The sequence below is a fragment of the Bos javanicus genome, chromosome 17 (genome assembly GCF_032452875.1).
Source record: "Bos javanicus breed banteng chromosome 17, ARS-OSU_banteng_1.0, whole genome shotgun sequence".
In the NCBI taxonomy this organism is placed as follows: domain Eukaryota; kingdom Metazoa; phylum Chordata; class Mammalia; order Artiodactyla; family Bovidae; genus Bos; species Bos javanicus.
Window position 1 is genome coordinate 44,686,582 of NC_083884.1, and position 72,089 is coordinate 44,758,670.

At 40.1% G+C, this 72,089-nt stretch overlaps 1 protein-coding gene and 1 long non-coding RNA gene across 6 annotated transcripts; both read left to right on the top strand.

Moving 5' to 3' along the window:
* The first annotated feature begins 19,103 nt into the window (after positions 1 to 19,103).
* On the top strand, positions 19,104 to 53,747 carry ZNF268 (zinc finger protein 268). 5 transcript variants are annotated; one of them, XM_061384385.1, is made up of 6 exons: positions 19,106 to 19,522; positions 19,637 to 19,692; positions 36,502 to 36,693; positions 45,305 to 45,431; positions 45,726 to 45,812; positions 49,419 to 53,747. In XM_061384385.1, exons 2-6 carry the CDS (start codon positions 19,660 to 19,662, stop codon positions 51,890 to 51,892), a joined length of 2,913 nt encoding a protein of 970 aa, XP_061240369.1. In that variant the 5' UTR covers positions 19,106 to 19,522; positions 19,637 to 19,659; the 3' UTR covers positions 51,893 to 53,747. The 5 variants fall into 5 exon arrangements, with proteins under 5 accessions (XP_061240371.1, XP_061240372.1, XP_061240369.1 ...); XM_061384386.1 differs by having other exon boundaries at positions 19,106 to 19,320; positions 19,610 to 19,692; XM_061384384.1 differs by having other exon boundaries at positions 19,106 to 19,320.
* Positions 19,699 to 36,495, top strand: LOC133228693 (uncharacterized). The gene is made up of 4 exons (XR_009730339.1): positions 19,699 to 19,826; positions 22,875 to 22,990; positions 23,368 to 23,428; positions 24,124 to 36,495. It is a non-coding gene; the product is annotated as an uncharacterized LOC133228693 (long non-coding RNA).
* Positions 53,748 to 72,089: the final 18,342 nt, after the last annotated feature.

Sequence of the window (72,089 nt, forward strand, 5' to 3'; positions counted from 1 at the left end):
AAATGTAAATGGGTTGAATGCCCCAACCAAAAGACAAAGACTGGCTGAATGGATACAAAAACACGACTCCTATATATGTTGTCTACAAGAGACCCACCTCGAAACAAGGGACACATACGACTGAAAGTGAAGGGCTGGAAAAAAGATATTCCATGCAAATAGAGACCAAAAAAAACCAGGAGTAGCAATACTCATATCAGATAAAATAGACTTTAAAACCAAGGCTGTGAAAAGAGACAAAGACACTACATAATGATCAAAGGATCAATCCAAGAAGAAGATATAACAATTATAAATATATATGCACCCAACATAGGAGCACTGCAATATGTAAGGCAAATGCTAACAAGTATGAAAGGGGAAATTAACAATAACACAATAATAGTGGGAGACTTTAATACCTCACTCACACCCATGGATAGATCAACTAAACAGAAAATTAATAAGGAAACACAAACTTTAAATGCTACAATAGATGGTTTAGACCTAATTGATATCTATAGGACATTTCACCCCAAAACAATCAATTTCACCTTTTTCTCAAGTGCACATGGAACCTTCTCCAGGATAGATCACATCCTGGGCCATAAATCTAGCCTTGGTAAATAAAAAAAAGTGAAATCATTCCAAGCATCTTTTCTGACCACAATGCAGTAAGATTAGATCTCAATTACAGGAGAAAAACTTAAAAATTCCAACATATGGAGGGTAAACAACACACTGCTGAATAACCAAAAAATCACAGAAGAAATCAAAAAAGAAATCAAAATATGCACAGAAATGAATGAAAATGAAAACAACCCAAAACCTGTGGGAAACTGTAAAAGCAGTGCTAAGGGGAAGGTTCATAGCATTACAGGCATACCTCAAGAAACAAGAAAAAAGTCAAATAAATAACCTAAGTCTACACCTAAAGCAACTAGAAAAGGAAGAAATGAAGAACCCCAGGGTTAGAAGAAGGAAAGAAATCTTTAAAATTAGGGTAGAAATAAATGCAAAAGAAACAAGACCATAGCAAAAATCAACAAAAACAAAAGCTTTGTTGGTTCTTTGAGAAGATTTATTGGTTTGAGAAGTTTTGTTGGTTGTTTGCTGGTTCTTTGAGAAGATAAATAAAATTGACAAACCATTAGCCAGACTCATCAAGAAACAAAGGGAGAAAAATCAAATCAATAAAATTAGAAATGAAAATGGAGAGATCACAAAAGACACCCCAGAAATACAATGGATCGTAAGAGACTACTATCAGCAAATATATGCCAATAAAATGGACAACCTGGAAGAAATGGACAAATTCTTAGAAAAGTACAACTTTCCAAAACTGAACCAGGAAGAAATAGAAAATCTTAACAGAGCCATCACAAGCACGGAAATTGAAACTGTAATTAGAAATCTTCCAGCAGACAAAAGCCCAGGACCAGACAGCTTCACAGCTGAATTCTACCAAAAATTTAGAGAAGAGCTAACACCTATCCAGACCACCTGATCTGCCTCTTGAGAAATTTGTATGCAGGTCAGGAAGCAACAGGTAGAACTGGACATGGAACAACAGACTGGTTCCAAATAGGAAAAGGAGTTCGTCAGGGCTGTATATTGTCACCCTGTTTATTTAACTTACATGCAGAGTACATCATGAGAAACGCTGGACTGGAAGAAACACAAGCTGGAATCAAGATTGCTGGGAGAAATATCAATAACCTCAGATATGCAGATGACACCACCCTTATGGCAGAAAGTGAAGAGGAACTAAAAAGCCTCTTGATGAAAGTGAAAGTGGAGAGTGAACAAGTTGGCTTAAAGCTCAACATTCAGAAAACAAAGATCATGGCATCCGGTCCCACCACTTCATGGGAAATAGATGGGGAAACAGTGGAAACAGTGTCAGACTTTATTTTTCTGGGCTCCAAAATCACTACAGATGGTGACTGCAGCCATGAAATTAAAAGATGCTTACTCCTTGGAAGGAAAGTTATGACCAACCTAGATAGCATATTCAAAAGCAGAGACATTACTTTGCCAACAAAGGCTCGTCTAGTCAAGGCTATGGTTTTTCCTGTGGTCATGTATGGATGTGAGAGTTGGACTGTGAAGAAGGCTGAGCGCTGAAGAATTGATACTTTCGAACTGTGGTGTTGGAGAAGACGCTTGAGAGTCCCTTGGACTGCAAGGAGATCCAACCAGTCCATTCTGAAGATCAGCCCTGGGATTTCTTTGGAAGGAATGATGCTAAAGCTGAAACTCCAGTTCTTTGGCCACCTCATGCAAAGAGTTGATTCATTGGAAAAGACCCTGATGCTGGGAGGGATTGGGGGCAGGAGGAGAAGGGGACGATAGAGGATGAGATGGCTGGATGGCATCACTGGCTCGATGGACGTGAGTCTCAGTGAACTCTGGGAGTTGGTGATGGACAGGGAGGCCTGGTGTGCTGCGATTCATGGGGTCGCACAGAGTCAGACACGACTGAGCGACTGATCTGATCTGATCTAAACACCTATCCTACTCAAACTTTTCCAGAAAATTACAGAAGAAAGTAAACTTTCCTCTAATACCAAACCTAATACCAAAACCTGACAAAGATGCCACAAAAAAAGAAAACTACAGGCCAATATCACCGATGAACATAGATGCAAAAATCCTTAACAAAATTCTAGCAAACAGAATCCAGCAACATATTTAAAAGATCATACATCATAACCAAGTGGGCTTTATCCCAGGGATGCAAGGATTCTTCAATATCTGCAAATCTATCAATGTAATACACCACATTAACAAATTGAAAAATAAAAACCATATGATTATCTCAGTAGATGCAGAGAAAGCCTTTGACAAAATTCAACACCTGTTTATGATAAAAACTCTCCAGAAAGCAGGAATAGAAGGAACATACCTCTACATAATAAAAGCTATATATGACAAACCCTCAGCAAACATTATCCTCAATGGCGAAAAATTGAAAGCATTCCCCCTAATGTCAGGAACAAGACAAGGGTGCCAACTCTCACCACTACTATTCAACATAGTTCTAGAAGTTTTGGACACAGCAATCAGAGCAGAAAAAGAAATAAATCAAGTTTAGAAAAGAAGAAGTAAAACTCTCACTGTTTGCAGATGACATGATCCTCTACATAGAAAACCCTAAAGACTCCACCAGAAAATTACTGGAGCTAATCAATGAATATAGTGAAGTTGCAGGATATAAAATCAACACACAGAAATCCCTTGCATTCCTATACACTAATAATGAGAAAACAGAGAAATTAAGGAAACAATTCCATTCACTATTGCAACAAAAATAATAAAATACTTAGGAATATATCTACCTAAAGAAAGAAAAGACCTATATATAGAAAACTATAAACCACTGGTGAAAGAAGTCAGAGAGGACACAAATAGATGGAGAAATATACCGTGTTCATGGATTGGAAAAATCAATATAGTGAAAATGAGTATACTACCCAAAGCAATCTATAGATTCAATGCAATCCCTATCAAGCTACCAACAGTATTTTTCACAGAGCTAGAAAAAATAATTTCACAATTTGTATGAAAATACAAAAAATCTCAAATAGCCAAAGAAATCTTGAGAAAGAAGAATGGAACTGGAGGAATCAACCTGCTGACTTTAGGCTCTACTACAAAACCACAGTCATCAAGACAGTATGGTACTGGTACAAAGACAGAAATATAGATCAATGAAACCAAATATAAAGCCCAGAGATAAATCCATGCACCAATGGACACCTTATCTTTGACAAAGGAGGCAAGAATATACAATGGAGAAAATACAATCTCTTTAACAAGTGGTGCTGGGAAAACTGGTCAACCACTTGTAAAAGAATGAAACTAGAAACTAGAACACCAGGGTTTCCCTAGTGGCTCAGATGGTAAAGTGACTGTCTGCAATGCAGGAGACACAGGTTCAATTCCTGGGTTGGGAAGATCCCCTGGAGAAGGAAATGGCAGCCCACTCCAGTATTCTTGCCTGGAAAATCCCATTGACAGCAGAGCCTGGTAAGCTACTGTCTATGGGGTCACAAAGAGTCAGACACGACTGAGTGACTTCACTTCACTTCACTTCAGAACACTTTCTAACACCATACACAAAAATAAACTCAAAATGGATTAAAGATCTAAATGTAAGACCAGAAACTATAAAACTAGAGGAGAACATAGGCAAAACACTCCGACACAAATCACAGCAGGCTCCTCTATGACCCACCTCTCAGAATATTTGAAATAAAAGCAAAAATAAATGGGACCTAATTAAAATTAAAAGCTTCTGCACAACAAAGGAAACTATAAGCAACGTGAAGAGAGAGCCTTCAGAATGGGAGAAATAATAGCAAATGAAGCAACTGACAAAGAATTAATCTCAAAAATATACAAGCAACTCCTGCAGCTCAACTCCAGAAAAATAAACGACCCAATCAAAAAATGGGCCAAGGAACTAAACAGACGTTCCTCAAAGAAGACATACACACGGCTAACAAACACATGAAAAGATGCTCAACATCACTCATTATCAGAGAAATGCAAATCAAAACCACAATGAGGTACCGTTTCACACCAGTCAGAATGGCTGCGATCCAAAAGTCTACAAGCAATAAATGCTGGAGAGGGTGTGGAGAAAAGGGAACCCTCTTACACTGTTGGTGGGAATGCAAACTAGTACAGCCACTATGGAGAACAGTGTGGAGATTCCTTAAAAAACTGGAAATAGAACTGCCTTATGACCCAGCAATCCCACTGCTGGACATACACACCGAGGAAACCAGAATTGAAAGAGACACATGTACCCCAATGTTCATCGCAGCACTGTTTATAATAGCCAGAACATGGAAGCAACCTAGATGTCCATCAGCAGACAAATGGATAAGAAAGCTGTGGTACATATACACAATGCAGTATGACTCAGCCATTAAAAAGAATACATTTGAATCAGTTCTAATGAGGTGGATGAAACTGGAGCCTATTGTATAGAGTGAAGTAAGCCAGAGAGAAAAACACCAATACAGTATACTAACGCATATATATGGAATTCAGAAAGATGGTAACGATAACCCTTTAAATGATAATTTAAAAATTATGTGCATCAAAAACTTCAAAATAAAATGAAAAGTCGAGTTATCTGCTAAAAAATAAATATGGGAAAATTATAACCAATAAAGAAGTAGTATCCAGAAAATATAAAAATGCCTGTATATGTCTTGCCTGTATGTGAGACAGCAAAAGAGACACAGATGTATAGAACAGTCTTTTGGACTCTGTGGGAGAGGGCGAGGGTGGGATGATTTGGGAGAATGGCATTGAAACATGTATATTATCTTAAGTGAAACGAATCACCAGTCCAGGTTTGAAGCATGATGCTCAGGGCTGGTGCACTGGGATGACCTAGAGGGATGGGATGAGGAGAGGAATGGGAGGGGTGTTCAGGATGGGGAACACATGTACACCCATGGCGGATTCATGTCAATGTATGGCACTGCAAGGAGATCCAACCAGTCCATTCTGAAGGAGATCAGCCCTGGGACTTCTTTGGAAGGAATGATGCTAAAGCTGAAACTCCAGTACTTTGGCCACCTCATGCAAAGAGTTGACTCATTGGAAAAGACTCTGATGCTGGGAGGGATTGGGGGCAGGAGGAGAAGGGGACGACAGAGGATGAGATGGCTGGATGGCATCACCGACTCGATGGACATGAGTCTGAGTGAACTCTGGGAGTTGGTGATGGACAGGGAGGCCTGGCATGCTGCAATTCATGGGGTCGCAAAGAGTCGGACACGACTGAGCGACTGAACTGAACTAAACTGACAGGGTGCTCGGGGCTGGTGCACTGGGATGACCTAGAGGGATGTAATGGGGAGAGGGGTGGGAGGGGGGTTCAGGATGGGGAACACATGTACACCCATGGCAGATTCATGTCAATGTATGGCAAAACCAATACAATATTGTAAAGTAATTAGCCTCTATTTAAAATAAGTTTATATTTTAAAAAACACAAAAAAGCATAAATCATAAAGAAGACACTGACATAGTTAATTATATTAAAATTTAAAAATTATGTGCATCGAAAACTTCAAAATAAAATGAAAAGTCGAGTTATCTGCTAAAAAATAAATATGGGAAAATTATAACCAATAAAGAAGTAGTATCCAGAAAATATAAAAATGCCTGTATATGGATAAGAAACAGATACCTAAAAAGAATGGACATTTGACTCAAATGGAAATGCTAAACCTCATTAGTTTATATGGAAAATACAAATTTAATCTTAAAAACATTGAACTGATACATATATCTCTGGCTTTCTCATTTTACCTGCTGTGTAATAAAAACATTGACCAAAATAAAAACAAAAAAGAAAGAAATTGACAAGTTAATCGAGAATTTGTACAGAAATACAAAGGACCTAGAATAACCAAAGAAATTATTTAAAAAAGAATGAGGTTAAACGGCCTACACTACCTAATTTCAAAGTGCACTACTATAGAAAAATACTAATAAAATTTTGGCATGAGGGTGGATATAAATCAATAAAACAGGATAGAGAATTCAGAAATCGACCTACAAAAATATTGTCAATTAATTTTTGACATGAGAACCAAAATAAATGTGGAAAAGACATTCTTTTAAGTGAAGGGTGGTGTAAAAACTTGGTATTTGTATGGAAAAAGTCCTCCCCTTACTTCACATCACATTGAGAAATAAAATGTATCACAAATTTAAAATAGAAAAGCTAGAACTTTTTAGTGTCTGAAAGAAAACAAGGGAAAATGTTTATGACCCTTGGCTAAACCAAAATAGAACAAAATACATGAATAATGAAAGAAAAACTAAATTGGACATAATAAAACTTTAAAACTTCCACTCTCGGAAACACCATTAAGAACATAAAAAGGAAAAAAAAAAAAAAACATAAAAAGGTAAGCCATAGACTAGTGTTAAGTAACAATATGTGTATCTGACAAAAACTTGTGTCCAAAATACAAAGAACCCATATAATTCATAAGTTATATAGTAAGAAGAAAAAATGTGCAAAATAATATGCCAGATGCTTCACAAAAGAATACATACAGGTAGCCAGTAAACTACTCTACACATGCACCAGACTCTACACATGGACATCACCAGATGGTTGACACCAAAATCAGATTGATTATATTCTTTGCAGCCAAAGATGGAGAAGCTCTATACAGTCAGCAAAAACAAGACCAGGAGCTGACTGTGGCTCAGATCATGAACTCCTTATTGCCAAATTCAGACTGAAATTAAAGAAAGTAGAGAAAACCACTAGACCATTCAGGTATGACCTAAATCAAATCCCTTATGATTATACAGTGGAAGTGAGAAATAGATTTAAGGGACTAGATCTGATAGAGTGCCTGATGAACTATAGACGGAGGTTCATGACACTGTACAGGAGAGACAGGAATCAAGACCATCCCCAAGAAAAAGAAATGCAAAAAAGCAAAATGGTTGTCTGAGGAGGTCTTACAAATAGCTGTGAAAAGAAGGTAAGTGAAAAGCAAAAGGGAAAAGGAAAGATATAAGCATCTGAATGCAGAGTTCCAAAGAATAGCAGAGATAAGAAAGCCTTCCTCAGCAATCAATGCAAAGAAATAGAGGAAAACAATAGAATGGGAAAGACTAGGGATCTCTTCAAGAAAATTAGAGATACCAAGGGAACATTTTATGCAAAGATGGGCTCAATAAAGGACAGAAATGGTAGGGACCTAACAGAAGCAGAAAATATTAAGAGGTGGCAAGAATACACAGAAGAACTGTACAAAAAAGATCTTCATGACCCAGATAATCACGATGGTGTGATCACTCACCTAGAGCCAGACATCCTAGAATGCGAAGTCAAGTGGGCCTTAGGAAGCATCACAATGAACAAAGCTAGTGGAGATGATGGAATTCCAGTTGAGCTATTTCAAATCCTGAAAGATGATGCTGTGAAAGTGCTACACTCAATATGCCAGCAAATTTGGAAAACTCAGCAGTGGCCACAGGACTGGAAAAGGTCAGTTTTCATTCCAATACCAAACAAAGGCAATGCCAAAGAATGCTCAAACGACCACACAATTGCACTCATCTCACACGCTAGTAAAGTAATGCTTAAAATTCTGCAAGCCAGGCTTCAGCAATACGTGAACCGTGAACTTCCAGATGTTCAAGCTGGTTTTTGAAAAGGCAGAGGAACCAGAGATCAAATTGCCAACATTCGTTGGATCATTGAAAAACCAAGAGAGTTCCAGAAAAAAACATCTATTTCTGCTTTGTTGACTATGCCAAAGCCTTTGACTGTGTGGATCACAATAAACTGTGGGAAATTCTTCAAGAGATGGGAATACCAGACCACTTGACTTGCCTCTGGAGAAACCTATATGCAGGTCAGGAAGCAACAGTTAGAACTGGACATGGAACAACAGACTGGTTCCAAATAGGAAAAGGAGTACGTCAAGGCTGTATATTGTCACCCTTCTTATTTAACTTCTATGCAGAGTACATCATGAGAAACGCTGGGCTTGAAGAAGCACAAGCTAGAATTAAGATTGCCGGGAGAAATATCAATAACCTCAGATATGCAGATGACACCACCCTTATGGCAGAAAGTGAAGAGGAACTCAAAAGCCTCTGGATGAAAGTGAAAGAGGAGAGTGAAAAAGTTGGCTTAAAGCTCAACATTCAGAAAACTAAGATCATGGCATCTGGTCCCACCACTTCATAGGAAATAGATGGGGAAACAGTGGCTGACTATTTTTCTGGGCTCCAAAATCACTGCAGATGGTGATTTCAGCCATGAAATTAAAGGATGCTTACTCCTTGGAAGGAAAGTTATTACAACTAGACAGCATATTAAAAAGCAGGGACATTACTTTGCCAACAAAGGTCCATCTAGTCAAGGCTATGGTTTTTCCAGTGGTCATGTATGGATGTGAGAGTTCGACTATAAAGAAAGCTAAGCTCTGAAGAATTGATGCTTTTGAACTGTGGTGTTGGAGAAGACTCTTGAGAGTCCCTTGGACTGCAAAGAGATCCAACCAGTCCATCCTAAAGGAGATCAGTCCTGGGTGTTCATTTGAAAGACTGATGTTGAAGCTGAAACTCCATACTTCGGCCACCTGATGCGAAGAGCTACTCACTGGAAAAGACCCTGATGCTGGGAAAGATTGATGGGAAAGGCAGATGGAGAAGGGGACGCCAGAGGATGAGATGGCTGGATGGCATCACCGACTCAACGGACATGATTTGGGTGGACTCCAGGAGTTGGTGATGGACAGGGAGGCCTGGCGTGCTGCCACTCATGGGCTCGCAAAGAGTCGGACACGACTGAACGACTGAACTGAACTGAGGCAGTAAACCCATGCAAGGGCTTCACTGGTGGCTCAGTCAGTAAGGAAAGAAAGTGAAAAGTGTTAGTCACTCAGTCGTGTCTGACTCTTTGCAACACTATGCCAGTCTCCTCTGTTCACGGACTTCTCCAGGCAACAATACTGGAGTGGGTAGCTATTCCCTTCTTCAGGGGATCTTCCCCACCAAGATGTTTACCCTGGGTCTCTCACATTGGAGGCAGAATCTTTACCTTCTGAGCCACCAGGGAAGCCCCAGTGCAAGAGACCTGGGTTTAATCACTGGTGTGGGATGATCCCCTCGCGAAGGAAATGGCAACCCACACCAGTATTCTTACCTGGGAAATACCCTGGACAGAGGAGCCTGGCAGGCTACAGTCCATGGGATCGCAAAGAGTCAGACATGACTTGGCAACTAAACCAAACCCATGTAAAGATGCTCAATATCATCAGTCTTTAGAGAAATCCAAGTCAAAACCAGGAAATAGGACTTCACAGCTGGTAACATGACTAAGAAAAGATAATGCTAGTTATTGAGGATTGGAGAGATTGGAACCTCATAGGTTGCTGGGGTCGTTATAGAATAGTACAGCCGCCTTGAAGGAGGTGGCCATTATCTTCATTACCTCCAGGTAGTTTGGCCTCAGGTCAAACAACAAGGAGGGAACACAGCCCCACCTATCAACAGAAAATTAGATTAAAGATTTACTGAGCATGGCCCTGCCTATCAGAACAAGATCCAGTTTCCCCCTCAGTCAGTCTCTCCCATCAGGAAGCTTCCATAAGCCTCTTATCCTTCTCCATCAGAGGGCAGAAAGAATGAAAGCCACACTCACAAAAAGCTAACCAATCTGATTAGGCTCTTGGACCACAGCCTTGTCTAACTCAATGAAACTATGAGTCATGCCATATAGGGCCACCTAAGATGGATGGGTCATGATGGAGAGTTCAGACGAAACGTGGTCCACTAGAGAAAGAAATGGCAAACCACTTCAGTATTCTTGCCTTGAGAACTCTATGAACAGTATGAAAAGGCAAAAAGATAAGACACTGAAGAATGCATTTCCCAGGTTGGTAGGTACCCAATATGCTGCTGGAGATCAGTGGAGAAATAACTCCAGAAAGAATGAAGAGACAGAGCTAAAGCAAAAACAGCACACAGTTGTGGATGTGACTGGTGATGGAAGTAAAGTCTGTTGCTGTAAAGAGCAATATTGCATAGGAACCTGAAATGTTAGGTCCATGAATCAAAGCAAATTGGAAGTGGTCAAACAGGAGATGGCAATAGTGAACAACATTTTAGGAATCAGCGAACTAAAATGGACTGGACTGGGTGAATTTAACTCAGTTATATCTAACTATTGTGGGCAAGAATTGCTTAGAAGAAATGGGAGTAGTAATCATAGTGAACAAGAGTCCGAAATGCAGAACTTGGAAGCAATCTCAAAAAATGACAGAATGATCTCTGTTTCCAAGGCAAACCACTCAATATCACAGTAATCCAAGTCTATGCCCTGACCAGTAATGCTGAAGAAGCTGAAGTTGAAGGGTTCTATGAAGACCTACAAGACCTTTTAGAACTAACCCAAAAAAGATGTCCTTTTCATCATAGGGGACTGGAATGCAAAAGTAGGAAGTCAAGAGATACCTGGAGTTAACAGGCAAATTTGGCCTTGGAGTATAAAATGAAGCAAGTCAAAGGCTAATAGAGTTTTACCAAGAGAACTCACTGGTCATAGCAAACACCTTCTTCCAACAACACAAGAGAAGACTCTACACATGGACATCACCAGATGGTCAATATCAAAAGCAGATTGATTATATTCTTTGCAGCCAAAGATGGAGAAGCTCTATACAGTCAGCAAAAACAAGACTGGGAGCTGACTGTGGCTCAGGTCATGAACTCCCTTTTGCCAAATTCAGACTTAAATTGAAGAAAGTGGGGAAAACCACTAGACCATTCAGGTACGACCTAAATCAAATCCCTTATGATTATACAGATGGTTGGATGGCATCACCAAATCTATGGACATGAGTTTGGGTAAGCTCCAGGAGTTGACGATGGACAGAGAAGCCTGCCATGCTGCAGTCCATGAGGTCACAAAGAGTCGGACATGACTGACTGACTGACTGAACTGAGCAGCCACTTTGGAGAACAGTTTGGCATGTCTTCAGAATGCTAAACTTACAGTTACTATGTGACCCATCAGTTCCACTCCTAGGTAAATAACCAAGAGAGTTGAAAACCTGTCCAGGCAAAAATGTATACCGAAATGCTCAGCATCATAATGGCCTAAAACTGGATGAAACACAGATATAGTAAACACAGGTATAGTAATTCACAACTTATGGGTAGATAAACACATTGTAGTCTAGCCCTACAAGTCTAGATGGTTAAACGAATTCAGACACAAAAGAGTACAGTCCACATTATAAGACTCCCACCTATAAAATTCTAGAAAGCGTAACATGTAAAGGAGAGAGTTAGGTGGTCACCTGTGGCCCAGGTGGGAGAGCAGTAGGCTGCAGACAGGAGCACAAGGGAATCCCTGGGAATGACCCATGTCTTGGTTGTAGTGGTGGCTCCATGACTGTCTTCATTTGTTAAACTCATTGAACTGGACTCTTTAGCTGGATCCAGTTTGTTGTGTGTAAATTGAACCTCAATAAAGGTGTTTTAAGGAATTAGAAAACCAAGTATTTCTGGGAAACTAGAAAACCTGCAGCTCCAAGCAAATGCAAATAACAATAGTGTAATGGTTCTTTTTTTTTTGTAATTCATCTTCATTTATAGGGGCTTCCCTCATAGCTCAACTGGTAAAGAATCCACCTGCAATGCAGGAGACCCCGGTTCGATTCCTGGGTAGGGAAGATCACCTGAGGAAGAGAAAGGCTACCCACTCTGGTATTCTGGCCTGGAGAATCCCATGGACTGTATAGTCCATGGGGTCACAAAGAGTCAGAGCAACTTTCACTTCACTCACTTTACTTCATTTATAGACAGCTTAATACGAGATAGCCAGTCTGTGAAGCCCTTTAACACATTAGAATATTTCTATCCATAACCCTATGAGGAGCTTAATATCATTCACCCTACAGTTAAGGGAACTAGAGTTTGGAATTTTTAAGGAATTTGCCGCAAATCACATAGCTTGTAAATGGCAGAGCTTTGTACAACAGCTATCAAGTATGGCAGGCCTCAGATAAGATAAAGGCTGACGGGAGAAGTTTTTATAAAATCTGCTATTCTAATATAAAAAAATAAATATGCTCTGCTGTTGCTATTTCCTCTTGAGACAAGTTCACTTAGAACTCCATCAACAACATCCTCTAGATGTCTCCATCTTTGTATTATCATCGTGTTGGTGACTTGATACCGTTTGTTTGTTTGTCATATAGGCTGGGTTTGGTCTCTGTTGTTGCATACAGGCTTTCTCTAGTTGTGAAAGTGGAGGCCACTTTCTAGTTGGGGTGTGTGGGCTTCTCATTGCGGTGGCTTCTTCTTGCAGAGTATGGTCTCTGGACGCTCAAGCTTCAGCAATTGTGGCACATGGACTTAGCTGTTCTATGACATGTGGGACCCTCCCCGACCAGGAGTCGAACCGATATCCCTTGCATTAGCAGGCAGATTCATAACCACTGGACCACAAGGAAAGCCCTGATTTCTTGGTATCTTAAAATGACACAGCTACTAAGTGGAAGCTAGGTTCTAACAGGAAGAAAGTGAGCTAATCATGTTAAAGTATCATGGAACACATGAGTTACAGCACATTTTGTCTGCACAGCAGTTTGTGTGTCCTTTTTATCTCAGGAGTTCAGAGTGGCTTGTCCCCAGGGACCAGTAAGAAGTGGAGGCACCCAGATCACCTGGGCTCCAATATGTGCAGGTTTTCTGCCACTCCTTACTGCCTACACATCTGGCTGAGGGTCCTGGCATGCTCCTCAGGGTAATGGGAAAGCACTGAGTAATCCTAAGAAAGGCCCAGCATCTTGACCTCCAATGCTGTAGGCATGTGGGGAATCAGAAAATACTTTCTTTATACTCATCCATTATTGAAGCACACATTGATTTCATCTGTGGAATGGTTTTCTTGTTACATGGCAAGAAATGGAAAAAATTGATTTAGTTAACTTTGTCCTTAAACAAGTTGCAAGCTGGCTATGTGTCTAGTGTCTCAGCAGCTGTACTAGCCCTAGTTGAAAAGAAAGCAATGGTGTATATAAACAGCTAGTAGTTTAGAGCGGCAGGATGTGCTAATAATGAGATAAATTCAAGTGCTAGAAGGGAATAGGGATTCCACAGATTTGGGGCCTCGGAGGGCTGGAAAAGCTAGCTGCTTTTGGCTCCATATATTAGGAATTAAGTTTTAGATATTTTTAGTGACAAAGCTCCCTTGTCACACAGCCCTGTGGAAGGAGATTGGATTGAATTGTGTCCTCCCCAAATTCATGTGTTGAAGTCATAACCCCCAGTATCAGAATGTGACCTTACTTGAAAGAAGGGTATTTATAGAGGTAATCAAGTTAAAGTGAGGTCCTTAGGATGACCCCTGAAGTAGTACCACTAGTGTCTTCAGTTTAAAAAAAAAGGAGGGGGTGGGATTTGGGCACAAAAATACAAACAGAAGTAAGATGGTAAGAGACACAGGTGACAGAGGGTCCACAAGTCCAGGAGGAAGGCTAAGACAGGCCCTCCCCTCACAGCCCTCAGAAGGAACCCCTCCCAGCCACACCTTGGTTTTGGACTTCCACCATCCCGAACTGGGAGACAATAAGTTTCTGTTGCTTAAGCTCACACTCCATGGTGCTTTGTTACAGCAGGTCTAAGAAACTAAGATGCTGCTTTATTTGAAAGTACCACCCCACAGGCACTGCTAATCCCCTTTACCTGATTCTTTTTCATTTTTCCACAGTGCTTATTACCTTTTAATCTATCATTCTATCTACCTATCTATTATCTGTCTTCCCTGCCAGCATGAATGCTTCACTTTAATTACTCATGTACAGCTCAGAGTGGGTGTTCAGCAAATATTCATTCAATTAATTGAATGAATTGATGAAGAAGCCAACATCCATCCACTGAATCTGGAAAGGGGGCTGCCACAAATGTACAGCCAACCTGTACCTGAGCATACACAGTGTTCTTTCATCTGAGAAGGCAGGAGATTTGTTGGATAGTGACTTGGCTGTGCCTGCCCCATGGAGGTACATGCTAACAGCTGTCACTATTTATTATGGAGGCTTTACATGGAACTTGGCAAGCAAAGCCTAAAATGTACATGCAAGACCAAAGGAGGAAGAACTGAGGCCCTGTTGAAGAACAACAATAAGAAAGGGCTTTGACCTACTGCTTGTTATGGCTTGCTGTAATGACATAATAACAAGACAATGATAAAGCATAGTGTGGAGCAAAAGTTGGCAAATAGCAGACCATAAGTCAAATCTGGCTGCTGTCACAGTTCTTCTGGCACACAGCCATATTCATTTTATGTAGTATCTGTAGCTGCTTTTGTGCCTCAGTGGCAGAATTCAGTAGTTATGATAGACGATGGCCTGCAAAGCCTAAAATATTTACTAACTGATTTTTTAAATTATTTATTTATTTATTTTCACCGCACTGGGTCTTCATTGCTGCTTGTGGGCTTTCTCTAGTTGTGGTGAGTGGGGACTACTCTTCATTGTGGTACACTGGCTTCTCTTGTTGGGGAACATGGGCTCTAGGCTCAAAGGCTTCAATAGTTGCAGCATGTGGGCTCAGTAGTTGTGGCTCAAGGTCTCAATGAGTGCAGGTTCAGTAATTGTGGTGCTTGAGCTTAGCTGCTCTACATCATGTGGCATCTTCCTGGCCCAGGGATCGTACTCACACCCCCTGCATTGACAGATGGATGCTTATCTGCTGTACCACCAGGGAAATGCCCTAACTGTTATTGGCTGAATTGTGTTCCCCCCAAATTCCTGTGTTGAAGTCCTGATCCCCCGTAATTCAGAATGTCCCTTCCTAGGATCTTTCAAGTTTAAACTTCTTAAGTCAAAATGTGGATATTAGGTTGGGCCCTAATCCAATATGACTGGTGTCCTTACAAGAAGAGGAGAATAGGACCCAGAACTGCATGAGGGATGGCCTGTGTAGACAGGGGGAGAAGCTGGCAGCTACAAGCCAAGGAGAGAGACCTCAGCAAAAATCAACTCTGTCAATGCCTGTATCGCAAATGTTCAGCTCCAGAACTGTGAGAAAATTAATTTCTGTTATTTAAGCCACCTTCTGGTATTTTATTATGGAAGCTCTAGAAAACTAACACAGTGGCCTTCTATAAAGAAAGTTTGCAGACCCCCATTAGAGACAAAAATATCAATGGAACAAAATAGAGACTAAGAAACAGAACGGCAGTGTCCAGCAGAACAGTAGTGGCCCCTGGAAGACGTCCACATCCCGATCCTGGAACCTATGAATATATTATCTTGCACAGCAAAGGGGAACTACGTTTGCTCTCAGCCCACCTTAAAATAGATTATTCTGGATTGTTGTGTGTGCCTCATGTGATCACATGAGTCCTTAAAGTGGAAGAGGCAGAAAATGAGCCAGAGTGATGCAGCGTGAGGAGGACTCTGTTGCTGGTTCTGAGAGATACTCATGGCCTGTATAACCTGGAAAAGGTAAGGAAAGGATTTTCCCCAAGAGCCTCCAGAAAGGAACGTAGCCCTGCTGTTACTGTTAGGTAGAAAGTTAGGCATGAGCAACTAGAGGTGGCTAGCTGGAAAGGATGCAAGCTGATCTCTAAACCCCACCCCAGGCATGCCCGGGAAAGCTCACAGATACGCTACCAAAATAACCACAGCGACTTTTCCAATTCCTGCACGTGTGCCCTAGGCACACAGTGGATACAAACTGACCATAGGGGCTTCTTCAATTCCGGCACATGCACCCTTGATGCATAACTGTGTCCTCAAGTAACCTTATGCAGCTAGGAGCCCTAAGCGTTCATAAATATTTTATACATATATACATCTGATATTAACAGACTGAATTATGGGAAAGACAAGCACTATAAAGTCTGTTGTTACGTAACTTGCAACTATCAAAACTTTCAGTCCACCCCCAGCTAGATGAATATGTAAAAACTCTAATGAATACGTAAAAACTGTATTTCACGTATGCTCCGACATGTCCCCTTACCTGATTGAGCATACACCCATTTGTATTTTGCATAGGGCAGAACCAAGAGGAGGAGAGGAGGAGACAGGGAGTATAAAAAGGGAAGCCAAGAGGGACTGTGGCCACTCTTTCGTTCTGTCTGCTGTTTAATAAAAGATCTATCTGCTTGAACTGTGAAGTGAAAGTGAAGTCACTCAATCGTGTCCGACTCTTTGTGACCCCATGGATGGTAGCCTACCAGGCTCCTCTGTCCATAGGATTTTCCAGGCAAGAGTAGTGGAGTGGGTTGCCATTTCCTTCTCCAGGAGATCTTCCCAACCCAAGGATCAAACCCAGGTCTGCCACATTGTAGGCAGATGCTTTACCATCTGAGCCACCAGGGAAGAGCCTGTAACTGAACTGTAATCAGTCTGTTGTTTTGAATCCTTGCTACAATGAGAGAGGGGTCAAGAAATCCTGCCTGAGCTGTAAGTAGTCTGTTGTTCCAAATCTTTGTTATAACAAGGCAAGAACGAAAGGAGAGAAGTAAAACAGACCTGACATTACCAACCAGGGTTTTTGGCCTCCGTAGTCAATAGAAATTGATCAGAGGCCAGACAAGGAATTCAGAACTTCTACTGCAGCAGGGAGGAGTGAGAACAGGTAATAGGTTCCCTTGCTCACTCCCTAAGGTGGGCATGAGCTGGTTCCTTATAGGGGGTGAGAGTAGGAGTGTGACCAGGAGTCGGGCTGGAGGGCTGGCTTAGGTGTTTTGCCCACCCCTTAGGTGGTGTTGTGAACAAGGGGTCCAAGCAGTACCCTGCTTTTGCTCCCAGCTCTTCAAAAGTGGCATTTGGGTTTTTTGGTCTCCTTGTATCGTTTGTCTAGAATTTGCCCCAACTTCCCATATGTGCAGTTGTTTTTAGTTCCATAGAGTTTCTTTGTACCTTGTTGCTTGAGGAGAGGTGTGTCCAAGTGCAAGCATTGCAGTTAAGGGTCCCAGGTCCCAGCCTGTCTCACTGTCAACACTTTGATTTAATCCAAAAGATCTCTGTTGGAACTTTGACCTTCCGAAGTGTGAGATAATAAATGTGTGTAGTTTTAAGGCACCAAGTTTGCGGTGATTTGTTATAGCACCACAGAAAACCAAGACAACACGAGAAATTAGTAGATTACAGAGATTGGTTAACAAACAAGTGGGCAAAGGATGCTAACTCCACATTTCAGCATAGAACTTGTTGTTCAGTCACTAAGCCGTGTCTTAGACTTTGCGACCCTATGAACTGCAGCATGCCAGGCTTCCCTGTCCTTCACTATCTCCCTTTGTTTGCTCAAACTCATGTCCTTCCTTTCAACATTTAATATTTAAAATTTAATTTAAATGTATTATGAGACAACAGTTTTTTCTATTCTTTTATAACTATCTCATTGTTCAAAAAGACCAATTCGCTTCTTGATGGAGCAGTGAAAAATATTTTTATTAAATCTCAACTCTTGAGTCCACATCTTTTTAGTATCTTTGCAACAAGTATTCAGGTGCTGTATCCTGAAATTCCATAGTAGTCTCCAGGAAAATCACCTGTGTGATTATATGAGTTGGGAGCTGAACTTTGATTGAAAGAAAAACTGAAAGATAAGGCAGACATGGGGATGTGGCAGACATCTCAACAGTCAACCAAATAAGCTGTCACTTAAAGGGAAACAAAGACAGCATTTTTTGCCAACATAAAACTAGAGTTTTCAAGTGAAAATGGAATTTTGGAAATCTTGTATCTGCCTCTGTAAACTTCACAGATTCTCAGTACTTTAACGTCAGTGATAATATTGATGAATAGCAGCTTTCATATTGTACAATGAAAGGTGTCAACATCTGGAAGATATGCATTAGTCGATGAACCCATATTTTCCAAATGACCAGTGTATGATGTTACGAAATCATGCCTGATAAAACTAGCCATTCAAAGTCCAAGACAGACCAATGAGTTTTAATAGAGTAGAAAAAGTTTACCTATATGGTTTTAGATGGTATACTGCAACTGACCTATGCCTGTTCAGCTTTTACTAAGAAGTAAAATTATCTAAGTATATTAAAATACTGACCTTTTCCAACGACATACCTATGTGAAGCCAGATGTTTTAATATACTTCCACAGAAGCAACATATACAACCAGAGTGAATGCAGAAGCACATATGAGAATCCAGCCGTTTTACATTAAGCCGGACAGTTAAAAGATTCTCCCATCCCCACCCCCAAAGGAAAACAATGCCATTCTGAATTTTTCTGGAAAATAAATTTAATTTACATGAAAATGTCCCTTATACAATGAAATGGATCTTTTTGTTATTAAACTTTAAATTAGTACTTCTGCCATCGGAAAGCAAGAATCAAAATATTTTAAAGTCAACGCACACCTCTACCCACTTTGCGCTATTGCCATCAATTCTTTTAATCCTCTGTATTATTGAAAGCCCCCAAACACCCGCCCAAGGATAGGGCCGGGAACCCCGCGATTCGCGGCTGCAGCGCCCCCTCCCGGCGGCCCTTGGCCGGAGCCACCCCCGGAGGAGGGATGACCGCGGAGGCTTCTGGGAGTTGTAGTTTGTCCTGCCCGTGGGTCTCACTGACGCAATTCCTGTGCGTCCCTAGCAGCCGCCATCCACTCGGCACCAGCCGGGGAGAGCCCTGTTCGGTGGGCCGAGTCCCGTGCCGGTCGCTGTGACCTGAGCTGGTGCCGGCCGACCTCGGCTGCCCGAGGGCCGTCGCCGAAGCGCTCAGAGCGGGTGACTCAAAGTCGAGAGGGAGAACGAGCAGATCTGGTTGCAAGATCCAGGAGGTCGGCTGGGAGCGCGTCTCCCCCGCATTCCCGCGCTACCAGTTCAGGGCTCGGGGGAGCGGTGCGCGCCGATTCCCTCCAAAATCAAGGGGGCGGGACCGTGCAGACTAGCCTGGCCTCCCTTACGCCTGCCCTGGCCCAGTCGCGTGTGTGTAGGTGGGGACGAAGGTGGGGAACGCCGCGGCTGCGTGAGAGGAGAGAGGTGCGCGTCCTCAGGGATCTAGAGGGTCCCGCGTGGGCGCGGGCGCGGTGGAGAGATCTGTTCCCTGACGATTCTCTCGTCCCACAGCCATCGGGTTCTGCCACTCTCTTGCAGGGAACTCAAAACTGGCTGTGGGGATGGCCACCAGGGTCCGGACAGCTGCCATCTGGGTGAGTAGGGATTTTCTTTCGTTTCTGAAAAACTCCCTAAACACCGACATGTGCTCATCCGTCTCTTCCAGGGTTGGCGTTTGCATGGAGTTCCCTCTCCCCATCCCGCTGCCAAACCACTGGGCCTCCTTTAGGTAACGTTAGGCCGTCCAGAAGCGCTTCTTGTCATCAAACTGTTAATTTACTAACTTCAGTCTCTTTTCTGCCAATTCTGTACCTTGAACCTTGAGTTTAAAAGACGTAATCATCCATCTTCCAATTTCTTCGACACACATTTTCTTGGTTGTTACCTTCTGTGTCTAAGATTTCGGGACCTCATTTGGGAAATGACACGTTTGTCTCTTTATTCAACAGTTTTATTGTCTTTTGTTTGCCGGATCCTGGGGCAGGTGCTAAGGGTGCAAAGATAAGTCGTTCTTGCCTTGGAAGAGTCGTGATCTGGTAGGAATGATGGGCAAGAAAATGTACAAGCACAGTGACACCTTAGGGGTCCTCTGAAAACAAGCTGTGAAAATGTGTGGGGACCTACAGCACAGGGTCAGTTTTGGAAATAAGGACACTCCAAGAAGTGCCTCAGGGATTAATAAGGGAGTCTTAAACTGTGATTTGAAAGGTAAGTGAGGTGAACGAGGGACAGCCTAGGAAAAGGAAGGAGCGTGCAAATTTTAGAGGCTTCAAGTGATCTAATATGTTGGTGAACTTTGAACACTACAGTTGCTGAAATGTAGAGTTTAGGATTTTGCAGGGGATGGTGGTGATGGAGTGTAAGAAATGAGGCCAGAGCCATAGGTAGAGATTGGATCATAGACGGCTTTGAGGGTCACATTAAAAACTTGAATTTGGGGACTTCCCTGGCAGTTCAGTGGTTAGGGCTCGGAACTTTCATCACTGTGACCCCAGGTTCAATCCCTGGTTGAGGAACTGAAATCCCGCAAGCCACAAGGTGCTGCCAAAAAAAAAAAAATAAATAAACCTTGGATTTTATCCTCTAGTGGAGAAAGACTCACTGAAGTGTTTTCCAAAGGAATTTTGGATGGAGCAGTCAACATCAGGCAAGTGATGACGAGGCTTAAGTACACTAGTGGTTTTGAGAAAAGAGACACAGAGTCAGAAGCAAGTGGACTTGGTAACTAGTTGGATGTTGGTGAGGGAGCAAGAAGAGCCAGGCATAACTGCTGGAGGTCTACTCTGTGGGCCTGGGTTGGGAGGTACCATTTCCTGAGTCCACAAAGACTGTCAGAGTTGTTCAGGAGAGCCAGGTGGACATTTCTGTTGGATATGGTGGTACCCTGCAGATGCTGGTGGACAGATGGGTAGGCATGTGTCTCAGTTCAAAGGTCTGGACAGGTTACAATGAATAGGTCCAGCTAGGTGAGCTCAAAGAGCAATTGTGTCCTTGGAAGAGGACCAAGGGCAGTGTGCACGTGATGAACAAGTGAAGGCAGTGGAGGAGGGGCTGAAGGTTGAGGAACCCATCAGAAATGAGAGAAATGGAGAGATTTGTGTTTCAGAGTCAGAAAAAGAAACCTCAAAAATGGTTACCTATGAGGTGGCCCAGAGAGGTTAAGTAATGTTACATCAGAGAAGTTCAGGTTGGATATGGTGGTGATGGTAGTGCTGGGTTTTGCTATTTCCAGAGCAGAGTGTGAATGTAGATATGTGTTGGACAGAAGTGGAAGGAGTGGGGTGGAGGGAACAAGTTGGTTGCCAAAATGGGACTCATCAGTAGATAGCCAGGTAGGCTTCATCAGTGTGTCCTGTTTAGTGGGAAGAGAGTGGAGGCTTGAGGAGAATCCAGTGAGGTACCATGGTACAAAATCAGTCTAAAAATCAGTAGGCTTCTTGTTTATCAGTTTATCAGTTAGCTTATTTACAGTGGTGATAAAACAGTTCAATTACTATGAACCTAAGCAATGCAGGGTATTTACACAAAGAAAACTTTACAACTTCAGTAATATAGTGTCTGCACTTCCCAGCCAGGATCTCAGCACTTTACAGATACAAACTAATCCTCACAGCAACCTTATGAGGAAGACAGATGACACAAATGATGAAGAAATTGCTTAACAGGAAATGTCATTGTTATGTTATACATGGAATTAAAATTGGTTGATGTGAGATTGGGTACTTGGGGAAGGCCTCATGGAGGAGGTGACGTTTGCCAGGTCTGAGGTACCAGAGCAGGCCAGCCTTGGGAGAAGCAGGTGAATGAACATGCAGAGTGGGAACAGCCATGGCCTAGGCCGCGAGGTGGGGGAGGTTTGGTGCCTTTGTAAAGAGGAAAGCCCCCTGTGGCTATGGTTGTGGGGGAGGGGAGGGGAGGAGACAGACAAAAGGATGTCAGAGGCCCAGTCAGACTGGGAAGCTGAAAAAAGCACAACATGACTTAACTTGGTTTTTCAAAGCCCTTCTGGCTGCTAAGTAAAGTGTAGGTGAAGTAGGGCAGAGGTAACCGGGGGTCCAAATGAGAGGTGGCGGGTGTGCTATCTAGGGCAGTAGAAATGGAGAACCTAGATAAAATTGAGGTGTGTTTCAAAGTCGAATCCTCTTTTCTGAGAATCAGCTTACGCTTGTCAACTAGTCCATGGTCCCCCTTTTTTTCTTTTTTTTAACTGCATTGTCTTTGTTGCTGCACATGGGCTTTCTTGAGTCTTGGTGAGCAGGGGCTACTCTCTAGTTGTAAGTGTTTGGGCTTCTCGTTGCAGCGGCTTCTCTTGTTGTGGAACATGGGCTCTAGGGCCTGTGGCACACGGGCTTCGTTGCCCTGTAGCATGTAGAATCTTCCCAGAGCCCTGATTGGACAGTGTCCCCTGTATTGGCAGGCAGATTCTTAACCACTGGACTACCAGGGAAGACCTAGATGTGTCTCTTTTAAATAGCATCATTCTTTTTTTTTTTTTATAAATCCGTCTGTCAGTCCTTTTACTTAACTGGACCACTTCTTGATCTTGATCACTAATGTAATTACTGATTTAAATTACCGTCTTACTATATTTTTTTCTATTTGTTATATCTGATGTTTTCTTTTTTGTTTCTTCTCTCTTGCCTTTTTTATACTGATAATTTTTTATTCTTTTTCTCTCTCTAAGCAGTTTGGAAATCAAACACATTCTTTCTTATTTTTTAAAAAATTGAATGTATTACTTTGTATTCAAGTATAACTGATAACAATGTTGTGATAGTTTTCAGGTGGACAGCAAAGGTTCTCAGCCATACATACACATGTATCCATTCTCCTCTAAACTCCCCATCCCATCCAGGCCGCCATGTAACATTGAACAGAGTTCACTGTGCTATAGTAAGTTAAACACCGTTATTTCTTACTTAAAAGGTTTTTTAAATTTAAGTTTTTATTTTGACATAGTTTTAGATCTTAGAAATGTTGCAAGAATAATACAAAAGTTATTTTATACCCTTCATTCAGATTCCTCAATACTAAAATTTTACTGGACCTGCTTTATTTTCTCTCACTCTTCATTCCTGGCTCCTCTCCTCTTTTTCTCTCCACGTACATACAGTTTTTTTGTTTTGTTTTGTTTTTTAACTGAAAGTCATTTGCAGGCATGATTTTCCTTTATCTCTAAATATTGCAGTTCTTACCAATGAGAATAATATTTTACATAACCACTGATTCAGGATATTAACATTAATACAATGTTGTTATTTCATTTACAGGTCTTATTTTGATTTTGCCAAATGTTCTTTATAGAAATATTGGGAATACTGTCCTTGATAGGTAAAGAATAACTTAAAGTGTGCATTGCAGTGGGTTGTCCTAGATCTTTCATCTAACCTGGAAATGATAGCTTTCAGTGAATGGTATCGGATTCATGATCTCTGAAGAAGGTTTAGCTTTGGGATCAGGGACCAGCCTTGATTACTCAGAGCTTTTGTGTGGCAGAAGTTTTATTATAGTGAAAGGAACAGAGAAAGCTTCTGACGTAGACATCAGAAGGGGGATGGAGAGTGCCCCCCTCGCTAATCTTAGCAAGGGAGTTATATACTTTTTCAGTTGGTTATTACAGTAAATCAAAAGAATGTCTCAAGTTTGTAAAGGTCTTACCAGACCCACTCCCACAATTTACATTTTATGGTAATGGGATTAGAACTAACAATAGAAAAATCTTACCAGACCCACTCCCACAACATACAGTTGCTTAACATTTTATGTGACTAAGATGAAGGAATGTAGAAAAAAATGTTTGTCCTTTTCTCCTTGAGAGCCCCAGACCCCTTTCTCTTCCCAAAGCACCCCAGACTTCTTATCAACCTACCTAAGAATTAACTCTCTCAGAAAGTTTCTCAGTCTTTCTTGTTAAGACATAATGGTTATGGAGTCCAGGGCATTTTGTGGAATATCCCTCAGTTGGGGCTGTCTGCTGCTGCTTCTGATTTGTTTCTGAAATGATGCATTCTACTCTGTCGCATCAGGGCACTGGTGACTGCTGGTGTGAACTTGACTCACTTGGTGAAGGTGGTGTCTGCTTTCTCCCCTGTAAAGTTACTCTCTGTCTTGTATCAGTTGGGAGATAATGAGACTAAATAAATATCTTCTTACTCCTCAAACTTTTGCCCACTCATTTAGCCCCCATGCATGATTCTTGAATGAAGTTTTGTTTTGTTTTGTTTTTTAAGAAGAAAAAGCTGTCTTTATTTGCTGGTAGTTTGTTGTTATATACAGAAAATCCTAAAGACTCCACCAAAAGAGTGCTAGAGCTAATAAACAAATTTAGTAAATTTGCAGGATACAAAATTAGTTTCCAAAAATCAGTTGAAGTTTATACACTGACAATAAAATATCAGAAAAAAAAATGTATAATTTCATCAAAAAGAATAAAGTAGGAATAAATTTAACCAGAAATTGAGAGATCTATACACTGAAAATTCTAAGGCATTAATTAAAAAAAAGAAGGCACAAACAATGGAAATAAATTTACCTTTGAACAACATGAGTCTGAATTGCAGGGAACCACTAATCTGTGGATTCTTTTTCAATAAATACATATGCCAGTACTACCCAATCTTCAGTTGGTTGAATTTGTGGATGTAGAACTGCAGATACTCTGGGCCAGCTGTAATGTTACATGTGTGAATTTTCAACTGCATGGGAGTTGATGCCTCTAACCCCCGTGTTAGTCAAGGGTCAACTACATATTCCATGCTCATTAATTGGAAGAATTAATACTATTAAAATGTCCATACTCCCCAAACAACCTACAGATTCACTGCAATCCTTATCAAAATTCTAATGACATTTTCACAGCGATATAAAGAAATTCCTAAAATCTATTTGGAACCACAAAAGACTACAAATAGCCAAAGCAATCTTGAGATAGAATAACAAAGCTGAAAGTATCATACTTCCTGATTTTAAACTGTATTACAGTGCTATAGTAATCAAAACAGTATAGTATTGGCATAAAAACAGACACATGGATCAGTATAACAGAATGTGTTTATGTGTGCTCAGTTGCTCAGTCATGTCTGACTCTTTGCAACCCTGTGGACTGTAGCTTGCCAGGCTCCTTCTGTCCGTGGGATTATCCCAAGAACACGAGTGGGTTGCCATTTCCTTCTTCAATATAACAGAATAGATAGTCCAGAAATAAATCCATGCATATATGGTCAGTTTCCTACAGTGGAGCCAAGAATATATAATGAGAAAATAGGTTCTTCAATAAATGGGGTTGAAAAAACTGGACAGCCACATAACATAAACAGTGAAACTGGACTCCTATTTTATACCACAGACAAAAATCAATTCAAAATACATTGAAGTCTTCAATATAAGACTGAAATGGTAACACTAGAAGAAAAATAGGAATAAGCACCTTGATATTGGTCTTGACAGTATTTTGGATTTGAAACCAAAAGCAAACTTAACTAAGTGTGAATCAGTTCAGTCGCTCAGTTGTGTCTGACTCTTTGCTACCCCGTGGACTGCAGCACACCAGGCTTCTCTGTCCATCACCAACTCCCGGAGTTTACCCAAACTAATGTCCATTGAGTTACTGATGCCATCCAAACATCTCATCCTCTGTCGTCCCCTTCTCCTCCCGCCCTCAATCTTTCCCAGCATCAGGGTCTTTTCCAATGAGTTAGTTTTTTGCATCAGGTGGCCAAAGTATTGGAGTTTCAGCTTCAACATCAGTCCTTCCAATGAACACTCAGGACTGCTTTTCTTTAGGATGAACTGGTTTGGTCTCCTTGCAGTCCAAGGGACTCTCAAAAGTCTTCTCCAACACCACAATTAATACATCAAACTAAAAAGCTTCTCCAAAGCACAGGAAACCATCAAAAATGAAAAGGCAATCAGTGGTGTGCATATATAGAGAGAAGGCCACATGAGGATGTGGTGAAGAGATAATGACTTTAACAAGCCAAGGAGAGGGGCCTCAGAAGAAACCAAATCTGTCACCTTGAACTTGGACTTCCAGCATCCAGAACATGATATCTGAATTAAGCTCTTAGAGACTTGACGCTTCCACTTCAGAGGGCACAATTTCCATCCCTTGTTGGGGAACTAAAATCCTGGCAGAAGCACCTCTGTGCTGCTGTCTCCAAGGGCTGCGTCCCACCTTGGCCTAAGCCCAGCAGCCCCACAGTGCCCAGGAAGCCCCAGCAACAGCCCATCCCTTCTTGTGTGAGTTTTTTTGTACTAGTTGACAAATGAATTTAATTTCATTATTCTTTTACACTCATTAGATACCTACCTACTGTTGGAAAGCTGTGCCTCCCCTTCCCCTCATTTTTTAACCTGCTCTGCTGTTTCCTTTTAGACTCTAGTGCAGCTTATGATAGACTTTCTTGGTCTGCGTGTCACCTACTTCTCACTTGCCCACCTGTCTCTCCACACTACTTGTAGAGAATTTCTTCCAGTTTGTCTTTTCATTTACTAATTCATCCTAGTGTTGGCTCCTTAGTCGTGTCCGACTCTTTGCGACCCCAGTGAACTATAGCACGCCAGGATCCTCTGTCCTTAGAATTCTCCTTAGTGGGTAGCCATTCCCTTCTCTAGGGGATCTTCCCAATCCAGGGGTTGAATCCAGGTCTCCTGCATTGCAGGCACAATCTTGACCGGCTGAGCCTCCAGGAAGCCCAGTTTATCCTAATTTGCTATTAAACAGATTTTGGTTAATGTGTTTTTTTCATTCCTGTAAGTTCTTTTTAGTTCTTTTCAAATGTGCTTGCTAGGTCATTGGTCCAAACCCTTGCCAAGTCATGCAGCTTGCCTTTATGTCTTCAAATCTAATATTTGATTTATAACCAGCACCCTTCAGTTGCACTGTCTTTTGGCCCCGAGGTTTTCTGTTGTTTGTTGGTTCTTGTTCATGTCATTGTGTTTTCTGAAAGCTTTTCTTGTGGGCTGGTCATTTGTTCTTAAAAATATCTTCTAAGGAAAAATTTTAAATGTGGGATAAGGGTACCTTACTCCAAAATACTTTGAAATATTTTGAAGCAGTTTCAGTTATTTCATCTGTATGTACTTCACCAGGCATTAAAAAACCTATGTTTTCTTAAGTAATTATAATACTACTATTTCACCTAAGAAAATAATTCCCTGGTGTCATGTAATACCTGCTTTTTGTTCAGATTCCTGTTTCCCCTTTTAATGTTGCAGTTTTTCAAATCAAAATCCAAACAAGGTACACACTTCTTACCATTACCCACTTTAAGTCTCATTTATTCCAGAGTAGCCCATCATTCATTCTTTTCTCCCACCATTGTCGTTTTAAAGATGCTGAGCCATTAGTCCCATAGAATATCCTTCATTTTAGGTTTATCTTTGTTTTCTTGTGGTCACTTTAACATATTTTCTGTCACCAACATTTCTAGTAAACTGAAATTTAGCTTTAAAGACTTTTAGATTCATTTATTAATGTTTGGGGGCAAGGATTCTTGTTGACGCCTTGTTTTGTCACCTCAGGAAGCATGTTGTCTGGTTGACTCACACTTGACGATGCAAAGATTGGTTGGTGGGGTCAGGGGGTGATGTTGTAGTGGTGGTGTTGGAAAGTGTCCCATCAACCTTTTCTCATAGTTTTCCTCCTTTAATGACTTTCCCTTCAGCCAGTTGTTTCACGGTATTTACAAAGTAGTGACTTGCTAACTCTATCATTCTTTCCATATTAGTAGCAGGAGTTTTCTGAATTTACAACCCTTCTCTTAAAAAGAACATTCCTTCATTAATAGAACTGTTCAGTAATCCAGAGACACAGTTTGGATAGGCTTGGCAGATACATGCTTAATTTTTTTTCCTTTAATTGCCAGTTTTCACTAAGGGGATGGTGCCCTAGTTACCTCCGTCAGTGACAACAGTGAGTTTTTTGTTTATTTATTTGCTTATTTTTGGCTGCACTGGGTCTTTGTTGCTGCACGTGGGCTTTCTCTAGTTGCAGAAAATGTGGGCTACTCCACTTGTGATGCTTGGGCTTCTCATTGTGGAACATGGGCTCAGTTGTGGTGCAAGAGCTTAGCTGCCCCCATGGCATGTGGGATCATCCTGAACCAGGGATGGAACCTCTGTCCTCTGCATTGACAGGAAGATTCTTAACCACTGGACCACCTTGGAAGCCCACTGATTTTTTTTTCTATTTTTTACATTTGAATATGATTAAGAAACTCATACATCTTAATACATTCGTTTAGTTTCAATCAGTTGCAGTCAGTATTCTTTTAGCAGGTTACACTGCCCCAGCATTAACCAAAGGGAACCTTTTCAGCTTGACTCTGAGCCTTTTTTGAAAGACTGTTTGTCTTAGCTGGCTTTCTGGCTTTCCTGATTTTGGGCCCAAGAAGATGCTCAGGGCTCCTTTGAGTATTTCCTGTCCCAGATGTGGAATCAAGCTTTTATCCAGAAATCTATTCCTTTTAGTAGGGAATGTGCTTGGGGACCTCAACTGATACTGGAATGTCATTACCTCTAGGCTCTTTCAGTAAGGAGACCTAGGGATCTTTGGAAAGCAAAAAAATTACAGTTCATATTGATGTTTCCAATTCAAATTATAGAGTTTTCCAATTTTTTTTTTTAATTACTCTCTTTGGGGTGGAAGTAACCCAGTTGTTCACTGTGAGATGAATGGATAAACAATGGAGTGTGTATGTGTATATTCAACCTTAAAAAGAAATGAATTCTGACACATGCTACAATATGGATGAACCATTGAGGACATTATTTTCAGTGAATAAACCAGTCACAAAAGGACAGATATTACAACATTCTACTTACGTGAGGTTCTGTTACTGAACCAGATTTGTTCACCTAACATGCAGTGAGCCAAATGCTGGGATGCTGAAGTTTGTAGCAGAGAGAGTTTATTCATGAGCCAGCCAAGTGAGGAGATGGGAGAACAGATGTCAGATCTCTCTCCTTGAAGGCGAGGGACTTGAAATATTTATGGGATAAAGAACTGGTGGTGGTGGTTTAGTTGCTAAGTTGTGTCCAACTCTGCAACCCCGTGGACTGTAGTCTGCCAGGCTCCTCTGTTCATGGGATTTTTCCAGGCAAAAATACTGGAGTGGGTTGCCATTTCCTTCTTCAAGGGATCATCTTGAAAGTACAGGGAAAGGTGATATTGGAGGTCGGGAAAAGATAGGCAGACCTATCTCAGTTACATGCTTCTTTATGGAATACGTGTTCAAAAATAGAAGCACTTGGCATGATTTGAGGTGGAATTTTTGACCCTCTGACATCAGAAGGTCATTCATTGGACATGTGTGCAGGACCAGTTTTTAGAGTTAGTGGTCCTAGCCAGTCTTGGCTGCCTTGAACTGGACAAGCGCTGACTCCAGGTTTCTGAAAAACATCTTAAGAGCTCATTACTATGACCCATGTATCAGAGGTGTTACCTAGGGGGCAGTTAGGGAATCAAGAGATAATTAAGGCAAACTTGGTCAGTGAGGGTGGCTTATAAGTAGAGGCGTTTTTAACAAGCTGTTCCCTTAGCTACTGTTCTGTAAGACAAGCTCAAGAATTTCTGTTGGTCATTTAATCCTTTCTGTTAATCCTATGGGGCATGGTTTCAGTTCCTAGAGGAGTCAGAATCAGAATATATGATCCATGATGGTTGTCAGGGAGCCATGGTAGGAGGAGAATGGGAAGTTGTTGTTCAGAGGATGTAGTTTTGCAGGGTGAAGAGTTCTGAAGATGAATGTGAATGCTGGTAATTGTTACACAGCACCATGAGTGTACTTCATTGCACTTAACTGTTTACTTAAAAGTGGTTAAGATCATAAGTTTTATATTATGTATTTTATGTTACCACAAGATGAGTTGTGACTCTTACCTCACCCAATACAAAAAATTTTTACTCAAAATAGAACATAGACTTAAATGTAAGAGCAAAAGCATAACATTTCTAGAAGAACTCACAGGGGAAAATATTCACACCTTTCTCTGAGGCTAAAGTTCTTAGAAAGCTCTTTTATAGACTGTGCTTTTGGAGTTACAAATGGACAACACCAGGATAAAAACTTTTGAACGTCAAAGTCACTATTTAGAAAATGAAAAGATAAGTCACAGACTGGGAGATAGTATTATATTTGCAAATCATATTCCTAATAACAGATATGTCCAGAGTGTATGAAGAACACTTACAGTTCAATAAGAAGACATAACCCAGTTTAAAAAATGGGCAAATTATTTGAAACAGACACATCACCAGAGAAGATGAATAGATGGGAAGCACCTGGAAAGATGTTTAACATCATGAGTCATAAGGGAAATACAAATTATTATCATAATGAAGCTCCACTTTATACCCTCTAGAATAGCTGTAACCAAGAAGAAAGTGTTGACAATGATGCAGAAAAATTGGAACCACTACAGACTGCTGGTGGGAATATAAAATTGTGCAGTCGCTTTGTAAAGGTTAAATATAAAGTTAAATATAAACTTACTATACAATGCAGCAATTTTACTTCTTGGAATTTACCCACGGTAAAGGAAAACATGTTCACACAAAGATTTGTATAATAACTCAGGGCTATAATCTAAATGTGGATTAAGTCGTGAATGTACAGACAGAATGGAACACTATTCAGCAATAAAGGAGCAAACCGCTGGTGTGTCTGTAACATGAATAAACCTCCAGAGCGTTGTGCTGAGTGAAAGAAGACAGGCACAGTGTCTAGTATGGTCCCTGTCATATGAAACGTCCAGATAATGCAGATCTGTGGACAGAAGCAAGGCAGTGATTGCCTGGGGATCAGAGGTGTGAGAATGACCTTGGTTTCAGAGGAATCTTTGAGACAGTAGGAATGCTACAAACCTGGATTAAAACTTCCACTTACTAAAAATCATTGAATTTAAAAAAATACTCGTTTATAAAAGCTTTATTGGGGTATGATTTATATACCATAAAACTCACCCTTTTTAAAAAATTAATTCATTTTTTGCTGCTACTGCTGCTGCTAAGTCACTTCAGTCCTGTCCGACTCTGTGCGACCCCATAGATGGCAGCCCATCAGGCTCCCCCATCCCTGGGATTCTCTAGGCAAGAACACTGGAGAGGGTTGCCATTTCCCTCTCCAATGCATGAAAGTGAAAGTGAAGTCGCTCAGTCGTGTCCGACTCTTAGCGACCCAATTGCTTTACAGAATTTTGCTGTTTTCTGTCAAACCTCAACATGAATTAGCCATAGGTATACATATATCCCCTCCCTTTTGAACCTCCCTCCCATCTCCCTCCCCATCCCACCCCTCTAGGTTGATACAGAGCCCCTGTTTGAGTTTCCTGAGCCATAGAGCAAATTCCCGTTGGCTATCTATTTTACATATGGTAATGAAAGTTTCCATATTACTCTTTCCATACATCTCACCCTCCCCTTCCTTCTCCCCATGTCCATAAGTCTGTTCTCTATGTCTGTTTCTCCATTGTTGTCCTGTAAATAAATTCTTCAGTACCATTTTTCTAGATTCCGTATATATGTGTTAGAATATGGTATTTATCTTTCTCTTTCTGACACATTTCACTCTGTATAATAGATTCTAGGTTCATCCACCTCATTAGAACTAACTCAAAAGCCTTCATTTTTATGGCTGAAAACTCACCCTTTTAAAGTGTACCTTCATTTTTAGTTTTCAGTTCAGTTCAGTTCAGTCCCTCAGTCGTGTCCAACTCTTTGCGACCCCATGAATCGCAGCACACCAGGCCTCCCTGTCCATCACCAACTTCCAGAGTTCACTCAGACTCACGTCCATCAAGTCAGTGATGCCATCCAGCCATCTCATCCTCTGTCGTCCCCTTCTCCTCCTGCCCCCAATCCCTCCCAGCATCAGAGTTTTTTCTAATGAGTCAGCTCTTTGCACGAGGTGGCCAAAGGACTGGAGTTTCAGCTTTAGCATCATTCCTTCCAAAGAAATCCCAGGGCTGATCTCCTTCAGGATGGACTGGTTGGATCTCCTTGCAGTCCAAGGGACTCTTAAGAGTCTTCTCCAACATCACAAAAGCATCAATTCTTCGGCACTCAGCTTTCTTCACAGTCCAACTCTCACATCCATACATGACCACTGGAAAAACTATAGCCTTGACTTAGTTTTCACAGTTGTCTAAATATTACCATCTCCAATTCCAGAACATTATCATTATTTCCAAAAGAAACCCTGTCCCTATTCAAAACACAAAAGAAACCCTGTCCCCATTCAAAACCCACTGTGTATCCCCTCCTTCCCCTGTCCCCTTGTCAGCCATTTAGCCTACTTTGTGTTTTCATGAATTTCCCTTTTCTAGACATTGATATAAATAGAATCATATCATGTGTGTGGCCTTGTGTGTCTGGCTTCTTTCATTTAACAAGCGTTTTCAAGGTGGCTTTGTGTTGGTCTCAGCCTGTCAATGATGCTGTGACTAGGAATGCCTGGGGCGGGGGGTCACCTGGGCCCCACTAGTCACAGCCCCCACAGACATTTCCCCAGTGAGCCAGTGCCATGGTTGGACCTGCCCTTGTGCTTCTTACTGTGATTACAAGATGCATCTCAGCGACAACCATCAGGGATCTTTAAAAACATAAAGTTTATTACTGAGCACCCTGGGAGTAGGTGGCACAACAGGGCCACACAGCAGAGAAAGAGCGAGAATGTGGACTTGGAGTTCTGCCTATATTTGCATCACTGGGGCTTGCCAGTTCATTATTTATTGGTGAATTTAAAATAAAATTAAGAATTAAAGGCACAGGAAGGGAAGAGCGGGATCAATCACATGAGCAGTCATCCAGGTCACCCAGGGCTTTCTACAAGGGGACTGTCAAGGCGGGCAGCCTGGCTCTTTATCTAGTTGTGTGGCTGGAAATGAACTTACCCAAGACTGATGTCTCTGAAGTGGTACCTCAGAAATCAGAAGCTTTTGGTACAATCAGGCATTTGCATTATAGTCAAAAAAAGCTAATTGGCTAATTGTCAGGTACCTGTACAGTGTAGTACAGAAGTTCATCATATAGTAGCATTCTTCAGTGCTTTATTCCTTTTTATGGCTAAATAATGTGTAGATCACATTTGGTTTATCCATTCATCCATTGATAGGTATTTGACTGTTAGAGTCATGCCATTAAAAACATTTGTGTGCAAGCCTTTCTGTGGACATAGGCTTTTAATTCTCTTGAGTGGATACCTAGGAATGGGATCTCCAGGTAATACAGTGATTCTGGGTTTAACACCTTGAGAAACTTCCAAGCTGGGTCCAAAGTGGTTGCTCCATTTTACATCCCCACCAGCTGTGCAGGAAGGTTAAAAACTTTACTCTTGTATCTTTTTGTCATGTGCTAGATATCTTGGGTCATAATAACAGTGATATAACTGTCATGTCCTATAGCGAACATAAGATGGTTTTAAAATAATAACAATTTGTTACTACTGACAGGGGTACTAAATGAAGTTTAGTAAGTCTTTATACCTCATTTTATCCAAGGAATACATAGTTAAATACCACATGTTAAGGTCAGGAAGAAATATGATTGTCTCTTACAGTTTTGTTTCCAGTTGTATAAACAAATGTATTTGTTGACATTTATTTTCCACTTTAGTGATTGCCTTCCCTCCTCCTTTTGATCATGTAAAATATTTACATGATTCAAAACTAGTAATGGAAATAAAAACAAAGGTAAACAAATGGGACTTAATTAAACTTAAAAAGCTTTTGCACAGCAAAGGAAACAATAAACAGATTAAAAGACAAACCTCAGAATGGGAGAAAATAATTACAAATGAAACAACTGACAAAGGATTTTTCCAAAATAAACAAGCAGCTTATGCAGCTCAATACCAGAAAAACAAACAACCCAATCCAAAAAATGGACAAAAGATGTAAACAAACATTCCTCCAAAGAAAACATACAGATGGCCAACAAACACATGAAAGGATGCTCATCGCTCTAATGAGAAATGCAAATCAAAACTACAATTAAGTATCACCTCACACTGGTCAGAATGGCCATCAATAAAATATCTGCAAACAATAAATGTTGGAGAGGATGTAGAGAAAAAGGAACCCTCTTGCACTGTTGGTGGAATGTAAATTGATACACTATGGAGATTCCTTGATAAACTGGGAATAGAACTACCATATAACCCAGCAGTCCCACTACTGGGCATATACCCTGAGAAAACCAAGAGACACATGTACCCTGGTGTTAACTGCAGCACTTTTTACAATAGCTAGGATATGGAAGCAACCTAGATGTCCATTTACAGGTGAATGGATACAGAAATTACTATACATATATACAGTGGAATATTGCTTGCTTGCTAAGTCGCTTCAGTCATGTCCAACTCTGTGCGACCCCATAGACAGCAGCCCACCAGGCTCCCCCATCCCTGGGATTCTCCAGGCAAGAACACTGGAGTGGGTTGCCATTTCCTTCTCCAATGGAATATTACTCAGCTATATTTGAGTCAGTCCTAATGAGGTAGATGAACTTAGAGCCTGTTTACAGAGTGAAGTAAGTCAGAAGGAGAAGGACATATATTAATGTATGTGTATGGAATCTAGAAAGATAGTACTGATGAACCTGTTATTTGCAGAGCAGCAATGGAGATGCAGACGTAGAGAGCAGACTTGTGGACACAGTGGGGAAAGGAGAGGGTAGGACGAATTGAGAGAATAGCATGGAAACATACATTGCCATATGTAATGTAGAAAGAAATGGAAATTTGCTTTGTAGACACAGAGAGCTCAATTTAGTGCTCTGTGACAACCTAGAGGGGTGGGATGGGGTATGAGATGGGAAAGGGGTTCAGGAGGAAGGGGACATATGTATACCTGTGTCTGATTCATGTTGATGTATGGCAGAGGTCAACACAATATTATAAAGCAATTGTCCTCCAATTTAAAAAAAATGTATAAAGTAAAAAGATGGAAGCATGCCTGCATCCAGACAAGCTTCCATCTCTCCTACTCTATCCCTTCCCTCCTCCAGAGGTAATCCAAGTTTCTAGTTCATCTTAGTGATTCTTTTGGAAGTAAACACATACATACCTGACCTGACTCAACACTTAGCCTTGTCAGGAAGCCTTTTTTCTGCCTCTTGCCCTGGGTTTCCTAGAGCTCAATATGCCCTGTATTCTAACGTGTTTCACCCATTTTTACACCTTGTATTTTGTTGTTAAAACAGCTTCTGGTATGAGCGTCCTCTGGGCCTTTCCTTCTGACTGCTTAATGCCTTTCTGCCCTCCCTTTGCTCCCCTTTCCCTCTCATCTTCTGAATCTCTTTTCTCTTCATCCCTCTCTTTGCCTGAATGTTTTTTTCTTACTTCTGCTGATTAATTTGGTCTCCATTTCGCAGTGAAGACCCAACCTCCTAGGAGGGACTGTTTGCCCATCATTTCTCAGCAACCCCAGCACTGTTAGGTCACTTAGTGACTTTGGGAACATCTTTTTTTAGTCACCTGCAGCCCTGTGCCTCAAGGGTTCAGATTCCATTTGGGAGGTGCTCTCTCTTTGGGGGGGCTTATTTACTGGTGACTTTGGAGATTGGCACCTGTGGCCCCTGCTCCCCCCAGCAATGCAGTTAGGTTGCATCTGCTAGATTCTGAGGTTTGTGAGGAGCCCTGTCACCTGGGTCCATTTGTCTGTGCATGTCTCTGGCTTTTACTATTCTGATAAGGCCTCTTGTTTCTATTGGGAGATTAAAAGACTACACTGCCACCCTTATCTCACCCTACTCTCAATGTTTCATAACAAAAAGTAAGACTCAGTGAGAGAGATTAATTGAGTTGTTCATGGACATCCAGATATTGAGAAGAAACTCTACTGAAACAGACTGTTTCATCCAAGATCTATTTCCAGTGTCCACCCACCTAAAGTGAGTGAAAGTGAAAGTCGCTCAGTCGTGTCCGACTCTTTGCGACCCCATGGACTATACATACCGTCCATGGAATTCTCCAGGCCAGAATACTGAAGTGGGTAGCCTTTCCCCTTCTCCAGGGCATCTTCCCAACCCAGGGATCTAACCAGGATCTCCTGCACTGCAGGTGGTTTCTTTACCAGCTGAGCTATGAGGGAAGCCCAGAAAACAGGGTCATTTACTCCTTAGCACCTGGCATCATGTTCTTTTTAAGTGTCTGCCCAAAGTTGTTTAAATCTCAGGGTGGTTGCTGCCCTTTTGGGGTTCCTGGGGGTCTGTGCAGAGTCTGGGTGGGAGGCTGTAGTCAGTGTGCTGGGTCCCCTATTTCCATTTACTCTCACTTCTGTCCTCTCAGCAGCACTGGCCACAGTCTGCAGAACCCCCGAGGCAGCCAGGGTGAGTGCATTCACTAGCAAAAGAGACCAAGGTTAGAAATGTGCTCTCAAATGTGTGCTTGCTCTTGGGTCTACAGGTGCCACCTCTCCAGGAGCGAGACAGTTCATGCAGTGTGAGCAGAAAGCTCCAAAGTGAGAAATCCATCCTGGATCAAGGGACCCCTGACCAGAAGCCTCTCTCTGGAGGACCCCGGCAGAGGCCCAGGAGACCTGGGGTCCTGGAGTGGCTGCTTATTTCCCAGGACCAGCCGAAAGCCAAGAAATCCTGGGTGAGTCCTTGTTTGTTTATTTCCACTTCTTTTCTTTATTCCTTTTTAATTTTTTTTTGGTAGGGAAAGGGATGGAGGTCCTTAGGTGGGAAGGTTAAAGTAACTTTCTCCTTAGGTCATGGAAGGTCCCTGAAGTACCCTGTTTCCTGGTTTCCGCAGACTCAATTTTCAGCTCCTCCACCCCGTAATTTTTTAAAATGCATATTGTTCTTTTTATGTGTTTACAAAATGTGTATCATTATTGATGTGAATCCATTTTTAATATATCTTCATGGCATGTACATGTGTATCTCCTGCTCTATTGCTTATATTTTTCATTAAGCACTTTGATTCATTAAGCACCATCCTGTTAGATGACCATCAGCAGTGTCTGGGTCTTCCCTTGCCTCACATTCTCTGTCACTTTTAAGTGCTGTTATTCTTTTTAATTTGAGCCATTCTGGTATGGTGGTATCTCTGTATGGATTTGCTTTGCATTTCCTGCTGGCATGTTTTTTGGATATTTTGTTACCTTACGTGGATGTTTTATGCCTTTTCTTATCCACTAAAAGGCATTTTTATATTCTGGAAGCTTCTTAGAAATGCTGAGTTTCAGGCCACCTCAGTCCTGTTAATCACATTTTTGTTTTAACATGATTCAGTGATTTGTGCACATTGACGTTTAAAGCAAACTTGATACCAAATCCACATTCATGTTTTACCTGCAGTGCTTCTTTCACCTCCAGTATTTTGTTTTGACAGTTTTCAAACACAGGGCAAAATTGAAAGCATTTTATAGTGAACATTTGTATACTCATCATCTTGAATTTACCTTTAACATTTTTATTGTATTTATCACGTTGTCCATATTTCCATCCCTCTGCATCTCTCATCCCATCTTATTTTTGGTATATTTCTTAGTATGTTTCAGGCATCAGCATGCCTCCCTCTAAATACTTCAGTTTGCATAGCATTAACTGTTGTTCATTATTTGTTTACAAGCTGTTGTTGGTTTTTTTTGGTTTTGTTTTGTTTTTTGGCCTTTTCATTCTGTTAATGCTGTCTTTTGATGAACAGCTGTTTCTAATTTTAACTTAATTTAGTTTTTATATATTTTTTATTACTTGTGCTTTTTGTGTCCACCCTAAAAACGTTTTTCTTATCCAGAGCTCATGAAGACATCATTCTTTGTTCACATTTATCTTTTCACAGGTAGACTTATCATACATGTAGAATTATTTATGTTTGGTGTGAGTAGGAGTCAAGATGTGTTTTTTTCATCATATTGTCTAATTGCCCCAGTCTCACTGAAGTGATTGACCTCTCCCTATGTCTTGCAGTGCCACCTTGTTGTATATCAGGAGTCCATAAAAATGGGTTGGTTTCACAACTCATTCTGTTCCATTGGCCTACTTTTCTATCCTTAAGCCAGTTTCACACTATATTTATAATGTCTTGCTATCCAGATGCTTCTGGTTTTGGTTATGAATGCTGTCAACATTCATGTGTGGGTTTTTGTGTGAACATGAGTTTTCAGATCAGTTGGGTAAATATCTAGGAGCTTGACTGCTGGATTGTATGGCGATTCTGTTTAGCTTTGTAAGAGACTGTCTTCAGAGTGGCTTGCAGTTTTGCATTCCCACCTGCAATGAATGAGAGTCCTTGTTCCTCATACTGACCAGTAGTTGGTATTGTCAAGTTGTTAAACATTTCGCCATTCTAATAGAAGTAAGGTGGTATTTCATTGTGGTTTTAAGTTGCATTTTGCTAATGGCTAACTAGTATTATTGAGTATCTTTTATATGTGTTTTATTCTTTTTATATCTTTGGTGAAATATCTGTTAGAGCTTTCCCTCATTTTAATAAAAATGGATTGTGTTGTTTTCTTGTCACTTTTTTTTTTTTAATTCTTTTTTTTTTTTTTTTTTACTGAGGTATAGTTGATTTACAATATTTCTGTTTTGTAAATAAGCTCATTTGTACCCTTTTTAAAGATTCCACATATAATTGATAATATATATATCTCTCTCCTCTGACTTACTTCACTCAGCACGGCAATCTCTAGGTCCATCCCTGTTGCTGTAAATAGCATTTTGTTCTTTTTTATGGCTGAGTAATATTCCATTGTGTGTGTGTGTGTTCAGTCACTCAGTTGTGTCTGACTCCTTGCTACCCGATGGACTGCAGCACACCAGGCTTACCTGTCCTTCACTATCTCCTGGAGTTTGCTCAAACTCATGTGCATTGAGTCCATGATGCCATCTAACCATCTCATCCTCTGTCACCCTCTTCTCCTACACTCAATCTTTCTCAGCATCAGGATCTTTTCCAGTGAGTCAGCTCTTCACATCAGGTGGCCAAAGTATTGGAGCTTCAGCTTTAGCATCAGTCCTTCCAGTGAAATATTCAGGATAGATTTCCTTTAGGATTGACTGGTTTGATCTCCTTGTTGTCCAAGGAACTCTCAAGATTCTTCTCCAGCACCACAGTTTGAAAGCATTCATTCTTCGGCTATCTGCCTTCTTTATGGTACAACTCTCACATATGTATATGACTCCTGGAAAAACCATAGCTTTGACTATATGGACCTTTGTCAGCAAAGTGATGTCTCTGCTTTTTAATACACTAAGTTTGTCATAGCTTTTCTTCCAAGGAGCAAGTGTCCTGTAATTTCATGGCTGCAGTCACCCTCTCTAAATATGTACATACCACATCGTTTTATCCATTCCCCTAGATTGCTTCCATTTCCTGGCCTCTGTAAATAATGCTGCAGTGAATATTGGGCTACATGTATCTTTTCAACTTACAGTTTTCTCCAGATATATGCCTAGGAGTTGGATATTTGTGTCATATGGTAATTCTCTTTTTAGTTTTTTAAGGAACCTCAATACTGTTCTCCATAGTGGCTGTACCAGTTTACATTCCCATCAACAACACAGAGTTCCCTTTTCCCCACACCCTCTCCAGCATCTAGTGTTTGTGGATTTTTTTGATGTTGGCCATTCTTACTGGTGTGAGATGATACCTCATTGTAGTATTGATTTGCATTTCTGTAACAATTAGTGATGTTGAGCATCTTTTCATGTGCTCTTTGGCTATCTCTTGTCATTGATTTTTAAGAGTTCTTTCTTACTCGAGATTTAAATCCTTCATAAGTGATTTCCAAATATTTTCTCCCTGTCTCTGGTTTGTCTTTTCATTTCCATGACAACAACTTTCACAGCAAAATATTTTTAATTTTGGTAAAGTCTGTTTTCTAAATTTTAATTTTTTTTAATGGGTTTTGCTTTTGGTATCATATCTAAAATTTCATTGCCTAAACAAAAGTGCATAAAGTAAAATTTTTTTCTCTGAAGTTTGTATAGTTTTAGTTTTCACATTAAGTCTATGATCCTTCTTATGGGGTATGTTTTGAGTTTCCTTTCTTAATGTCTGTGGATGTACAATGGTCCAGCACCATTATAAAGCACCATTGTTGTAAAGATGATCCTTTCTCTGTTGAAATGCTTTTGTGTCATGTTAAAAAACAACAACAAAATCTTCAAGAGACAGTGTTTATATGGGTCTGTTTCTAGGCTCTCATTTCTGTTCATTGATTTTTGTGTCTAATTTTTCACTAGTATCATGCTATCTAGATTTCATAGGAAGTTTTAAATTGGGCTAGTGGCAAATGCTTAACCTTTGTTCCCTCAGAATCGTTCTGGCTGTTCTAGTTTTTTGTCCTTTCATATTAATTATGGAAGAGCCTGTGGATAGCTACAGAAAACTTGTTAGTAAATCTATAAATCAAATTAGGGAGAATTCACATCTTAACAATACCAAGTTTTCCAACCTGTGAACACCCTGCATCTTTTCATTTTTTTAGGTCTTTGATTTTTTAAAACACTGTATTTTAGAGCATACATATCTCTACATACATATTTTAACATCTTAACCATTTTAAGTGACACTTCAGTGGTATTAAATTTATTCTTTTTATTTATTTATTTTTGGCTGCACTCAGTCATCATTGCTTTTGTGAGGGCTTTCTCTAGTTATGGTGAGTGGGGGCCTCTCAAGGCGGTGGCCTCCTCTGTTGTGCTCCTAGAGCTAGTGCTCTAGGCCTGGGCTTCAGTAGTTGCAGCACACTAGCTCGATAGTTGCAGCTCTCAGATTCTAGAGTGTGGTGGGCTCAGTAGTTGTGGTGCACAGGCTGAGTTGCTCTGCAATGTAGGGAATTCCTGGACCAGAGATCGAACCCATGTCTTCTACACTGGCAGGCACACTCCTGTCCCCTGCCCTACTAGGGAAGTCCTTCAATACATTCATAAAATTGGCAATCATAACTATCATCTGTCTCCACAACTCTTCCTCTTGAAAAACTGCAGGTCTATATCATCAAAACCATAACTCCAAACTCCCCGCCTCTCCATAAGCCCTGGCAAGCACCATTCTACTTTCTGTTTCTGTGATTTTGACTACTCTAGTAGTACATACTGGAGAAGGCAATGGCAACCCATTCCAGTACTCTTGCCTGGAAAATCCCATGGACAGAGGAGCCTCGTAGGTTGCAGTCCCTGGGGTCGCTGCAAGTCGGACACGACTGAGCAGCTTCACTTTCACTTTTCACTTTCATGCATTGGAGAAGGAAATGGCAACCCACTCCAGTGTTCTTGCCTGAAGAATCCCAGAGACGGGGGAGCCTGGTGGGCTGCCATCTATGGGGTCACACAGAGTCGGACACGATTGAAGTGACTCAGCAGCAGCAACAGCAGTAGTACATACAGTACTTGTATGTATACAGACATACAGTAATTGTCTTTTTGTGACTGACTTTTCTCATTTGACATAATGTTCTCAAGGTTCTTCCTGGTTATATTGCAGAACTTTCTTCCTTTTTAAGATAGAATAATAATTTGTTGTGTGTGTATATCACATTTTGTTTATCCATTCATCCATCAATGAATACTTGAATTACTTTCACGTTTGAGCCTCTATGAATGAAAATGCTGGTATAAGCATGAATGTACAAATACCTCCTTAAGACTCTGCTTTCACTTCCTTTGGAGATATACCCAGAATTGGAGTTCCTGGACCATATAGTAATTCTAATGTTTAATTTTTTGAGGCGCCATCAAACTGTTTTCCACAGCAATTACACAACATTATATCCCCACCAGCCATGTACAAGTGTTCCAGTTAATCTGTGTCCTTGCCAACCCTTGTTAATTTTCATGGTATTTGAGAGCCATCCGTGTAAGATGAATCTCATTATAGTTTTGATTTTCATTTTCCTTATGATTAATGATGTTCACCATCTTCATGTGTTTATTGGCCATTTGTGTCTTCCTTGGGAAAATGTCTATTTACATCCTTTGATCACTTTTGAAGAATTTTTTTTCGTTGAGTTTTAGTTCTGTATGTATTCTGGATATTAACCCCTTATAAAATATGTGACTTACAGATACTTTCTCCCATTTTGGGAGTTGCCTTTTACAATGTTGATGTTGTGTTTTGATGCAAAAAATTTTTAAATTTTCATGAAGTCCAGTTGATTGGTATTTTCTTTTATTGCTTGTGCCTTTTGTCATATTCAAGAAAGCACTGTCAAATCTAACATCGGGAAGCTTTTGATGCTATGTTTTCCTCTGAAGAGTTTTACATAGTTTTAGGTTTTACATTTAGGTCTTTGATCTATTTTGAGTTTGTTTTTATATATGGTATTAGATAAGGGTCCAACTTCATTTTTTTCATGTGGATATCCAGCTTTCCCAGCATCATTTAGTGGAAAGACTTTTCTTTTCCCATAAATGATCTTGGAACCATTGTCAACAATCATTTAACCATGTATGCAAGGGTTTGTTTCTGATCGCTCTTCTATTCCATTGTTAACCTCTATGCAAATACCATGTTGTATGTCAGTCTTTCAGTCTTTATGCCAGTTTCACATTATTTTGGTTACTAGTTTTCTACTAAGTTTTGAAATTAGGAAGTATGAGTCCTCCAACTTTGTTCTTTTTCAAGATTGTTTTGGCTATTCAAGGTCCTTTGAGCTTTTTCATATATTTTAGGATGGGTTTTTCTATTTCTGGAAAAAATATTGAAATTTTATTAGGGATGGCATTGAATATGTAGATCACTTTGGATACTACTAACATATTATTAAGGAACATAAAGTATGTTTCTCTTTATTTATGTCTCATTTCTTTTAACAAGATTTCTAGCTTTCATTTTATAAGTCATTTACTTCCTAGGTTAAGTTATTACTTCTTTTTAAAATTTTATTTATTTATTTATTTTTGTTTGCACTGGGTCTTTGTTGCTGTGCATGGGCTTTCTCTAGTTGCGGAGGGTGCACAGGCCTCACTTCCTTGCAGTGCACAGGCTTCTCATTGCTGTGGCTTCTCTTGTTACAAGCACAGGCTCTAGGTGCGTGGCTTCAGTAGTTGCAGTTTGGGCTCTAGGTTGTGCTGGTTTCAGAGTTGTGGCACAGGAGCTCATTAGTTGTGTCTTGGGCCCGAGAGCACACACTCATTAGTTGTAGCACATAGGCTTTAGTTGCCCATAGCATGTGGAATCTTTTCAGACCAGAAATTGAACCTGCATCCCCTGCATTGAAAGGCAGATTCCTATCCACTGTACCATCAGGGAAGTCCAAATTATTAGTTCTTTATGATACTGTTATAAATAGAATCATTTTTATAATTTGCTTTTCTGATTGATCATTGTTAGTGCATAGAAACGAAGCTCATTTTGGTGGGTGACTTTTTGTCCTGTTATTTGCTGAATTCATTTATTCTAACTAGGTTTTGGTGTGTATGTATGTCTGTGGAATCTTTAAGGTTTTCTACATATAAGATGATATTGTCCATGAACAGAGAAATAATATTACTCTGTTTCTAATTTGGATCCCTATTATTTCTTTTTCTTCCCCAGTGGCTCTGACTAGAACTTCCAGTGCTGTGTTGAATAGAAGTGATGAAAGCAGGCATTGGTTCCTCATTCCTGACCTTAGAGGAAAAGCTTTGTCTTTCACCATTGAGTATGATGTTCACTGTAGAATTTTAAGATATGACTTTTATTACGTTGAAATACTTTCCTTCTGTTCCTACTTAATTGTTTTTATCATGAAAGAGTGTGGAATTTTGTCAGTACTTCAGTTGAGATAATCTTTGAGATAATCATTTTTTTAACTTCATTCTGTTAATGTGATGTATTACACTGAGCAGTTTTCCAATGTTGAACCATTCTTGCATTCCAAGAATAAGTCCCATTTGTCATGGTGTATAATCTTTTTAGGAAGCTATAACATTCTGATTTGAATTTATGCCAGCTTAACTTCAGTGACATACAAACACTGCTCCTTTACCGATCTGTCCCAACTCCTTTTGGTTGTTGATGTCATATGTTTATACACTGTGTGCCCCAAATGATAAACAGTTATTTCAAATGCATTAGTCTCTTACAAGTATATACAGGACGAAATGTAGAGTTACAAATGAAAGTTAAAATAATACTATCATTAATGATTACACAGGTATTTACCTTTGTTCAGATCTTTATTTCTTCAAGACAGCTTCTAGTTATTGTGTAGTGTGGTTTCATTTCACCTGCAGGACTCCTTTGAACATTTCTTTCCAAACAGGTCTAGTGGTAGCAAACTACCTTTGGTTTTTCTGGGGATGTATTCATTTCTACCTCACTATGAAGCACAGTTTTGTCACATACAGAATTCTTGACTGATAGGTTTTTTGTTTTTTTTTTTTCTTTTAGCTCTTTGAATATATGGGTTCATAGTCTTTTGGTCTCCAAAGGTTCTGATGAGAAATGTGCTTATAATGTTACTGATGAGCTCTTGTATGAAACAAATCATTTCTTTCTTGATACTTTCAAGGTTCTTTCTCTCTTTGTGTTTGTCTATTGAAAATTTGAGTGTATATGTTTCTTTAAGGTTTCATCATTTTTGGAGTTTGTTGAACTTCTTGGATATTTATATCCATGTCTTTCATCAAATTTAAAATTTCATTTTCAAATTCATTGTTGCCCATTTTTGAAAATTTTAGCCATTCTAGATATGTAATGGTGTCTCACTGTTTTAATTTGTAGTTCCCTAATGATATATAATGTTGAGCACCTTTTCATGTGCTGCTTTGCCATCTGTGTATCATCATGCTCAGATCTGTTGCCCCACAAAGTAGCTGCTACTTACAGCTGTTGCCTTTATTCCACCAAATTTTGACATATCTTTTCTTCAGTGGTGGCTCCTTTAGTCCCCTTTCATGGACTCAGCCTAATGTATTCTTCCCTTATGCCCATGTTCTCCACATGTTCTTTTGTCTTAGCATCTTTGACTCCCTATTAAATTTTTACATATTTAACCTTTGTTTTTCTCTACAATGCTGAACACTTCTTGCAGGCAGGACTGCCTTTCCTCCATTTTATATTACCTGCACTAGGTTGAATACCTGACACATGGTGTTCTCATGTGTTGAATGAAAGGTTAACTGATTTAATGCATATTGATGGGATATTTTCAATAAATTTTGCTTTTCTCCTAAAATATTAAAGAATATAAATAATGGACAGCCTTGGTTGGCTTTTATGACAAACTCAGTAAAATGATTTGAGATTGAATAGGGATCTGCTATTTCAGGGACCATTGTCATTCATGGATGTGTTTGTGGACTTTACCTGGGAAGAGTGGCAGCTGCTGGACTCAGCTCAGAAGCACCTGTACAGGAGTGTGATGTTGGAGAACTTTAGAAACCTGGTGTCCCTGGGTATGTACTGCCCCCTTGAAAGGAGTGTGTGTAATCTGTAGGCTTCCTCTTCTTGGTGGCTGAAAACTGGGGCATTTTTTTAAAATACTGGGTGATTTGGGGCTTATACTTAGAGGCCAAGTTTTCTTATTCTTCCTTTGGCATCAGAATATGCTGGTTGAATGGTGTTTACTTTGTTAGAGTGCAAAAGGGCAGCTTCATCATGTCACCTCTAAACTAAATTTTCCCAATTTTTCTGAATCCCTGGGTCCTAGGCATTCTTGATCTAGATTGTCTATAATTTTCCATTCACAGGATATCAATACACCAAACCCAGTATCATTTTCCAGTTGGAACAAGAAGAGCTGTGGATGATGCACAGCCCAAGTCAGGGCCATTCAGGTGAGTAACCAGAACATTTAGATCTTTTCCTCCTTACTCAGAATCAGTGTGAGGTCTGACATTTTGTTCTCTTTGTGTTTGTACTTTTATGTTATTTGTAGCCATCTTTTGCTCATTATTTCTTCTCTGGTATTCTCAGCTTCCTTCTTTTTTTTCTGAGGTGGTAGACTCATTTCATTATGCATTTAAGCAGCTTTATCTCTTTATCTCACCTCATGTGACTTTCACACCCTTTCTAAATAAAGTTAATCTTCCTAATATTAGAATTGTTTCAGCTGCAATTTTTAATTAACCTTAAATCCACCTATAAGATGAAGTGATTCATTATCACATATTACAAAATGTCCTAAAATGGGCCAGCTCTAAGGATGACTAAGTGATTGACTCATTAAACTGCCACAGGTCTACCCCTTCCTTGCCATTCTAATTATGTATTTTCCTCAAATTTCCTCCCTCGTAGTCATCAGATGGCTATGACAGTTCCAGACAATACCTGCAAATGTACCAGTGACCAGTGGAATAAAGACTGTTCCTTTTTATCAGACATTAAAATCTATTTCAGGAAACCCCAGCAGACTTAACCATGTTCAGTAGGCTAGATTTTTATCACATACCCTGTGTAAAAAAGACTGGCAAGGGAAATGGCAAGCCATCACTGTTGGCTCAGATAAATCATGCTTCCCCTTCGGCAGCGGGTATGGAGATGGGTCTCCAGTTTCCTACCTGAAGCACATGGCCTAAAGGATGGAGGTAGAACATAAAATCAGGTTTGTGCCAGCCAGGAAAAGGGCAGCAGAACTGTCAGCTAGGCAGAAGCGTCCACCTTCACCTTCCTTTTTGGTGAGGAAGCATCCAGTCACACCCTTCTTTCCACCCATCCATCTTCAAAAATACTCTATCCACCCCTCTTTTCATTCTTACACTATATTAGTACAAGTCTAGATCCTTGTTTCTAATCAGAGCTGGTAGTAGTTTTTCACAGTCTGGTGATCTCTAATTAAAATTATCCACATTCATCTCAAACCCTAATAAAATAATGCTCCAAATTCTCCAAGCCAGGCTTCAGCAGTACATGAACCATGAACTTCCAGATGTTCAAGCTGGATTTAGAAAAGGCAGAGGAACCAGAAATCAAATTGCCAAATCCATTGGATCATTGAAAAAGCAAGAGAGTTCCAGAAAAACATCTACTCCTGCTTTATTGACTATGCCAAAGCCTTTGACTGTGTGGATCAGAACAAACTGAAAAATTCTTAAAGAGATGGGAATACCAGACCACCTGACCTGCCTCCTGAGAAATCTGTATGCAAGTCAAGAAGCAATAGTTAGAACTGGACATGGAACAATGGACTGGTTCCAAATTGGGAAAGGAGTACATCAAGGCTGTATATTTTCATGCTGCTTATTTAACTTATACACAGAGTACATCATGCAAAATGCCAGGCTGGATTAAGCACAAGCTGGAATCAAGATTTCTGGGAGAAATATCAATAACCTCAGATTCGTAAATGACACCACCCTTATGGCAGAAAGTGAAGAGGAACTAAAACGCCTCTTGATGAAAGAGGAGAGTGAAAAAGTTGGCTTAAAACTCAACATTCAAAAAACTAAGATCATGGCATCCAGTCCCATCACTTCATGGCAAATAGATGGGGAAACAGTGAAAACAGTGACAGACTTTATTTTTGGGGGGGCTTAAAAATCACTGCAGATAGTGAGTGCAGCCATAAAATTAAAAGACACTTGCTCCTTTGGAGAAAAGCTGTGACAAATTTAGGTAGCATATTAAAAAGCAGAGATACTTACTTTACCCACAAAGGTCCATTTAGTCAAAGTAGTCCAAACTACTGGTTTTTTTAGTAGTCATGTATGGATGTGAGAGTTGGACTATAAAGAAAGCTGAGTGCGAAAGAATTGATGCTTTTGAACCGTGTTGTTGGAGAAGTCTCTTGAGAGTCCCTTGGACTACAAGGAGATCAAACCAGTCAATCCTAAAGGAAATCAGTCCTGAATATTCATTGGAAGGACTGATGCTGAAGCTGCAACTCCCAATATTTTGGCCACCTAATGCGAAGAACTGACTCATTGGAAGACTCTGATACTGGGAAAGATTGAAGGCAGGAGGAGAAGGGGATGACAGGATGAGATGGTTGGATGGCATCACTGACTCGATAGACATGAGTTTGAACAAGCTCTGGGAGTTGGTGATGGACAGGGAAGCCTGCAGTGCTGCAGTTCATGGGGTTGCAAAGAGTTGGACATGTCTGAACTGATCTGCATCAAAAGAATATTTATTTAGACATGTGAAGAAGAGTCTGTGGTGGATAAATTCTAAATTTGTGAAAGATAAACAGAGAAAACTTGGCAGCTAAGTAAAACAACTCAAGAGAAAAAATGATTTATGAATGAAAACCAACCATGGTACACCTGCATGATTTACCTGTGAATAGAAATTACATGGTTGTGAAGATGTAAAACCTGAAGACTGATTTAAGCAAAAATATGAAATAGCTTGATTAGGATGGTGCAAGTATGGGAAGAGAGTGTGTATATCATGGGGAATATTAAGGGAGGAGGATGAAAGGAATTAAATCTCTACCCTACCCCCTGATTAGGAGAAAATCAAGTACAACAGAATAGGCTCTTGTTTAGAAAACATGGAGGAAAATGCCATAAGAAAGAGCTAAGAGACAAAACTTTTTTCCTCTGAGGAGAATGAAAAACAGAGAGGCAAGGTGAACAGATGCTGTTTAAACATTAACTACCCCCTCCCCCCACCAAATTCCAAAAATACAAAATAGATAAAGATCAAGACACAGGTCTGAGTTCTTATGCACAATGACAAATATTTGGAGGCTGAATAGAAGCGAGAATGGGTAAAGTTGACCTATTAATAGATATACCAGAGTAACATGCTGACAAAGGTGAAGGACAGAGCAGGGCATTGAGAGAACACAACAGAAGGTCAGCTTTGAAGAAGCAACGTCACAGGGTCTTAATCATCATACCAGGTTTCTCTACATCCTAAATCTGAACCCTTATTCATTTGTACAGAAACCTCCAAATTATAAATGTTGCCAAACATCAATTCCCACTTAGGGCAGTATCATGCTCTGAGGAATGAAAATTTAATTTTGCTCATTTTTTTCCTTGTTCTTTCTTTTTTTTTTTTTTTAATTTTGGCTGCACTGAATCTTCATTGTGGCATTCGGTTGGATCACATAGTCTTAGTTGCCCTGCAGTATGTGGGATCTTAGTTCCACAACCAGGAATCAAATCAGCATCCCCTGCATTGGAAGATTGATTCTTAACCACTGGGCCACCAGGGAAGTCCCTCCATGTGCTTTCCAAAGAAGCTATTGTACAAAATTTTGAAACTCAAAGCTGTATTTATTATCAGATCTCTATGCCTATTTTCATGTTTTGATTTGTTTCGTTTCTGCAGGTGCCCAGGAGTTTGTGTACATTTACATTTGAGATTTTATTTATATTCAGAACTGATATCGGAAACTAAGAAAAACCTCATGACATGGAATTTTTAAGGCAATTTTATGCTATACTATGCTCATGTCACTATTTATAACATATGAGTATTTTCATTTCTAGACGAAGTCTGGGAAATTGATGGTTGTGTGGAATGGCATCAGGAAAATCAAGGCAAGCTGGGAAGTATGGCAGAAGGCTATCCCTGTACTGCTTTTGGAAAACTGTGTCTTATTACTGCAAATAATGCTTCTTCAAGACAGAGACTTCATAAATGTGTCACAAATGGGAAGAGTTTGAAATGTAGTATAGGTCTCAGTCATAATTACGCTGGAAAGAATCCTAATGACATTCATGCATTGAGGGAATCATCCTTCCTTTCTAAACATGAACAAGCTGTTATTGGCATAAAATACTGTGAAAGTGATGAATCTGGAAAAACTGCCAACAGAAAGCCACTGCTTATTTGCCAACAAATGCATATGGGAGGAAAATCGTTTGAATGCAATTCCTGTGGGAAGGCCTTCAGCAGCAAGTCGAACTTTGTGGTGCATCAGGAAACTCATGAAGAAGCAAAACCCTACAAGTGTGATGGATGTGGGAAAGACTTCAGCAACAAGTCCTACCTCGTTGCACATCAGAGAACTCACACAGGAGAGCAACTACATGAATGTAGTGATTTGAAAACTTTTAGTTTCAATTCACAACTTGTTTTACATCAGAGAATTCACACACAGGAGAATCCCTATGAATGCTGTGAATGTGGGAAAGTCTTCACTAGGAGAGACCAGCTTGTTTCCCACCAGAGAACTCATTCAGGACTGAAACCCTATGGATGTCATGAATGTGGGAAAGCTTTTGGTTTGAAATCACAGCTCATTATACATCAAAGAATTCATACTGGAGAGAAACCCTATGAATGCAGTGATTGTCGGAAAGCCTTTAATACAAAGTCTAACCTCATGGTACATCAGAGAACTCACACAGGAGAGAAACCTTATAGTTGTAGTGAATGTGGGAAAGCTTTTACTTTCAAGTCACAGCTCATTGTACATCAGGGAGCACACAGTGGCGTCAAACCCTATGGATGTAATCAATGTGGAAAAGCTTTCAGTTTAAAGTCACAACTCATTGTACATCAGAGAAGTCACACAGGAGTGAAACCCTATGGATGCAATGAATGTGGGAAAGCTTTTAGGAGCAAGTCGTACCTCGTTATACATCAGAGAACTCACACAGGAGAGAAACTCCATGAATGCTGTGAATGTGGGAGAGCCTTCAGTTTTAATTCACAACTTGTTATACATCAGAGAATTCACACAGGGGAGAATCCCTATGAATGCAGTGAGTGTGGGAAAGCCTTCAGTCGGAAATATCAGCTCATTTCACACCAGAGAACTCATGCAGGGGAGAAGCCCTATGAATGCAGTGATTGTGGGAAAACTTTTGGTTTGAAATCACAGCTCGTGATACATCAGCGAACTCATACAGGAGAGAAGCCCTATGAATGTAGTGAATGTCAGAAAGCCTTTAATACAAAATCAAACCTTATTGTACATCAGAGAACCCACACAGGAGAAAAACCATATGGTTGTAGTGAATGTGGGAAATCCTTTACTTTTAAATCACAGCTCATTGTACATCAGGGAGCACACACTGGGATAAAACCGTATGGTTGTAACCAGTGTGGGAAAGCCTTCAGTTTGAAGTCACAGCTCATTGTACATCAGAGAAGTCACACAGGATTGAAACCCTATGGGTGCATTGAATGTGGGAAAGCTTTTAGGAGCAAGTCCTACCTCATCATACATACAAGGACTCACACAGGGGAGAAACCACATGAATGCAGTGAATGCGGAAAATCCTTCAGTTTTAACTCACAACTTATTGTACATCAGAGAATTCATACAGGTGAGAGTCCCTATGAATGCAGTGATTGTGGGAAAGCCTTTAATAGGAAAGACCAGCTTATCTCACATCAGCGAACTCATGCAGGGGAAAAACCTTATGGGTGTAGTGAGTGTGGGAAAGCCTTTAGTAGCAAGTCATATCTCATTATACACATGAGAACTCATTCAGGAGAGAAACCATATGAATGTCACAAATGTGGGAAAGCCTTCATTTGGAAGTCACTACTAATTGTACATGAGCGAACTCATGCAGGGGAAAACCCTTATAAATGCAGTCAGTGTGAGAAATCCTTCAGTGGGAAATTACGGCTCCTTGTACATCAGAGAATGCACATGAGAGAGAAGCCCTATGAATGCAATGAGTGTGAAAAAGCCTTCATTAGGAAGTCTCAGCTCATTGTACATCAGAGGACTCATTCAGGGGAAAAACCCTATGAATGCAGTGAATGCGGAAAAACTTTCTCTCAGAAATCAATTCTCAGTGCACATCAGAGGACTCATACTGGAGAGAAACCCTGTAAATGCACTGAATGTGGGAAAGCCTTTTGTTGGAAGTCACAACTCATTATGCATCAGAGAACTCATGCAGATGAGAAACATATTGGTGAGTTAAATATCAGAAACTTTTTCTCAAAAGTGAATTCACCGGAATTCCTAGAAAATTCATACAGAGGAGAAACTTTATAATTGGAATCATTGTACACCATGTATGTATGGCATGTGGAAAGGAATCCACAGAAAGCTGTTTTTTATACACACACACACACAGAAATCAGTAAATGTACACAGGAACTGTATGAATTCAGTGAACCCTCTGAAAGTTCTTAGCAGGAATTCACAACATGTCTTTAATTTGTGCAGTTGAGGAACAATATGAATGAAGTGAATATCAGAAACTCATTTCTTAACATGCTAACATCTGCAAAGAGTTAATTCCATAATGCAAATGAATATAGAATACAGTCCTTTAAAATTCATAATTTATTGGAATTAGGATTTTAATGAGAAAAAAGTGTTAATTGAATGTATTGCAGGCATCAGAAGCTAATATGTTGGAGAAACCATGGTATAAAATTAGGGAAATTCTTCATCTAGAAATCACAGGCTTCTAATAAAAAAGTAAAATTTTGAGTGAGTGAAGATCTATGAATATTTTTTAAACCTCTACAGGAAGGTTTACTATTTTGATTCATCTGGAAAAAAATTTTCCCTTATAAGTTTAGGGGAAATTATGCTTCAAATTATGCCTCTAAACTCTTAGGGAAAGCTTGTAAAAAAAATAACTATCCAACTATCAATGATAGACATTTTATAGAATATAAAGATTTTCTTACCTGAGTAAATGTAATCATGATAATAATAAGGATCACATCAGAAGCCCTGCAGCAATGTTTAGGTGTTTTCTTCCTTTCTGTACTATAAAATGTGTTTTGTGGACTTCGACATATTCTTACGGATGTGACATTTGATAAATAAATTAACTAGATAACAATACTGTTTCCCAGGGATTTATACTCTGCATAGCAACATCTTTCTTTAAAATACAACTTGTTACTAGAATAATATGGCATATAAATGCATTTCTGTACTTTAAAACTTCTACTATTGTTTTGTACTCTCTGTAAATGGACCTGAAAGCTCTCTCTTCAGTTATATAATCAGTATAGCTCACGCTTCATGTGATTGCATATCTGGAATCTGTCCTGCCCTCTTTGATTAGAATACCTTGATTTCCTTTAAGAGAACTGACAGTGTATGCAATGTATACATGATCAGATCGTCATTCAGGGTACCCTGCCAGGAGTTGGCTGAGATAGTCCAGAATTTAAATTTTTAATGGACTCTTTAGTACAGAAAATTAAACTTAGCTTTTGTTCTCAGGTAACATCTTGCTGCAAATATTAATTAGTTCCTTCTACATAGATTACCCAGAATAGCTTTAGTTGTTGTCACTTCTTAATTCTAGTTTGCTTCTCTCTTAATTTGAGCTATCTGGTATCCTCTCAGTACTTTTAAATGATACCTTTAAGTGATGCTGCTGAAGTGTGCATGTATACCTGTAGATTCAGAGCAGTGAAAAGTCATTCTACCAGTGGCTTAGTTACAAAATCAGTTTTTTTAATAACCTCACCAATTACCTTTTATGTATTAGCATTAATCTGGAAAGAGCTAGAACCCTGAAAATAAGTTTAGGGCTATCTTGGAGGAATATGAGGATTTAAAACTGCAGATACTTCTGAAACACCCACTACTTTGTGCCCTTCAGTGGGGAATCCCATTGCTTACCCAAAGAAACTGTTTCTTCCATGAAGGATATAGTTACTGATTTCTGAATCCCTAATCCTTATGCAGGATCCAAAGTAGAAACTTGGGGTGAAGAATGATGACTCACAGAAAGGAAGACAAAGCTTACATAAGGAAAGAATTTCAGATATTTGCTATAGTCTATCCCCTAAACTTGGAAAATGTCATGAATGTGTATTTTGTCATTGATGTTCCAAGGAAGATACATGCACATAATAAAGAATAAACATATTCTGTGTCCCACTCTCCAAGGTCTATTAGATTGTAAAGGTGCTGTGTTGTGTGATGCATTCACATGCAGCCTCCTCCAGTAGACGCCAGAGATGTCAATGTAATGTTGGAGATGTAAGTCAAGTACTGTGTGAAAGGATATTGCTGGATTGGGCTTGATCTTAAATGGAAAGTTTTCCAGGTGAATGAAACTGAGCAAAAATGAATAGATTTTTATAAGCAAAAAAGTTAAAAATTGAATCTCTGGCTTGAAAATCTACCTAGTTCCTCTAACTCTGCCCTAGCCCCAGAAAAGAAAGATGTATCTGAGACTTTCTTAATAGTTGATATTTTTCAGGAACATTAAGGGAACGATAATTCTCATGTTTTACAGTGTATGCACAGGAATTAGACATTTTGGGGGAAAATGACAAAGTCATTTGCGAACATGTAATAGATTTTAAAATCCTAAATGGAATTACAGCAAAAATGGATCCAATAATGTATAGTTTTTATTTCGTTAAGTCATGACATTATTTAGTATAGCAGACTGTTAGTAGTGAACCCAATATTTTATTACCAACAGTATCACTGTATTTTTCATAATGTTAATGTGCCTGGCTACATTTTTGCATCCTCTTTGTAGTTAAGTGCAATCGTGCTGCTAATTCTGAATAATGAAATGGAAATAGAAGTTACTGAGGAATAATGTAAGGTTTTTCTGAAGAAAAACATGTGAGGGAAACCCCCTGCTGCTGCTAAGTCACTTCAGTCTTGTCCGACTCTGTGCGACCCCATAGACGGCAGCCCACCAGGCTCCCCCGTCCCTGGGATTCTCCAGGCAAGAACACTGGAGTGGGTTGCCATTTTCTTCTCTACTGCATGAAAGTGAAAAGTAAAAGTGAAGCCACTCAGTCATGTCCGACCCTCAGCAACCCCATGGATTGTGGCCTACCAGGCTCCTCTGTCCATGGGATTTTCCAGGCAAGAGTACTGGAATGGGGTGCCATTGCCTTCTCCGAGCCCCCTAGTGTCCTTTAATCTTTTCTTTTTAATATGCAGTATGCCAGATGTTGGGAGACTCAGCAGCCATCCTAGAACCTGAATTCCTCTTGAGGATGGAAGCCATCTGCTTGAGTGTAGTAGAGAGAGAAGAGTGATGTGGCTCTCTGATAATGATGGAGCTGCTATACCACCCCTAGACTACCAAGTCTAGGCATCTTTTTACACAAAAGAGAGATGAACTGTCTTGTCCAAGTCTTTTTTTGTTGTTTTTGGGAGGAGACTTGGTTCTGTTATGTGCACCTGAATCTGATCCGAATTAAAACTTATTAGGATGCTTGGAAGATTTAATATTTAAAAATCTTTTTGTAAAATTAATCACTAGGTGGGGGGGAAGCCCTGAGTAGTATCTCAGTGTGTGTAGATAAATCAGTTGATGGGCTATAATTCCCATAGGTGATTTTAAATTATTATTAAGTTAGAGATAGAAGTTAAATCCTTTGCAAGTAGTATGTTCCCAAAACTGAAAAATGTCATACTTTATGATAAAACAGTAATTTAAACAGTATACCTTTAAATTAAGAACATTTAAAGCATGCTCATCAATTTTATTGAGCAATCTAATGGCAGTTCTAGTCAATATGTGAGAACAAAAAATTGTAAGGAATTGGGGTTTGGGGTAGAAACAAAAATCCAATTGTGTGGAGATGTGGTTGTCTATTTAGAAAAACCAAAATAAACTATAGATAAATACTTAAACTACAGGCTTTAAGGCAAGATGTTTTGTACAGCTATGAAAGCTGTCAGTTTGACTGTGAGCACAAGCAGACCTCTACATCTCTGTGCTCAGATTGATCTGCCCTCAAAATATCTGAAGGCAGTTTTGCAGTGAATCAGCCAAAAGCTTCAACAAACCTTAGTTGAAATACAGATCAGATTGAGTCATCTTTACCCTATTTCCCAGTCTAAAAGCTGACACCCTTTTCTGGAAATGAATATATATTCAGAGCAGAGTAAATATATATTCAGGGCAAAGGAAAATATCAGGAATATATAATACCTTATATAATGAAAAATATAATTTTACCAAAAAGATGATTCTACATGTGCAGGCACTTAAAGCATCAAAATCATGCAAAAACAAAGCTTTATATACTCTTAACAGTTTAGTTGGACACTTCAACATTTATTTCCCAGTAGCATAACTTGGTTGAGAAGGAAATGGCAACCCACTCCAGTGTTCTTGCCTGGAGAATCCCAGGGACAGGGGAGCCTGGTGGGCTGCCATCTCTGGGGTCGCACAGAGTCGCACACGACTGAAGCGACTTAGCAGCAGCAGCATAACTTGGAGACCAAAAACAAACAAGACTGTGGAAGCACTGGGTAATGCCATCACAAACTAAACTTGGTAGGCACATCTAAAACATCTGACAGCAGAACACACATTCTTTTCAATTGCACATGAAGCATTCATCAATACAGACTATATCCTGGGACATTAATTATAAAATTTTTCAAATAATTGAAATCATACAAGATGTCTTCAGACTGTAATGCAGCTTTACAAGAAACCAATTGCAAAAAGAACAGGAAAATCCCCAAACACTTGGAAATGAACACAATTCCAGTCCTAGATATTTCAAGAAAAATATGGAAAATAAACATACACAAGTTAAAATCAACATTGATTTTTTTTTTTTTAGATGCAGATAAAGCAGTGCATAGAATATCACTAAATGCTTGCATTAAAAAAGAATAAGGATCTCACATCAATAAATCCCACCATAAGAAACAAGAAAAAAAACTAGTAGATCCCAGGGTAAATAGGAATGAAATAGTAAGGATAAGACCAGAGACCAATAGAACAAACAATCAAATGGGGAAAAAAGGAAGGGAATAAACAATGCAAAACACAAATCTGACAACAGGTGAAATGGACTAAATTTTTGAAAGGTAGAAACTACCAATAAAGGTAATCCAAATAGTGCTACATTAATTAAAGAAATTAAATTCAGTTTAAAATCCCCCAACAAAAAAAGGGATCAATGCCACGTCCAAGGAGTGGCAGCTGCGCGGGCACAGGAGGGCCGAGAGGAGCTACTCCACATTCAAGGTCAGGATGGGCGGCTGTGAGGAGATAACCCCTCATCCAAGATAAGGAGCAGCGGCTGTGATTTGCTGGAGCAGCCGTGAAGAGATACCCACGTCCAAGGTAAGAGAAACCCAAGTAAGATGGTAGGTGTTGCCAGAGGGCAGCAGAGGGCAGACACACTGAAACCATAATCACAGAAAACTAGCCAATCTGATCACGCAGACCACAGCCTGTCTAACTCAATGAAACTAAGCCATACCGTGTGGGGCCACCCAAGACAGATGGGTCATGGTGGAGAGGTCTGACAGAATGTGGAGAAGGGAATGGCAAACCACTTCAGTATTCTTGCCTTGAGAACCCCATGAACAGTATGAAAAGGCAAAATGATAGGATACTGAAAGAGGAACTCCCCAAGCCAGTAGGTGCCCAAAATGCTTACTGGAGATCAGTGGAGAAATAACTCCAGAAAGAATGAAGGGATGGAGCCAAAGCAAAAACAATACCCAGTTGTGGATGTGACTGGTGATAGAAGCAAGGTCCGATGCTGTAAAGAGCAATATTGCATAGGAACCTGGAATATTAGGTCCATGAAACAAGGCAAGTTGGAAGTGGTTAAACAGATGGCAAGAGTGAACGTCGACATTCTAGGAATCAGTGAACTAAAATGGACTGGAATGGGTGAATTTAACTCAGATGACCATTATATCTGCTACTGTGGGCAGGAATCCCTTAGAGGAAATGCAGTAGCCATCATGGTCAACAAAAGAGTCCAAAATGCAGTACTTGGATGCAATCTCAAAAACGACAGAATGATCTCTGTTCATTTCCAAAGCAAACAATTCAATATCACAGTAATCCAAGCCTATGCTCCAACCAGTAACACTGAAGAAGCTGAAGTTGAATGGTTCTATGAAGACCTACAAGACCTTTTAGAACTAACACCCAAAAAAAGATGTCCTTTTCATTATAGGGGACTGGAATGCAAAAGTAGGAAGTCAAGAAACACCTGGAGTAACAGGCAAATTTGGCCTTGGAGTACAGAATGAATCAGGGCAAAGGCTAACAGACTTTTGCCAAGAGAACACACTGGTCATAGCAAACACCCTCTTCCAACAACACAAGAGAAGACTCTACACAGGGACATCACCAGATGGTCAACACCGAAATCAGATTGATTATATTCTTTGCAGCCAAAGATGGAGAAGATCTATACAGTCAGCAAAAACAAGACTGGGAGTTGACTGTGGCTCAGATCATGAACTCCCTATTGCCAAATTCAGACTTAAATTGAAGAAAGTAGGGAAAACCATTAGACCATTCAGGTATGACCTAAATCAAATCCCTTATGATTATACAGTGGAAGTGAGAAATAGATTTAAGGGACTAGATCTGATAGAGTGCCTGATGAACTATGGACAGAGGTTCGTGACATTGCACAGCAGACAGGGATCAAGACCATCCCCATGGAAAAGAAATGCAAAAAAGCAAAATGGCTGTCTAAGGAGGCCTTACAAATAGCTGTGAAAAGAAGAGAAGTGAAAAGCAAAGGAGAAAAGGAAATATATAAGCATCTGAATTCAGAGTTCCAAAGAATAGCAAGGAGAGATAAGAAAGCCTTCCTCAGCGATCACTGCACAGAAATAGAGGAAAACAACAGAATGAGAAACACTAGAGATCTCTTCAAGAAAATTAGAGATACCAAGGGAACATTTCATGCAAAGATGGGCTCGATAAAGGACAGAAATGGTATGGACCTAACAGAAGCAGAAGATATTAAGAAGAGGTGGCAAGAATACACAGAAGAACTGTACAAAAAAGATCTTCATGACCAAGATAATCACGATGGTGTGATCACTCACCTAGAGCCAGACATCCTGAAATATGAAGTCAAGTGGGCCTTAGGAAGCATCACAATGAACAAAGCTAGTGGAGGTGATGGAATTCCAGTTGAGCTATTTCAAATCCTGAAAGATGATGCTGGGAAAGTGCTGCATTCAATATGCCAGCAAATTTGGAAAACTCAGCAGTGGCCACAGGACTGGAAAAGGTCAGTTTTCATTCCAATCCCAAAGAAAGGCAATGCCAAGGAATACTCAAATGACCACACAATTGCACTCATCTCACATGCTAGTAAAGTAATGCTTAAGATTCTCCAAGCCAGGCTTCAGCAATATGTGAACTGTGAACTTCCAGATATTCAAGCTGGTTTTAGAAAAGGCAGCGGAACCAAAGATCAAATTGCCAACATCCGCTGGATCGTGGAAAAGCAAGAGAGTTCCAGAAAAACATCTACTTCTGCTTTATTGACTATGCCAAAGCCTTTGACTGTGTGGATCGCAATAAACTGTGGAAAGTTCTTCAAGAGATGGGAATACCAGACCACCTGACCTGCCTCTTGAGAAACCTATATGCAGGTCAAGAAGCAACAGTTAGAACTGGACATGGAACAACAGACTGGTTCCACATAGGGAAAGGAGTACATCAAGGCTGTATATTCTCACCCTCCTTATTTAACTTCTATGTAGAGTACATCATGAGAAACGCTGTGCTGGAAGAAGCAACAAGCTGGAATCAAGATTGCTGGGAGAAATATCAATAACCTCAGATATGCAGATGACACCACCCTTATGGCAGAAAGTGAAGAGGAACTAAAAAGCCTCTTGATGAAAGTGAAAGAGGAGTGAAAAAGTGGGCTTAAAGCTCAACATTCAGAAAACTAAGATCATGGTATCTGGTCCCATCACTTCATGGGAAATCGATGGAGAAACAGTGTCAGACTTTTTTTTTTTGGGCTCCAAAATCACTGCACATGGTGACTGTAGCCATGAAATTAAAAGACACTTACTCCTTGGAAGTAGTAATGAATCCTTGGAAGAAAGTTATGACCAACCTAGATAGCATATTAAAAAGCAGAGACATTACTTTGCCATCAAAGGTCCGTCTAGTCAAGCCTATGGTCTTTCCAGTGGTCATGTATGGATGTGAGAGTTGGACTGTGAAGAAAGCTGAGCACCAAAGAATTGATGCTTTTGAACTGTGGTGTTGGAGAAGACTCTTGAGAGTCCCTTGGACTGCAAGGAGGCCCACCCAGTCCATCCTAAAGGAGATCAGTCCTTGTGTTCTGTCCTTGGAAGGACTGATGCTAAAGCTTAAATTCCAATACTTTGGCCACCTCATGTGAAGAGTTGACTCATTGGAAAAGACCCTGATGCTGGGAGGGATTGGGGGCAGGAGGAGAAGGGGACGACAGAGGATGAGATGGCTGGATGGCATCACCAACTGGATGGACTTGAGTTTGAGTAGACTCCGGAAGTTGGTGATGGACAGGGAGGCCTGGCATGCTGTGATTCATGGGGTCGCAAAGAGTCGAACACGACTTAGCGATTGAACTGAACAAAAAAATATCCAAGCTCAGGTCATTTCACTGGTCATTGCTAGCAAACATTTAAGATAGAAGTAATTCCAATTCTATACAAACTATTTCAGAAAATAGATGACAAATAAATCTTAACTCATTTTATGAAGTTAGCATTACTCTGATTTTTTAATGAAAGATTCTACAAATGTTCTTTATGAACACAGATGTAAAAATCTTCAATATTAGTTAATTTACTCCTGAAATATGTAAAGGGTAATACAAGAAGATAAACTAGAGTTTATCTTGGGAATAGGAAGCTGATGCAATTTCAGAATTCGATCACTAATTCATACTGGAATAACTACAAAAAATTGCATGATCACATCAATAGGTGTAGTAAAAGCATCTGTTCAAGTTCCACAGCACCCATTAAAAAAATAAACAACAACAAAAAAACACCTCAGCAGGACTTCCTGAGTGGTGCAGTGGATGAGAATCTGCCTGTTAGTGCAGGAGACACGGGTTTAATCCCTGATCCAGGAAGATTCCACATGCTGTAGAGCAAATGAGCCTGTGCAGCACAACTATTGAGCCCATGGTCTAGAGCCTGTGAGCTGCAACTATTGAGCCCCCATGCTGCAACTACTGAAGCCCATGTGCCTAGAGCTTGTACTCCACAACAAGAGAAATCACTGCAATGAGAAGCCCTCACACCACAGTGAAGAGTACCCCCACTCACTGCAACTAGAGAGAGGCGGCACAAAGCAACAAAGACTCAATGCAGCCCAAAAAAATTAAATAGAAACCTCATGTGTAATGTTAAAAAAACAACAACAACAATAGCGAATCAGGAATAAGAAGTTGCTTCCTCAAACTAATGAAGCACATCTGGAAAATGTCTGTAGTTCATGTAAGGGTGAAAATAAACAGCTTCCCCTAAAATTGAGAGCAAGTAAACTATATCCACTCTCACCACTCTGTTTCAACATTGCACTAGAAGACTTAGCTGATTGCATTAGGCAAGAAAGAAAAAAGGGTAGATATTAGAAAGAAAGAATAACAACCATACTGAAAGACAGCATGACTGTCTTCAAGAAAACTCCTTTTAAAACTTTACCAAAAAAAATCCACCATAACAAGTCAATTAAGCAAGATAGCAAAATATAAAATCAACATTCAGTTGAAGTATGGCAAAACCAATACAATATTGTAAAGTAATTAGCCTCCAATTGAAATAAATTTATATTAAAAAATAGAAATTAAAAAAATAATAAATAAAATCAACATTCAAAACTCAGTTCTGTTTTTACATACTTGGAATATACAATGGGAAATTTGAGTTAAATGCACCACTATTTACGACAGGACCAGAAAACATGGAATAATTAAATGTAAGTCAAGTGAAATGCTGAGAACAGCAATGAAGAGGGGAGTAATGCCGGGAGCCGGCATATTGCATATTGAGTGCATATTGCATATTGAGTGCAGCACTTTCCACAGCATCATCTTTCAGGATCTGGAATAGCTCAACTGGAATTCTATCACTGCTGGGAGCCAGTGAGGAACTCCGCCCATGACAAAGGTCATGAGGAAGGAGGCTCGGCATATGCAAAGGCAGGATTGAGCCTCAGGAGTCTCCCTGGAAATTCTCGAGCATATACCCCCAAAACCAGAGTCTGCCTACTTTCTGCTTTGTGCCTTCACCTACACCTCTGACTTTACGGGGGCTGTCCCCCACTACCTCTCTGAAAAAGAGTTAGCTTACAGTTCCAGTTAATAATTCCTGGGTGTGACAGTGTATAACCTACAAACTCCTTTGGAAATCCTCTAGCCTGCCTGAATAGGTTTTTCCGGCCACATGTGATTGTTCAGAGCCTCCCAACTGTGAGAGGCAGGAGATGTTCTAAACTGTCTAAACACAGATTCTTTTGAGTAGTTAAAAGATTGATTAGAAATTGTATTGGTGAGGGATTTTCACTTGTTGGGCCAATGTTTGCTGCTAAGTTTCCATATCCCTTACCTGCTGTGTCCCTGGCAGTGTATTGATTAATATAATTGGTGTAAGTAGTAGCTTTAATGTTTGTAACCTGTTAATTCTTTTTCTTGTTATAGCCCACCACACCTTTGCTCTGTAGGAATGCAACTTTATCTAATGCTTTTGGAGGGTGGCTCCTGACCAATCACCTTTAGAGAAAAATAAGTTTTCTGAAGAAAGGGTCTTAAAATGTTAACAGGCCTCTGGGCCAGAAGATGATGCAAATCACCTAAGCTTTTGCATATGATAAGTTTGCAGGAAGAAAGCCTGGCTTGCTGCCTGACTCTATCCCTTCCCCCATTATCCTCTATGCATAACTTAAGGTATAAAAACTACTTTGGAAAATAAAGTGCGGGCCTTGTTCACCGAAACTTGGTCTCCCCATGTCGTTCTTTCTCTTACCTTCTGGCTGAATTATTCAGCCTCTTTTCTCCACTGAATTTCCTCACTGAGCTATCCTTATTTCAGCCTCTTTTCTTCACTGAATTTTACTGAGCTATCCTCATTCTATTACTCTTTATATCCTTAATTAACATTTAATTAAGCAATTGTTTCCTGATCTTCGCCTACGCCGTCTCTCCGTCGAATACCGTGGATCAGCCGGGGCTGGTCCCCGGCAGAGTAACAATGACCTAGATACTGAAAGGATGTGCCCTGTTAATGGACTGAAAGAGTCAATGTTGTTAAAGTGTCAGTGTTCTCCACACTAATTTTTAGATTCAATCCCTTTCCTATCAAATTCCCAGGAAGATCTTCTGTGAAAACTGACAAACATCCTGAAACATATGTGAAATAGCAAAGGAACTAGAATACTCACAGTTTTGAACAGGAAAAACAGTCCAAAACATACACTATTTTATTTCCAGGCCTATCATAAAGTTACAGTAGCTATAACAGTATGGACTTCTGAAAGGACAGACATATCGATTAGTAAAACAGAAGAGAGTCCTGAATAAAACTACCCACTACACAGTGAACTGATTTTTGTCAAAATTACAAAAACAATTCATTGGAAAAAGGATAGTCTTAAAAAAAATGGTGCTGAATCACTTGCACATCTATTTGAGAAAAATGTATATGTATCTTGGTCTATACTTATACCATATACAAAAACCAATTTTCTGAGGAGTATACTAGAGGTTGAGCTTCACCCAGCTAAAGGATTGATGGTGAGCATTTAAAATATTTAATTTCACATCTAAGACTAAAATGAGGGTTGAGCAGATGGAAGAATACTATACAAAAATATATTCTGGTAAAGTAAAAACATGAGTAAGCATAGAAAGAGGAAAGAGAGGGTTGGGGGAAATAAGATACTTCCATTAATAGGAAATCAAAGGATACCTCTTTAATTCTTAGGCTGCTGATAATAAAAGGTAGAGAAACGTGAGATTCAGAGCACTGGAAGATGATATAAAAGTAACAACTGGAACAAAAATATGAAGCCTAAATTACAAAAGAAATTACTTGAAAGAAAATAATGCAACACAGGAAAAAAAATAGTAAAGATAAATAGGTTGCACTGAAATAACAGGGAAGGGCAGGAGAGAAACCATTTATGATGGTAGAATTCCCATGATATACAGAAGAAATGATGAAGTTGGAAGATTGTCATTAGGCAGCCACTATAGTAAGGATTGTTTCAGGCAGAAATTAATGAACGCTAAAACTTGTAAACAAAAATGTTACGAGGAACAAATACTTGTCTCAAAGTATTTTCCTCTCAGGTATTTCTTAATTACAAAAGTAGTATTTTTAGATTGAGAAATTTCAGAAATTAGGAAATATTTTTACACAGATGATGGTAAAATACAATGCTAAAACATGTTTGAAGGAAAATGCATAACTTTATTAAGAAAAAGGTTGAAAACTAATTATCTAGCCTTCTATTTTAGCAAGTCACAAAAGAAAAGCAAACTCAGAGAACATAGTAGGAAGGCAATAAGGAAGATCAGACATTGATTAAACAGGAACCATACGTACAAGAGAGAAAGTACCACAGAAAGTTGATTCTTTGATTAATTCACTTCTGATCAAGAAAGAGGAAAAAAATACCTTGCCAGTAACCAGTATGAAAAGGGATATCACAACAAGATTTTACATGAAAGAAAATAAATGTATTAGAAGGTTATGCAATAGGCAAACATATTTGATAGTTTAGATGATAAGGACAAATTCCTTAGAAATCCCAACATTAATAAAATGGGCAAAAGAAATTAAAAAATAGTACTAAATCTATTGAAGACATTGAATCCAAAATCTAAAACCTTTCCACAAAGAGATTGAAGCCTAGCTGACTTCACTAGCAAATTCTTCTGATTTAAAGAAGAAATAATTCCAGTTCTATAAAAATTTCCAGGTAATAAAAAAAGTGAGAGAATGCTTCCTGATACTTTTTACGGGACCTGCGTAACTTTGGTGCCAAAATCCAACAGACACATTAGGGGAAAAAAATGAAAATGTAGACATTTATTTCTCATGAAGAGAGATGCAAAAATCCTAAAAAGTGAATTAGATGGAATCTAATGATATGTAAAAACTACATCATGATCAAGTATGGTTAAAAAACAAACAAAACCCACTGTGATCTAACAGTTACAGAATAAGAGAAAAACCAACTCAAGAGGTGCAGAAGACAGCTGCCAAAATTAAACAGGCATTTATAGCAAAACCTCTTAAAACTAGTAATACACAGGTACTTCCTTAATCTGACAAAGCATATATATCCACAAAAGAAATCTATCATAGACATGTCATGTTGCACAAACATCATGATTTCATTTCAAGTGAAGTATTTAATGCTCTCTCCCTGCATACAATAAATAAAATTATAACTATTACCTCTTTAATTTAACATCGTAAATATTTTTGTCCTAAGCCATACAATATGTTTTTTTAAAAATAAGGTTTGAAAGAAAGAAAAATAAGTCATTCCTACACAATATGTTTATGTACTTAGAAAATCCAAAAAAGTCTACAAATAAAACTTACATATTTAAGTGAATTTAGCAGAGTTGCTAGGTAGAATGTCAATACGCAAAAGTCAACTGTATTTCTATATATTACAAAACAATTAGATAATGGAACTAAAAGAATCATGGACAACAGCATCAAAAATATTAAATGATTAGAAATAAATCTAAATAAAGGTTTGAAATTAAACAAGTAAGATCTATTTTGTATTTGTGGATTGGAAGACTCAAATTGCTTTCAAGCATTGCCCAAATTTATAAATTCAGTGCTATCTCACAGTCCTAGTAGATGCATTTTTGTCAAAATTAACGAGCTGATTCTGAAATCCATGTGAAAATGCAAAGGGTGAAGCATAGCAAACACAAAGAGGAAGAAAATTGAAGGATACACACTGAACATTGACTTAGTGATTGTTATAATAGTATAGTTTTGTGTAAAGGTAGACAAACAGACCAATGGAGCAACAGACCAGAGAACCCATTAGCAGACCCCCACATGTGCCATCATCTGATCTCAGACAAAAAGTGACACTGCAGTGTGGCAGTGGAAACACTGTGCAATAAATCAGGTAGGCCAATTGGATATCCTCTGGAGGGAACTGACACTGCCCCCCCTCATACCTCACACCATAAGTTAAAATTATTTCTAGGTGAATTGTACACCTAAATGTGAAGGGGAAAATTAGACCTTCTAGAAGCTTATGGTGGGGGAAACTTGTAGCTTTTGAGAAGGCAGGTCAAGTGCAAAAACAGGAAAAGCTAATGTTTGGTGACTTAAATCAAGGGTGGTTACCATGGAGGGATAATGACTGGACATGGGCTTGAGAGAGCCTTCAAGCATGCTGTAAGTGGTGAGGACACAGTACCTGCACATGAAGAAATCAGGTAAGCCCTAAAGATTCGTGCACTTTATATAAATTGTAAAGATAGAGAATCAAAACATCAAGAACATTGACAATGTGCTTTCATTTTCTTGGACTTTTATGTCTGTTCAACTTTTCGCATGTAATATTATGTTAATCTAAAACATTTTTGGTTAAATATCTAGGCTTTTTTTAAACAATAAAAATAGATAAACCGATTGATTTTTTTCACGCTCTGCACAGAGTAAGGAATCAGCAACTCCGGAGAAGATGGGTTCCTCAAACACAGGGACACTCATTCGTCTGTGACGTCAGTGTCCACAGTGGACCTGGAGCGTGACCAGCATCGGGAAAGTGGCCTGAGTGATGAGGATGCAGGTTACACAGGACTCCCCTCCTCCTCTCCCACCCTCCAGTTCAGGGTGCTTCCAGGTGACAGGACAACCACACACCTCAAATCCACCCTCTGCCAGTTCTGTGACTGTAGACCAGTGACTTAACCTTCTGATGGGTATCTTGTCATTTGAAAATGAGGGCAAAATACCCACCTCACAGAGTCACATATGCTCAGTAAACAGTCTCTGGGCTCCAAGACCCTGTCCCCACCTCGTCCCTGACTGAACACCAGCAGGAGAGAAGGGTTGCACCAGGTCAAGTGGGTCTTATTTGGGCACAGCACCACTGCCCAGCCACCTCTGAGCATGAAGCAAAAGCAAAAATCAGTAGTACTCATCTCGTCTTCAAATTGTTTGTGTGTGTTAATTGTAAATTCTCTGGCAAAAAAAAAAAAAATGTGTTTTTTAAATGCAAATCAAAACCACAATGAGGTACCATTTCATACCAGTCGGCATGGCTGCGATCCAAAAGTCTACAAGCAATAAATGCTGGAGAGGGTGTGGAGAAAAGGGAACCCTCTTACACTGTTGGTGAGAATGCAAACTAATACAGCCACTATGGAGAACAGTGTGGAGATTCCTTAAAAAGCTGGAAATAGAACTGCCTTATGACCCAGCAATCCCACTGCTGGGCATACACACCAAGGAAACCAGAATTGAAAGAGACACATGTACCCCAATGTTCATCACAGCACTGTTTCTAATAGCCAGGACATGGAAGCAACCTAGATGTCCATCAGCAGACGAATGGATAAGACAGCTGTGGTACATATACACAATGGAGTATTACTCAGCCATTAAAAAAATACATTTGAATCAGTTCTAATGACGTGGATGAAACTGGAGCCTATTATACAGAGTGAAGTAAGCCAGAAAGAAAAACACCAATACAGTATACTAATGCATATATATGGAATTTAGAAAGATGGTAACAATAACCCTGTATGTGAGACAGCAAAAGAGACACAGATGTATAGAACAGTCTTTTGGACTCTGTGGGAGAGGGCGAGGGTGGGATGATTTGGGAGAATGGCATTGAAACATGTATATCATATGTGAAATGAATCGCCAGTCCAGGTTCAATGCATGATACAGGATGCTCGGGGCTGGTGCACTGGAATCACCCAGAGGGATGGTATGGGGAGGGAGGTGGGAGGGGGTTCAGGATGGGAAACATGTGTACACCCATGGCGGATTCATGTTGATGTATGGCAATACCAATACAATATTGTAAAGTAATTAGCCTCTAATTAAAATAAATAAATTTATATTTTTAAAAAATTAAAAAATAAAAATACTGTGTTAAAATACTATTTATCTTGATGACTGAGTTGTTTGGTTCCTCACTTGCCTCCCCCCGGTGCAGGCCTTATTTGGACAGTAAAGTTCTCCAGCCTAGGCCTTACAGATCCAGACTTCAGGGAGTGTGGGGCACCCACATGCTGGTCATGGCCCTGAGTGGTGATGCTGGCACCCAGGGTGATGAAGGAGATGTGCCACAGAGGCCCTGCACAGGACCCAGAGAAGGGGGCTGTACAGCTTTGTTCCCTTGAAAGACCTGTAGCTGGAGTGCAACTCATCCGAGCTTGAAGGAGAACAGGGTCTAATCCTCTAGCAGGGCTGGCAGCCTCAACTGCCTCTGAGTCAGTGTGTGGGGAGGGTCTTCCCGTTCCCTGCCCCCATCTACCACCTGCCTTCTTCCAAGAAAAGAAGGGCAGCTGAGTCACTCTTTGAAGCTCTTGCTTACACTTCCTCTGTCCTTCACAGCATTCTGCCTGGGATGTAAGGTATCCCCTCTTCTTCTGTCCAGCATTGCTTTCCCAGGGTGTTCCCCAGACGGCCTGCTCCCTGGAATTCTGTGAACCCAAGGAGGGGCCAAAGAACTAGTCTCCAACAGCTACAAGCACCCAATATGCAGACAGACATTCAACAAATCTGATACCTCCACCCTACCCACCAGAGGTACTTACCCTGGGGCTTTCTAGAAGGCATCCTGGGGCAGTGAGGGTGGGGCAGGAACTCCTTCAGGGAGACTCTGGGGATGAAGGTAATTCCCTGGATGGAAGAGAGGGATTTAGGGTGAAACAGGGGTTCTTAGGAGGCCCTATCCAGATGAGCTTAAAGTCTTTTGAGGATCAGGGATTTTAAAAAATGTGTTCAGGTAATCATTACGGGGGAAAGTACATTAATGGCCAGAAAATTTCTGAACAGAAGTCATAAAGGAGAAGTTACCTTACCAAATTTTGAATGTGTTAAAAATGAAGAGGGTAGGTAAGAAACAAAGTGATGAAAAAGAAGATAGCACATGAAGAGTTATTGATTCATTTAATGATCTCAATCCAGTTGAGGTAGGAGATAGATGGGCTCCAGGTTAGACATTTACAACTGGCCTCCTGTTTGCCTGTCACGGGGCAGGAAGAAGCAGGCTTCAGGTTGGATACTTATAACTGTTAGCATTTTCTGAGACAAGAGATGGGTGGGCTCCAGTTGAATTTACAATCAGCCTCCTGCTTGCCCTCCAAAATGGAAGTAACAAGAGAAACAGGGTAAATAGCCAGTCTTTGTCTCTTGTAAACACCTTAAGGTAATAGTCACGGCAACAGTCAAGGTAATAACCATGGCAAGGACAAAGAGGTGCAAACCCTGTTTTGAGTAAAGGATTAAGGAATCTGCAGACCCACCCCCCCACCTCTTCTTTGGGACAAGGGAGACACTACACCGAGGCAGAAAAACTCCTTGGGGTCAAAAGTCAGGGGAAAATTCCAGACCATAATGAGTCTTGCTCTTCCCAGAAAACTTCACTTTGAGATCCATCTTGGCTGACAGGTGTGTGTGCACCTGAGGGGAGGGTCTTGAGACAAATTAACTGGAGCGAAGGGGGACAAAGCAAGATGACTGCCCTGAAGGAAGGCAAAAACCTGGAAAACTGCCCCCTTATGAGGGATTTAAACTTCCCAAAGTCAAGATTCTCTCTCTGAGCTCACCCGTGTACCTTTCCACATGTATTTTCTTTTCAGTAAACTTTCTACTTTGTGATTTAACTTCTGCCTTCTTGCCTGAATTCATTCTTGACTAGTCAGGCAAGGACTAGGGACTCCGGCCCTAACTGCTGTGGCCCAGTGGTTAGGACTCCTGGTCCGGAAAACTAAGATTGTGCTTCCGGCCACTGCTTACTGCAAGCAGCTGCTTACTACTGGATGCATCTGAAATCACAATGAGGAAAGGCCTGTTTTTACAAATAATAAACTTCACCAAAGAGAAGAGAAGGTACAGAGAGGGTCAAAGTCACAGAGCTATGAAACAATTGAACTGGGAGTCCACACCAGGTAGCCTGGGTCCAGAAGAGAACAGAAAATCTGGAAACAGCAGGTCAGTATGCTTTAGAATGCATAATGTGGTGATGACTGCATTTCAGACTAGAGAGCATGGAAGAAGAAAGGCAGCATCTATTTATAGCGGGTGTTGGATACTTAAATTTTGGCCTACCTTTTGTTGGAAGGTTAGACCTCTATCAAAAATGAAGTTTATGAAGAGTTTGCCCTGATTTAGAATACTTAAAATTATTATGTGCTTAAGAATATAAGCTTTTGAATGACAGTTAAAGAAGCCACTTACTACTGGAAAGTGTTTTAAAATTCACTAGATCTATTCCCTTATTAGTAACAAGGGAACGTAACACTCGCTCAGAGGAGGCTTGGGAGGCTCAAGTAAGACGTTTGTAAACAGTAACTTTTTACGTGGCAGCCAAAAATAGTCATTGATTTTATAGCAACAAATTAGAATCATTGCATTTGTTAAATTAAATTTAATTTTATAATATGGGTACTTGGACATTTGGGGTTCCATTGAGGTTTTAACTTCACTGGTACTTAATGGGTGGAGAGCAACCAGAAAAGTTGTCACTGAACTCCCAGCCGGCCCTGGAGAAAGGGCCTGAGATAGCATTCCCACAGCAGCAGGGATTCCTGCAGCATTTCCTCTCTGTTACCCACATTCCCTGTGTATACTGAATCATGGGGGAAGGTGTGCTTCCTCCAACCCCGTGGTCTATGGTTTGTTTGTTTTTTCACTTCTTGAAATTTAAAACAAGAAAAACCGATTATCTTTTTATAAAAATTAGAAAACATCAGTTCAATTCAGTTAGTCGCTCAGTCTTGTCCGATTCTTTGTGACCCCATGAATCGCAGCATGCCAGGCCTCCCTGTCCATCACCAACTCCCGGAGTTCACTCAGACTCATGTCCATCGAGTCAGTGATGCCATCCAGCCATCTCGTCCTCTGTCATCCCCTTCTCCTCCTGCCCCCAATCCCTCCCAGCATCAGAGTCTTTTCCAATGAGTCAACTCTTCGCATGAGGTGGCCAAAGTACTGGAGTTTCAGCTTTAGCATCATTCCTTCCAAAGAAATCCCAGGGCTGATCTCCTTCAGAATGGACTGGTTGGATCTCCTTGCAGTCCAAGGGACTCTCAAGAGTCTTCTCCAACACCACAGTTCAAAAGCATCAATTCTTCGGCGCTCAGCCTTCTTCACAGTCCAACTCTCACATCCATACATGACCACGGGAAAAACCATAGCCTTGACTAGACGAAACTTTGTTGGCAAAGTAATGTCTCTGCTTTTGAATATGCTGTCTAGGTTGGTCATAACTTTCCTTCCAAGGAGTAAGCATCTTTTAATTTCATGGCTGCAGTCACCATCTGCAGTGATTTTGGAGCCCCCCAAAATAAAGTCTGACACTGTTTCCACTGTTTCCCCATCTATTTCCCATGAAGTGATGGGACCGGATGCCATGATCTTCGTTTTCTGAATGTTGAGCTTTAAGCCAACTTTTTCACTCTCCTCTTTCACTTTCATCAAGAGGCTTCTTAGTTCCTCTTCACTTTCTGCCATAAGGGTGGTGTCATCTGCATATCTGAGGTTATTGATATTTCTCCCAGCAATCTTGATTCCAGCTTGTGTTTCTTCCAGTCCAGCGTTTCTCATGATGTACTCTGCATATAAGTTAAATAAGCAGGGTGACAATATACAGCCTTGACGTACTCCTTTTCCTATTTGGAACCAATCTGTTGTTCCATGTCCAGTTCTAACTGTTGCTTCCTGACCTGCATACAAATTTCTCAAGAGGCAGGTCAGGTGGTCTGGTATTCCCATCTCTTGAAGAATTTTCCACAGTTTCTTGTGTTCCACACAGTCAAAGGCTTTGGCATAGTCAATAAAGCAGAAGTAGATGTTTTTCTGGAACTCTCTTGCTTTTTCCATGATCCAGCAGATGTTGGCAATTTGATCTCTGGTTCCTCTGCCTTTTCTAAAACCAGCTTGAATATCAGGAAGTTCACGGTTCATGTATTGCTGAAGCCTGGCTTGCAGAATTTTGAGCATTACTTTACTAGCATGTGGAGCGCCGAAGAATTGATGCTTTTGAACTGTGGTGTTGGAGAAGACTCTTGAGAGTCCCTTGGACTGCAAGGAGATCCAACCAGTCCATTCTGAAGGAGATCAGCCCTGGGATTTCTTTGGAAGGAATGATGCTAAAGCTGAAACTCTGGTACTTTGGCCACCTCACGCGAAGAGTTGACTCATTGGAAAAGACTCTGATGCTGGGAGGGATTGGGGGCAAGAGGAGAAGGGGACGACAGAGGATGAGATGGCTGGA

What these genes read in the sequence shown, in the direction of transcription:
- ZNF268 (XM_061384385.1), top strand. Translation starts at nt 19,660, where the DNA reads ATGGCCACCAGGGTCCGGACAGCTGCCATCTGG. An exon ending in TCCGGACAGCTGCCATCTGG is followed by an intron (nt 19,693 to 36,501) that starts GTGAGTAGGGAT and finishes TTGGGTCTACAG; the next exon opens with GTGCCACCTCTCCAGGAGCG. An exon ending in CCCAAGTCAGGGCCATTCAG is followed by an intron (nt 45,813 to 49,418) that starts GTGAGTAACCAG and finishes TTTCATTTCTAG; the next exon opens with ACGAAGTCTGGGAAATTGAT.